The sequence below is a fragment of the Gossypium hirsutum genome, chromosome A12 (assembly GCF_007990345.1).
Source record: "Gossypium hirsutum isolate 1008001.06 chromosome A12, Gossypium_hirsutum_v2.1, whole genome shotgun sequence".
NCBI lineage: Eukaryota > Viridiplantae > Streptophyta > Magnoliopsida > Malvales > Malvaceae > Gossypium > Gossypium hirsutum.
Window position 1 is genome coordinate 100,037,389 of NC_053435.1, and position 60,948 is coordinate 100,098,336.

Consider the following 60,948-nt stretch of genomic DNA (forward strand, 5'->3'; position numbering starts at 1 on the left):
TATAATATATATAATATCAAAAATAATTATTTAAAAAAAAGAAGAGATACATGATATTTTTTTAAGATTATATATGAAATAAAAAAATATACTGTCATTATACCAAATATTAACACTAAATATGTTAAGAGAGTAAAATACAATTTAACTCCTAATACAATTACCTCCATTATACTTTTACCATTTAATAGTAAACCATTGTCCAACTAAGCTTGGTGCGGATCATCCACGTTCTGGAATGTTAATAGATCAAGCACTTAATGAAGATAGTATGTAATTAATGCCTAAATAAGTAGTGTTAACAACAATTTTTGTTGGATACGGTATAATTAGAGAGTTAGTATCAAGGTAATTGGTATTGTACTGATGGACATACTATTTTTTTTAGTACCGGTATATATCAATATCGATCTATTTTGGTATACCATTTCAAATTTATCGCTATTTTTTTAAAAAAACATTTGATATATATAAATCTTGAGTATAAAATACTCATAAAAATAAAACTTTGATTGAATTGGTAAAAAAAATCTAAAATTTCAAATCCCAGTACTATATACAAATTTTAAGATAAAAAAAAATCATCCATTATAAACACGCTCAAAGTAAACAAGCGAAAACAAATTCTACAAATTTAATAACAAGATCATTCTATACGACGCCTATAACAATTCATAATTCATCTTAAAAAAAATAATTCATAATTCAAAAAAACTTAAAAATAAATGATAAAAATTTAAAATATTTTTTGGTACAAATAAATAATACAAAATTTAAATTTTAAAAAATATTTTTTACAAATAAATAATAAAATTTAAATTTAATAGTTTTGGTGCCGACTAGTACGTGCAAAGTTAACTGGTGTGCATTGATACAATTGATATCGACCAAAATTTGCACTGGAATGGAACTTAAATTTTTTTTGCTCTAGTTTACTATTGAGGAGAGCGATCTGATCATCACGAGTAGTATTGTTCTGGTACCGACTATCATGGTTAGTACTCACACACGGTAGGGACATATCTACACCACACAGGCACATATTACGTCTAGAGGCAGCTGCCCAAATAAATGTCGCTCACTTATTCTTCGGATGCTCGAACTCGAATGGGTTCTATGAACGAATGTCCTTGGACCACCAGGCTAATCATGGAAGTTCTGGTGCTAACAATGATGATGTCTTTTAAGATAGATAGTCTTCACTTCTTAAAAACTTTTCTTCTTTCTTCCTTATTCTTTAATTTTTCAAGTTATTCCCTAAGCGCCTTTTGGATCTTCATAGATTTTATTGATTAACTTCTAGACATTCGAGGAAGTGAATAGTGTCTCCATTTTGATTGCTCAAAAATTATAATTTTCTCTTTCAAAGTGAGGAACTTGAACATCGCTTTATATTGTGCTTGTGGAAGCCATGACCAATTTCATTTCACACACTCGCTCACTTTGTAAGGATCTCTAGCTCTAGCACCACTTTGTTGAAGAGAATTTAAAGATGAAGGGAAGAGACACTCAATATGAAATGAATTTTTATTTTATTTGTTCTCACATCATATCTTCTTACACTCTTCTACCACATTACTTCATCACTTACAATCCTTTATATAGTCATTACAAGTGATTATTAGTTTCTATTATAAATTTAGTAATTAATATGATTCTAGTACATTCATACATATTAATTAAATGACTACTAAATTCCTTAAATTCACCCGCCTTAAACTAAATACATGTTTGCTATTGTTAAATATGACTCCTATTTTCAGTCAAATTTGAAAAATAATCTTTCAGTTAAACTTTTTTTACTTGTTTTAATCAAATGATTAGTTTAGATTATTTTATTATTATTTGACCTATGAATTTAGCTTATAAATAGGCTCTTTTACAACCATAGAAAAATACACCCATTAGGGATTAGAACTCATAACACATTTAGAGAATTTTGTGTTTACATTTTGAGGGTTCTTTATTTTCGAGTTTTCGGGGTTTAGTCTTTATCTCCATCTTTTGTACTCTTCGTTCTTTTGCCATTATAGTAAAATTATCTTTTCCCGTGGTTTTTTTCTTCTTTGGAGGGATTTTTCCACGTTAAATTTGTGCATTCAATTTCTTAATTTATTCCGCTATTTTTCTTGTTCATTGCTTAATCGGGTCGATCCTAACAAGTGGTATCAGAGCTAGTTCAATTTTCATAGATCAGCCCGTTCAGAGATGGCAGCAACAAAGTTTGAAATTGATAAGTTCGATGGTGAGAAAAATTTCAATCTGTGGCAAGTTCGGATGATGGCAATTCTAGTTCAATCCAGTTTGAAAAAGGTTATTACCGGGAAAAAGCCTGAGAATATAAATAAAACAGAATGGGAAGAGCTTGATGAAAAGGTTTTGTCTACAATCTAGTTGTGCCTCGCGAATATGGTATTGCAGGAGGTATTAATGGAGAAGACCTCCTCTGCCTTGTGAAAAAGGTTAGAAACTCTTTATGCGACTAAGTCTCTAGCTAACCATTTAGTGTTGAAACAACGTCTATTTACGTTTCGCATAAACGAAGGTGAGCTTCTTAGAGATCACATCAGTCAATTCGTTACTCTTTTAAATGATTTAAAGAACATTGAGGTTCATATTGATGATGAAGATCAAGCTATGCTATTATTTTGCTCTTTACCTCCTTCATACAAGTCTTTCAGGGAGACCCTGATTTATGGCAGAGACAAACTCTCGTTCGAAGATGTGAAGGGTCATTTGTTGAGTAGAGACAAACTTGACAATGAGCTTCATTTGGATAGCAAGACAAATAGGCAAACTTCCGTTTTGGTAGCATCAAAGAAATGAGACAAAAGGTGTCGCTATTGTAAAAAGTTAGGTCATGTCAAAATAGATTGTTATAAACTGCAAGAGTTGCTGAGAGTAACGATGAAGATGTAGCTGGTGCTAATTTGGCCGATGAAAATTGTGCTGATTTCTTGTTAGTGTCAACAAGCGATAACTCCAAGCTCACGTCCGAGTGGATCCTAGATTCAGGATGTTCTTTCCACATGTGTCCCAATGGAGAATGGTTCTCCACATATAGTTCGGTTGATGGTGGAGTTGTGCGCATGGGAAACGATTCATTTAGTAAAGTAATTGGTATTGGTACTGTTAAAATTAAGATACACAATGGGACGATTAGGATACTCTCAGATGTCAGGTATGTACCTGATTTACGAAAGAATCTCATCTCCTTGAGTATTTTAGTCTTGAAAGGATGAAGAATTAACATCGAGTCGAGTGGCATTAAGGTGTCTTGTAGAGCTCTTGTTTTGTTAAAAGGTAAAAGAACCGACAGTCTTTATATTCTGGAAGGTTCTACAGTGACCGGTGAAATCGGACGTCCCTCGTCCGTTATGGAGTTGAAGTCAACTCGTTTGGAGCGGAGGCAACTTGGTCATAGAAGGGAAAAAGGTATGACTGTTTCGTTGAAGAGAGGTTCTCTTTTGGATGTAGGTTTTGAAAAGTTAGGGCACTGTGGTCGTGAAAATCAGACCCGGGTTAGTTTTGATTTGACAGTGTACAAGTCGAAGGCTAGAAGTCTTCCAGTTTCTAAGCACAAATTCGACTCAGTTAATTCCTTGCATAGTTCAAGATAGGCTCGTGGCGGGCTTTGGCAAAGATGGCGTTGTGGAAATATGAGTCAAGGTGGAGATTTGTTAAATATGACTCCTATTTTCAGTCAAATTTGAAAAATAATCTTTCAGTTAAATTTTTTTTACTTCTTTCAATAAAAAACTAATTAGTTTAGATTATTTTATTATTATTTGACCTATGAATTTAGCCTATAAATAGGCTCTTTTACAACCTTAGAAAAATACACTCATTAGAGATTAGAACTCATAATACATTTAGAGAATTTTGTGTTTACGTTTTGAGGGTTCTTTATTTTCGAGTTTTCGGGGTTTAGTCTTTATCTTCATCTTTTGTACTCTTCGTTCTTTTGCCATTATAGTAAAATTATGTTTGCCCGTGGTTTTTTATCCTCTTTTGGAGGGTTTTTCCACGTTAAATTTGTGTGTTCAATTTCTTAATTTATTCCGCTATTTTCTTATTCGTTGCTTAATCGGGTCGATCCTAACAGTTATTTATACAAGAATATATAATATAAAATATAAAATTACAATTTATACTTTATAAACCTAATTCACTATTAGGTAAAAAATCGCCTAAATTATATGTTTAATAACAAAGATTTTTTGAATAACAAATATATAATTGTTTTTTTTTAAATAAGATATCTCTCTCCCTTCTTTCAAAATAAATATGACAAATTGACTTGCGACGAACTTGTTCTAAAGACTGGTTTAATGATATTAAAACTTAAGCTATTCAGACCCGTGAGAAAGTTTTAGATACTCATACCTATAATCGAATACACATTGGACCCGGATAGAAACACAGGTATTTGAATAAAATGAAGAGTTGGATTATAACCATTTTAGTATAGCTGAAGCTTTTAATACGGAATTAGGTCCTATATTTTTTTATTGTAGGGTGTAAAAGAATTTGAAGAAGAAGAAAAATCTCATCTAAAATGTGATCTTCAGTAGCAAGTGCAGTTTGAACTTTGAAATTGAAAACCGGAGACTATGTAACTTATAGTTTTCATGTAGAGTAGCCATTTTATTTAATTCCATTTTAACTTTCAGTTGGACGGATCAGCAGTGAGCTCAAGCTGCTAGAGAAGGCTGGGGTTGCCGATTACTCTACTCGGTTCATCTGGTAATTATTCGCTTCATCTTTTCCAGCAAAATCAACTCAAGTGTAGTAGTTACTTGCAAACATAATCCCGTGTTGATTTTGTCGTCAGGTTGTAGTTTTTGTGGTTGCCGATGCCTTGTTCATTGGTGCACAGCAAGTGGGTCGTTATCTTCAGGATATACGGTCTCACTAAAGTTATATTGATCTTCTTGAAGGCATTCGATTAAAAGTTAAACCATCTGAAAGATGGCTGTTGAATTTGTAATCAACTATAAGAGACTGGAGATGTTTTGAGGATCCGACATTTGAAAGCCACAGTAGTTAGCAGAGTTTCATGGTGTTGCCTGTTTCTTAGGTGCAAATCCTTGTGATTACATATGTCCTCAATCACATTGGCATTGGATACATATAATGGTATCGATTGAAAGCCATTCCGTTCACTTAAAATCTAGTTTTCGGACGCTAAAAGTAGAGAAATTTAATGCATTATGACAAGGAAAATAACATGCATAGATTTACAAGCACATGTAACTTAGAATACTTACTGTAAGAGACGAGGCTTTCCACTAGAAAGAACATCTATTCGCTACAGCGATTAGAGGAGATTTTTTGTGTATGGTAAGGCCGATGGTTTCGGCCATGTCCAAATCCTTCTCTTTTGCTCCACCAGGCAATGACCAATCAAACTTGTGCACGAGATTTGCTAAGAGAAGCTCATTTATTGCGATTGTAAACAAGATTCCCGGACAAATCCTCCTTCCAGAGCTGAATGGAATCAGCTCGAAATGTTGTCCTTTGAAATCTTTGGAATTGTCCAAGAACCTGTCCGGAGGACCGGAAGAAACTCTTCCGGATTCTCCCATGACGCAGGGTCTCTTCCGATCGCCCAAGCATTGATGATAACTCGAGTTCCTTTGATAATGTCATAGCCCTTGAGCTTGACGTCTTTTGTAGATATTGTTGGAAGCAACAAGGGAATCGGAGGATATAAACGAAGAGTCTCTTTGATCACTGCTTTTAGGTAGTGCATGTTATCAAGATCATCCTCCGATATGCTTGAATTTTCAGCAGAAACATTCCTGACCTCATTTTGAAGTTTCTTCATTATCTTGGGGTGCCTTAAGATTTCTGTCATTGCCCACTCCAGGACTGCGTATGTCGTATGGGTACCGGCTACAAATATATCCTGGAAAGATATCCAATTCAGCTGAAGTTCTGGAACTGTAATATATATATATATATAATTCTCTTTATAGTGAAAACAACAATATACACAGATGCGTTATGCTAACATATATGAAAAATTAACTTGTTAGTTCTTACCAAGATAAGAGCCTTAATGCTGATTTTTTCTAAAGGGAAGCCAACTGTGTTTTCCCTCTGAATCTGATCCAGCAAAGCATCCACAAAGTCTTTTTGATCTTCACCTTGGATCCCTGCATGATCATTTACATGTTTTTCATGCCGATTCATATGTTCTTTGATCACCCCATCTAGAAATTCATCTAACTCCTTCGCCACTTTCTAGGCTTTACCATGGAGTCCATTAACATGGCTTAACCATGCAAGCCATGGAAGATAATCCCCAACGTCCGGAGCACCCAACAACTCCGTAAACTCACTCAAAAGCTTACGAAACTTATTGGTATCTTCACTGTATTTTCTTCCTAAAGAGATTTTGCAGGTAACGTTGTTGGTGGTTGCGGAAAAGAGTTCGCTTAGATTCACCGGGGAACACAAAGAGCTACACTTTTCAATCTTCTCCATTGCTAGAGCCGTTTCTTCTTCTCGCACAACTCGATAAGATTGAACCCTTTTGTTACTCAAAAGATTTAGTATGCATATACTTTTCATTTGCCTCCAATACTCTCCGTAAGGTGCCGACCCCACGTCTTTGTAGTTATAAAGAAGCTTTTGATAGATTCTGCGTTTCGGTCTGTTTATGAATGTCAAGTCATGAGTTTTCTTGATCTCAGAGGCAGCATCAGCGGAGGAGACAACGAGTACGGGGACATTGCCGAAGCGTAGCGACATGAGAGGGCCGAACCGTTGAGCTAAGGACTTGAGTGAGCGATGAGGGTAGCGTCCGATGTTGTGGAGGTTTCCGATGATTGGGAGTTTCGGCGGCGACGGTGGTAATAAGAGCTTTCTTTTGTTAGTGGTAAGAATGAAGACGACCACGAAGATGGCCAACAAGGAGAAGAACAGGGGATATGAAATGAAAAAGATTTCATATTGTCCTAAAAGTTGCAGAAAACTGGAGTCCCTTACCATATTCCACAAATTACAGTATGAAAGATGAAAGAGACGTGTGTGTGCAATTCTAGGATCAGTGCGCATGAATTTATATAGTGATTGCAAATTGGATACGTGTGTGTTGGTCAAGTATTTATGAAATTAATAAATAGAGTAAATTTTATTAAAATTATATCTATATCCAATAATATTTTTATTAATATTAAATAATTTAAAATAATAATATATCAAAAATATTTTATTATAAATTTAATAAATAATTAAAATTTATTGAAACTAATTTTATTTGAAGTAATATTATGCATATATATATAAATAAATAATTATACATCAAATATTTCTACTATTTAATTATAAAATTTATTAATTGTATTAAATTATTTATTAAAATAATAAAAATTTTAATAAGCAAAAATCTAACAAATATTAGAATAATAAAACATTATTGAAACTCTAAAATGAGAAAAAGAAAAAATATATGATAGAATAGGAAAAGAAAAAGCAACTGGAGTTAATTGAAACAAAATACTCCGGTCTAAAATTTCAAACTCCATTGTGGCCAAAACTTTTGCTAGCTGAAGTTAAAATGTCGGATGACAATGGTGCGTTTACACCAAAACCCATAACAATCATGTCTCATTGGATCCTACTGGGCTCCCAAAGCAAGTCTCTGTGTTTTAAAACCTTGCCCGGTTAAAGACGATATCAATTAAGAGACTAGTCCAAAATATTTAATTTACTTTTTATATTTAAACAAATTTTAGTTTAATGTATATAAAAATTATAATATGATTTTTCAAATAAAATTAATAAATTCTTATGATTTTAAGAACATATTTATGGGTATATTTCAATCAAAAAATTGGAATTACATTGATTGAAGTCTAATTTGTTGGAAATACCACAGCATCTTCAAAACTTCAATTTCCGATGAGCAATGGTTCCTACGGAAACTTCTATTTCCTTCCAACATACACTCTCCCAATTTTTTAAAAACATTTCAATGATAAAGAAAACTAATTTAATAATATTTTTTAAAAAAGACTTCTACCAATTTTATAAATTATATATTTTTTTTATTTTTAAAATTTATACATATGTTTATAAAAGAGTTTATATATATTTAAGAAAATAACACATCTCATGTCTTTTTGTGGTTGAAATCAGAGTGTCTATCATTAGTAGCATGTGTCGTGTTTTCATTATTTAAAATCATCATTGTTTAAAGGGTTCGGTAGTCATCTAGCTATTTGTAAGTGTTTTTTTTTGTTGGTTAATAGGAAAATGACATACCAACTTCTAAAATTAATATAATAACAAATATAGCGCTTAAACATTTACATGTTGCATCAATTTAGTCTTTTTTTTTAAATAGCCTTCATCATTTATACTTTACCTTCTTTTATCCTTTTTTTTTCACATGAAAATATATTTCAATACACAATGTGCAAATTAAAATAAAAATAATTATTTTTCTTTAAATCTCTTTATTGTTAAACTAGATAATCCCTAAATGTGTACTTAATATCTTTCAATGACAATTAACTCATTTTTTGTTAGGTTAAGCTAATTTACATTGACTTAAAATTTGATTGAATTAACGAAATGTGTACTTTTTATTTTTAAATAATTGAATTAGATATTTTTTTTAATTTTAATTAAAATTATATATATATCACTACAGCAAAACAGGTTTTTAGCTGCGTTTGAATAGAAAACGCCACTAAACATCGAATACATCGAGTTTAAAAACGCCGCTAAAAGATTAACCTGAACGACGTCGTTTATTTTAAGCTTCAGTGGCATTAGCGGCGCCTTCACAAGAACGCTGCAATAGATCGAGCATTAGCGGCATTTTTAAGAAAGCACCGCTATAGGTTGACTTATAAAAAACGCCGCTAAAAGATTAAGCCAAACGACGTCGTTTATTTTGAGCTTCAGTGGTATTAGCAGCGCTTTCTAAAAATGCCGCAATAAATCAAGCATTAGCGGCGTTTTTAAGAGAGCACCACTATAGGTAGCAGAACGACGTCGTTTTACTTTGAGATTCAGTGGCATTAGTGGCGCTTTTTGAAAAACACCGTTATAGATCTAAACTATTTTAAGGTTTATGGATTATGGGTTTAAGGCTTGGGGTTTAGGGTTGATGGTTTATGATTTATGATTTAGGGATTTAAAGATTGTAGTTAAGGGTTTAGGGTTTAGATTAATTAGTGTTTTTTAATTTATATATTAAATAATCTCTTACATAGTTGTAAAAGAGATAATATTAGTTTTAATATATTAAAATTAAATATATTACAATTTCATATGGATATTAATGTGTATATAGATATTAATATAAAAGCAAAAAACAAAACACAAACAATAAAAGAGGAAAAAAAAAGTGAAATTGCAAAATGATACATTTGGCAAATGGAAGACTATTAATATATATATCAAAATATCAATCCAACATATATTTGAAGTTTATGTTTTGGTTTATGAAAATTATTTTTTCGGAATTCATAATTATCTCACTTAAATTATATTATATTTGGCAAAAAGTTGAACAATAGTGGCATTCTTGGTCCAAACGCCGCGAATATGTATTAAAAGATTGAAAAATGTTGCCATTTTAAGCTTTGTTTTTAGTGGCGTTTTGACTAAAATGCCGCAAAAGGATAGCCTTTAGTGGCGTTTTCAGAAAAAAAAAACCGCAAATATGTTTTAAAAGTGTACAAAACGCTATTTTTTTTTGACAATTAGTGGCGTTTTTAGGAAAATGCCAAAAATATGTTTTAAGCGTGTGGAAAACGCTGTCGTTTTTGTCTGACTATTAGTGGCGTTTTTGCTAAAACGCAGTAAAAGGATATCCTTTAGTGGCATTTTATCATAAAACGCAGGAAAAATGTTTTACGACAGTGTAAAACGCTGTCGCTTTTATCTGCTTTTAGTGGCATTTTTTTCAAACGCCGCGAATATCGATTGTCAGTTTACAAAATGTTGTCGTTTTAGCTTCGTTGGTGGCGCTTGTGATAAACGCCACAAGGTTCAATTCAATTAACTTAAACGTTGTCATTTTTTAGGCCCGAATTTCCCTTGTTTTCCCCCAAATCAGTACACCCGATTTCATCCCCCCATTTTCCCAATTTCTTCTCTGATTTTCCCTAACTGCGTCTTCCCCAACTTAAACCCAATTTTATTCCCCTGTTTACGCAATTTCTTTTCTCTCATTTACCCAACTTAAATCCTAACCCTTTTCTCTTCACCAGAAACAACAACGCAAAGAGAGAGAGACAGGAGAGACAAAAAAGAAAGAAAGAAGAGAAAGCAGTAAATCGAACAGCCGTTCTCTTCGCTTTCTCCAAAAATTTCTCCCGATCTGTGCAATTAATCTGGTAATTCCTCTGCTGATGCGGTGAGTCGCTGGTATCTGATTTGCTCCTTTTAATCTATTTGGTGAATTTTTGGATTTTGCACTTGCGGTTCGGCTTTTTATATGGTTTTCTATTTTGGGTTGTTTGATGATTACGTTTGAAATTAATCCTTTTATTAAGAAAAATGAAAACAAATGAGACAAATGAAAAAGGAAGAAGAGATGATTAACTTTAAGTAATGTGGAGGAAAAAGCCCACAACATTAATGCACTACAATTACAGCTTATTTAATTTATGTTTCTTGCAATTTGGTAGTCTATATCTTAGTCAAAAACCCTGCCCGTCCAAAGCAAAAAAGCCTCTGTACAATTCTTTATGATTTCTTTCTTGGATGCTTGAATTAAAAAAAACTTCTTTCTTTAATTTTTGCTTGAATATTTTGGACCCGTCTTTAAACCTAATCCTACTGCCTCTGAACTTTTCATTAACCTTAAGCATTTGCAAGATTCAACAAACATTCTGGAAAAAGAAATAAGAATAAAAAATTAGTAAAAAAAAACACTTGAGGAAGTGTAACACCCCTTACCCGTATCCAACACCGGAATAGGGTACAAGGCATTACCAAAACACATACACTTGTAAACGTATTTAACCGAGTTATAAAATTTCATCAAAATTAAAACTTTCAAAATAATTAACATGTTTCTATAACTTTTCCCAATATATCCTCAAAATATTATAATCATAATAATTAGGGCCCGCGAGACCCGATACATACTCATGCAATTTAATGCTTCATTTCCATTTCATTCAATTCGCAATTTCTCATGCTCATAATTTAAATCATATCACTAGCAATTTCCATTTAATTCACGTGCAATTCAATGACATCAAATTCAAAACTAATACGTATTTACCATTTAACTCAATGTTTATTGATTATACCATTCAATAACACATTTATGAAATTCTCAATTTAGCAATGAAAATATCACTTTAGTTTGAATAACAACATCGTCCTGATATAAATACACTATAATTCTTTTGGGCCCATTTGTCACTTACCATCCTTAATCAAATTAGGGAACGGTCACGGAAAATTGAGTACTTCACTTTCACTTTGCCATAGTATAACTATGGTCTTACGTATGATCAATTATCACTTGTCCCTGATCAGATAAGTGTAGCCACCTATCACTTTGTTTCTTGATCAGATAAGTGTAGCCACTTATCACTTTGTCTCTTGATCAGATAAGTGTAGCTAAAGCTATCACTTATCACTTTGTCTCTTGATCAGATAAGTATAGCCGAAGCTATCACTTATCACTTTTCACTTGTCACTTGATCAGATAAGTGTAGCCGAAGCTATCACTTATCACTTTGTTTCTTGATCAGATAAGTGTAGCCACTTATCACTTTGTCTCTTGATCAGATAAGTGTAGCTAAAGCTATCACTTATCACTTTGTCTCTTGATCAGATAAGTATAGCCGAAGCTATCACTTATCACTTTTCACTTGTCACTTGATCAGATAAGTGTAGCCGAAGCTATCACTTATCACTTTGTCACTTGATCAGATAAGTATAGCCGAAGCTATTACTTATCACTTTCCACTTGTCACTTGATCAGAAGTACTCAAATCCGGCGTTCCGCTCAATTTGATCATTTATTCATATATCAGGCTTACCAACATGTGTTAATTCATAAACCATTCATGGTATTATTTCATGCCAAATCATATACTGAATATACCATACACACATACTATGAAACTTTATTTTCACACATGAGCTTAAACCATGACCAATAATGCACAAAAATAAGCATCATTCATATTTCATCGTTTATGAGTTATAATCAAACATATGACCATTTATACACGAATCATTCATATATTTCCCAATTTTCCTCCTCCTCCTCTCCATTCCACATCCTTAATGTGTATAACACACTTAAACAACATTAACCATAATTTCAATATTCACTAACATGTATATTCAAAGCAGTTTATCCGAGTCAGAGTCACTAAATTATTTTTATCCGGAGCTACAGAGCTCCAAATTAAGATCCGTTAATTTTCCCTGAAACTAGACTCACATAGCTTCATACCATAAAATTTTCATAATTTTTGGTTCATCCAAATAATACAGTTTATTCTTTAAAGTTTCCCCTGTTTCGCTGTCTGACAGTTCCGACCACTCTTCACTAAAAATTAATTATCTCATTGTACAGAATTCGGATGATGTTTTAGCTTGTTTCTTCTAAAAATAGACTCATTAAGGATTCTAACCATATAAACTATAACTCATAATTATTTTTGTACAATTTTTAATGATTTTCCAAAGTCAGAACAGGGGAACCCGAATTCATTCTGACCTTGTCTCACAAAATCTATTATATCTCATGATTTACAATTCCATTGCTCACATCATTTCTTTTATAAGAAACTAGACTCAATAATCTTTAGTTTCATATTTTATTCATCCTCTAATTCAATCTCTACAATTTTTGGTGATTTTTCAAAGTTACACTACTGCTGCTGTCCAAAACTGCTTTAGTGCAAAATGTTGATTTCCATTTTGCCCCAAATTTCACAGTTTATACAATTCGGTCCTTTCTCAATTAACCCCTCAATTAATCTAATTTTCTCAATTAGTACTTTACTAGACATTATAAGTTGTTACACAACTATTGAAATTCAGAATTTCCACATATAACTCTATCTTCAAACTCTTTTACTATTAGGTCCCAAACATTCACTTTCTATTCAATTCTTTCAATAAAATCAGCATATGAACAATTTAAAGCTCTAATTTCATGCTAAATCATCATATACTTCCAGCACATATTCATATCAACTTTCAACTTCTTTCATAAAATCAAAAACTAATGGATTTAACAAGTGGGCCTAGTTGTAAAAGTCATAAAAATACAAAAATTTCAAGAAATAGTCAAGAATTGAACTTACTTGTAATAAAAATATGAAGAACCAGCTTGAAGAAGCCCTTCCATGGTGTTTTAGCTGATGAGAATTCAGAAAAATGAAGAGAAATCTGGATAATTCCACTTGGGTCCTAACTTTATTAAGCAAATTTTGCAATTTTCCAATTTTGCCCTTAATTCTCCTTACTTTCTTGCTGATTTCATGCCTCTGCCGTCTAGCCCAAATAGACCTTGGGTCTATTTGCCTTTAAAGCCCTCTTCCTTTTATCATTTAAGCTATTTAATCATTTCCCAAAATTTTGCATTTGTTACAATTTAGTCCTTTTTGTTCAATTAATTATCGGAACTTTAAAATTTCTTAACGAAACTTTAATACTAACTTTTTAACACTCCATGAATATTTATAAAAATATTTATGGCTCAGTTTAAAATCCCCGAGGTCTTGATACCTCATTTCGATTCTAATTATTTTAATATTTATTTCTAGTGCACTATTCACTATTTCAAAAATTTTCCTAACTTCATATTTAACTTATACTTACTAAATTAATAATATTTTCTACCCATTTGTCGAATTTAGTGATCTCGAATCACCGTTCCGACACCTCTGAAAATTCAAGCCATTACATTTTTTTTTTCGTCGGATTTGTGGTCCCGAAACCACTGTTCCGACTAAGCCTAAAATCGGGCTATTACAACTCTCCCCCCCTTTAGGGATTTTCGTCCCCGAAAATCTTACCAGATGGTAGGTTAATGATTTACTTCCACAGTATATTTCAAATTCACACATGATTTTGGATTTTCATATCTTTTACAGATAATCACATAGATTCATAAGAAAATCAGGATAGCGATATTTCAGCATCTGAAGCTACACAAAGTATCGAAAAATTACAATCCATATAGAATGATATCCATTTTGATAACCTGAGTAGTTTTCAGAACTATCAAATATTTCTCTCTTTTTATATTGTCCTCATTTTCTAATTCATTCACTTTTCCGACCACATTATTATTCTCCCGTACATGAACTTCTGTAACACTACACTCGTAAGCTTATTCAACCAAAATCTCACAAATTTCATTGTAACATTTTACTAATATGGGGGTGAGTGTAGTAAAGCCTCAAATTTATCTTACACATAAATGCGCATAACACATACCATCACAAATAGCCAATTCATTACTAAGTTCACATTCTCAAAGCATTTAATAAACATTTGCTTTTAATCACTTTTGTTCTCAACACAAAATTCTAACTCAAATCACTAATTCACAATCAAAATTTCTATATAGCATCATAATCCAAATATCATAACTCATATGCTTGTATAATTATAACATTCATCAATAAAAAAAATGTTTTATTCTTTGATCCATACCTTTATGAGTTTCAACTCATAATCAATACATTTTCACTCAAACATTTTAGTATTTATTTCTATACTATTAGAATTAACTCAGTTGAAAAACATATCTGTCTCATCAAGATAATTTTCGTCATAGAACAATACTGATAAGGGGGTGATGGTGAAGTCATAAATCTTTCAACTTGCTCTCATAGATACATATATATATATGATTTTGTATTCATCATCAATGTAATACCATCATAACCACGTAATTCATTCCAAGCAAATTAACACATCTATTTATTACAAATGTTTTCTGTCACTCACAATTTCACACAACGAATTTACTTACTCAAGCTCAACGTTAATATCTAATTAAATTCCAATACTTGGCTTCTATTTTACTTACCGACATTTGCCAAATTAGAGAACGTCTTACGGAATTGAGTACTTCGTTTTCTCGATGCCATAGTCCAACTATGGTCTTACACGTAATCACAAATCACATACCGATGCCATAGCCCAACTATGGTCTTACACGAAATCACATATCACTTACCGATGCCATAGCCCAGCTATGGTCTTACACGGAATCACATATCACACATATCACTTACCGATGGCATAGCCCAGCTATGGTCTTACACGGAATCACATAATCACATGTTCACATGTTGCCATGGTCAAACCATGGTCTTTTCCGTCAATTCATCACATATCACAGAACGAAAGTACTCATTCCTGCGTTCTACTCAATTTGACTTCCAATTCAATTTTTCATACTATTATAATATTCATGGTTTAGACATAAAACAAAATATCTTATTATCTTTAATTTAACAATTAAACATAAGATTCTATCATATGAACATACTAATTTCACTTATTCAAGCAGATGTACATACACACGTTCCATCTATTTAAGTAAATTTGCTTATCATATTCACTTAATCAAATATGTTGAGCACATAGCATTATATAATCACCAACATACTTGGATGAGCTTGTCACAACATAAACTTTTTTTTTTAACTTATAGTCATCTCTTTTCATACATGAACACATCCATATCACAAATTTTTATACTTACCTTTCCAAATTCCAACATAACGTGAGCATATTTCATTTATCTCAATATCATTTTTAGCATTATCGAAAATAGCTCGATTGAAAATCATCTCTGTCTTAACAAAGCAATTTCGTTAGAGCCCGGAGATATCACATCATCAAGAGTAATAACGTGGCATGTATAGCTAGGCTCACATATGCTATGTTTGGTCCGAGAACCGACTAAACCGTAGCTCTGATACCACTAAATGTAACACCCCTTACCCGTATCCAACACCGAAATAGGGTACAAGGCATTACCAAAACACATACACTTGTAAACGTATTTAACCGAGTTATAAAATTTCATCAAAATTAAAACTTTCAAAATAATTAACATGTTTCTATAACTTTTCCCAATATATCCTCAAAATATTATAATCATAATAATTAGGGCCCGCGAGACCCGATACATACTCATGCAATTTAATGCTTCATTTCCATTTCATTCAATTCGCAATTTCTCATGCTCATAATTTAAATCATATCACTAGCAATTTCCATTTAATTCACGTGCAATTCAATGACATCAAATTCAAAACTAATACGTATTTACCATTTAACTCAATGTTTATTGATTATACCATTCAATAACACATTTATGAAATTCTCAATTTAGCAATGAAAATATCACTTTAGTTTGAATAACAACATCGTCCTGATATAAATACACTATAATTCTTTTGGGCCCATTTGTCACTTACCATCCTTAATCAAATTAGGGAACGGTCACGGAAAATTGAGTACTTCACTTTCACTTTGCCATAGTATAACTATGGTCTTACGTATGATCAATTATCACTTGTCCCTGATCAGATAAGTGTAGCCACCTATCACTTTGTTTCTTGATCAGATAAGTGTAGCCACTTATCACTTTGTCTCTTGATCAGATAAGTGTAGCTAAAGCTATCACTTATCACTTTGTCTCTTGATCAGATAAGTATAGCCGAAGCTATCACTTATCACTTTTCACTTGTCACTTGATCAGATAAGTGTAGCCGAAGCTATCACTTATCACTTTGTTTCTTGATCAGATAAGTGTAGCCACTTATCACTTTGTCTCTTGATCAGATAAGTGTAGCTAAAGCTATCACTTATCACTTTGTCTCTTGATCAGATAAGTATAGCCGAAGCTATCACTTATCACTTTTCACTTGTCACTTGATCAGATAAGTGTAGCCGAAGCTATCACTTATCACTTTGTCACTTGATCAGATAAGTATAGCCGAAGCTATTACTTATCACTTTCCACTTGTCACTTGATCAGAAGTACTCAAATCCGGCGTTCCGCTCAATTTGATCATTTATTCATATATCAGGCTTACCAACATGTGTTAATTCATAAACCATTCATGGTATTATTTCATGCCAAATCATATACTGAATATACCATACACACATACTATGAAACTTTATTTTCACACATGAGCTTAAACCATGACCAATAATGCACAAAAATAAGCATCATTCATATTTCATCGTTTATGAGTTATAATCAAACATATGACCATTTATACACGAATCATTCATATATTTCCCAATTTTCCTCCTCCTCCTCTCCATTCCACATCCTTAATGTGTATAACACACTTAAACAACATTAACCATAATTTCAATATTCACTAACATGTATATTCAAAGCAGTTTATCCGAGTCAGAGTCACTAAATTATTTTTATCCGGAGCTACAGAGCTCCAAATTAAGATCCGTTAATTTTCCCTGAAACTAGACTCACATAGCTTCATACCATAAAATTTTCATAATTTTTGGTTCATCCAAATAATACAGTTTATTCTTTAAAGTTTCCCCTGTTTCGCTGTCTGACAGTTCCGACCACTCTTCACTAAAAATTAATTATCTCATTGTACAGAATTCGGATGATGTTTTAGCTTGTTTCTTCTAAAAATAGACTCATTAAGGATTCTAACCATATAAACTATAACTCATAATTATTTTTGTACAATTTTTAATGATTTTCCAAAGTCAGAACAGGGGAACCCGAATTCATTCTGACCTTGTCTCACAAAATCTATTATATCTCATGATTTACAATTCCATTGCTCACATCATTTCTTTTATAAGAAACTAGACTCAATAAGCTTTAGTTTCATATTTTATTCATCCTCTAATTCAATCTCTACAATTTTTGGTGATTTTTCAAAGTTACACTACTGCTGCTGTCCAAAACTGCTTTAGTGCAAAATGTTGATTTCCATTTTGCCCCAAATTTCACAGTTTATACAATTCGGTCCTTTCTCAATTAACCCCTCAATTAATCTAATTTTCTCAATTAGTACTTTACTAGACATTATAAGTTGTTACACAACTATTGAAATTCAGAATTTCCACATATAACTCTATCTTCAAACTCTTTTACTATTAGGTCCCAAACATTCACTTTCTATTCAATTCTTTCAATAAAATCAGCATATGAACAATTTAAAGCTCTAATTTCATGCTAAATCATCATATACTTCCAGCACATATTCATATCAACTTTCAACTTCTTTCATAAAATCAAAAACTAATGGATTTAACAAGTGGGCCTAGTTGTAAAAGTCATAAAAATACAAAAATTTCAAGAAATAGTCAAGAATTGAACTTACTTGTAATAAAAATATGAAGAACCAGCTTGAAGAAGCCCTTCCATGGTGTTTTAGCTGATGAGAATTCAGAAAAATGAAGAGAAATCTGGATAATTCCACTTGGGTCCTAACTTTATTAAGCAAATTTTGCAATTTTCCAATTTTGCCCTTAATTCTCCTTACTTTCTTGCTGATTTCATGCCTCTGCCGTCTAGCCCAAATAGACCTTGGGTCTATTTGCCTTTAAAGCCCTCTTCCTTTTATCATTTAAGCTATTTAATCATTTCCCAAAATTTTGCATTTGTTACAATTTAGTCCTTTTTGTTCAATTAATTATCGGAACTTTAAAATTTCTTAACGAAACTTTAATACTAACTTTTTAACACTCCATGAATATTTATAAAAATATTTATGGCTCAGTTTAAAATCCCCGAGGTCTTGATACCTCATTTCGATTCTAATTATTTTAATATTTATTTCTAGTGCACTATTCACTATTTCAAAAATTTTCCTAACTTCATATTTAACTTATACTTACTAAATTAATAATATTTTCTACCCATTTGTCGAATTTAGTGATCTCGAATCACCGTTCCGACACCTCTGAAAATTCAAGCCATTACATTTTTTTTTTCGTCGGATTTGTGGTCCCGAAACCACTGTTCCGACTAAGCCTAAAATCGGGCTATTACAGGAAGAGCAAATGAATAAGTTTAGGGCAATTTTAATAACCTTAAGCTATTTTGCATCAGATGCTGATTTGTTATTATATCTGCCTTATTTATTGAATTTGTTGTAGATTTCGACTGTATAGAAAAATTCCTATAAAGGGGGCCAGTGGAGACCTTGTGTAAACAAGTCTTATAAAGGTATGAATTCATATTCCCTTTATTCTATTGTAAGTAGTTCATGAAAATTTTCTATTGCTTTGTTGCCTTAGTTCATCCCTTTAAACAAGTCGACTTTTAGCAGGCTATTTGGGCATTATAGCACGAAATGCCAATATGTTGCCCATCAACTATGAATCATGGCATCACATACCTGATAGCAACAAAAATCAAGCTCTCGATAATATTAAGGTAACAAAACGTGAATGTAATTTATAATACTTTGGTTTAAGTTTAATTTATATTTACATTTTAAACTTGTGTTTTTTAGGAGAGATTTGCTTTAGAGGTCTCGGATGACTATATCAAGAAGGCATTGGGTAAAAAATGGAGATACCATAAAAGCACTTTGAAAAAACAATATTTTAAGAAAGACATAAGCCTCGAAGAAAAATTGCGAAATGTCCCGCCGGGAATGCTGAGGTACCAATGGGAAGATGCGGTTAGATTCTGGAATTCAAAGAAAGGAGAGGTATTACGTCCTTCCAAATTCTTATAAATTTTTCGGTATATAGTGTTTACTATATACGTAATAATAATCACATTAAGTAGGACCGTGAGCTAGCTGGAACAAGCAACAAGCAAAAACAAAAATTCATGCACACGACAGGGTCGAGAAGTTTTGCTTCTGTAGCTGAGGCCGAGGTATTATGAATTTATTAATTCTATCAAATATTAATAACTTTCTACTATTAAATAATATTTTTACTACTATATTGTAGGAAGTCTTGTCTGGTCAAAAAGTTAGACGCCTTCAGCTTTTTGAGATTACGCATAGGAAGAAATATGGATCTCATATGACATCCGAAGCTGGAGAAATTATGGTATATTTACTTAATAAAATTTGATTATTATAAATATTTATAATGTTTAATTATAATGGTTTAATTCGTCGTTAGTAGTTTTAAATAATGTTAAGTTATGTTGCATTCCTTTTTATTATATATTTCGTTTCTAACTCTTTGATTGATTTATTAGGAGAAACTAAAGGAGAAGAAGGCGGAGTATGAAGCGATTGCTTTGACTGATAGTTCTGTTAATCTTGAGAACATTGATAACAAAATTATTACTGAAGTTTTGGGTCCTGAAAGGTATGGTCGGGTTCGATTCTAAGGATCTGGTGTTACCCCGACCCAATATTTTGGATCCGGCTCCTAGCAATACATGCCTTCTGAGAGTCAAGCTCAAGCTGAAGTTCAGAGGTTAAGAGACTAGATAGCTCAAATGCAAGCAAGAACAGTTGAGCAAATTGCCGAGGTTGAAAGAAAATATGAAGAACTACAGCAACAACTTAGAGCGGATGCAGCAGCGAGGGAGGCAGTGGCAGCAACGAGGAAGGCAGAGCAGCGATGGCAGCAGAGCAGAGCACTAGCTACAAGTTCAGCATATGATGCAGGTGTTTCAGCAGTCGCAAAAGCCGTCATCTTAGAAATTTCTTTTCTCGTTGTAAGAATATTTTTAACATTGTCACATTTAACATTATTGTAAGAATATTTTGAGTTATACTTCATTTATTAATTTACACTACAAGAAAATAGGGCTTTAGCAGCGTTTTTAGCGGCGTTTTATCAAAAAACGCTGCAAAAATTGTAAAATACATAGCAATAGCGGCGTTTTACCAAAAACGCCACTAAAAACAGAGCAATAGCGGCGTTTTAGTAAAAAACGCCGCGAAAAACAGAGTATTAGCGGCGCTTTTGGCAAAACGCCTCTAAAAGTCATATAACCCCTAAACCCCAAAAAATTATAAACACTAATCTATAACCCCTAAAACAATAATTATTAAAATTTATGGTTATACAATATATTAAATATTTTCTTATATAATCGTAAAAGAGATAGTATTGAATTTAAAATATCAAATTAATTATCATTATAGTTTATGGTTTATGGTTTAAGATATATGGTTTAGGGTTTAAATGAGTTAACTATGGTTTAAGATATATGGTTTAGGGTTTAAGGTTTAGGAGTTAACTAGTATTTGAAGATTTATGATGAATTATGAGTTTAGGGATTATGTTTTAGGGTTTAGGGGCTTGGGTTGGAGTTTAAGGCGTAAGGGTTTGGGGTTGAGGGTTTAGAGTTTAGAGTTTAGAAAAATAATAATAATTAAAAATATTTAACTTGTTTATATTTAAAAAATTAATAAATATCAAATGAAAATAACATGTATATATTTATAAAAAAAATTAAAACAATATCATTAGGTTTAAGTAAATTTACGTTAAGTATTTATAAATTTAATTGGAAATTTAACTTAAACGGGGTCGTTTTCTTTTTGAAATGTTTTCTTTTTCTCATGCCCGACACTAAAACCCCTAATTTTTAAAGTCATTGAATATATATTAATAAAAAAACATAATTGTTTAACTTAAACATGATTGTGCTTTAAGCATGATATTTAATAAAATTATCAGTATAAAACATGTCAAAATTAATTCTTAATGTAAATAAAAAATTAATTAACATTAAAAATTTGGCAATATTTAATAACATAGGTTATTCAATAATTAATTCTTGCCAAATTTGATATTTTCCCTTCTATAAAATGAATAACATAATTAAATTTAAGAACATATTTGTTGTGTTTCCATATTAGTTATTGTGAAAATTAATTCAATCCAACTACTTTTAATTCAAGTTAAAAATAAACTCTTGCTAAAATTTATTCAAGTTAGGAATTAATATGTATTTTTAATTCACATTAAAAATTATTTTTTCCAAAATTAATTAGTTAAATCAATAATAATACGAAAAAATTATCAAGAAATTAATAATAGTTGTATTGTGTAATTTTCATTTTATGTTTGAGCAATTATATGACAACTTTTAGGATATGAAAAATGCATGCCAAATGTCAATTTTTTACGTTGCCGCGTCAACAACTTATCATAATTGGTTGAATAGAAGGCAACCGAATTAAACTTAAATTGCACCAAATTAAAATTCATGTATACAATTACACATTAAATCAATGTTAATATATAATTGGATCAAACTTAATTTGCAACCGAATATAGGCCCAAATAGGTTGGACACTATTGGACTGTAGCCCAAGAAGAGTATTTATATTCTTGAAATATGGGCTAGGCCCGGGGATAGCAAACAAAATATAATTGTTTTTTCAATTTAAAAAAAATTAAAAACCCAAACCCTAAAATATCTCTGCGGGAGAGCATCAAACATGGAAAGAGTTTTCAAATTTGCCACTATTCGTACCCGAGTCTGTTTTTTCCTGTCTTCTTTTCATCTCTTTGTTTCAAAGAGCGGGAAACGAAGAAAAGCGTAAAGTTAATGAAGTTAGGGGTTAGAAATGAAGAAGGAAAAATCCTGCTAAGTTCATTCTTGCCATCCAAACCAATTTCTGTCGGCTCAGTTCAAGCTTCACAAGTATCTGATGTAGAAAGAACCACACCTCCTTGGGCTGCTTCTGGTGGTACTCATCTTTTTCGGCCATCTCTTAGGGACATTCAGATGCAGCAGGTACGCGAAGTTACTGCACTCCTATATCTCCCTGTCTTTGCAGCATAAATGCATCCGTAACTTGTTTCATCATTTATAGTATTTTATCCGCATTTCCTCCTTGAATTACATTTTCATCCCATTCCATTCCATGCAATGCATCTTGAACTGCGTTATGCGGCTCATTTCCACCATTTGTAGGACTCACTTCTTTTTCTTTCTTTCGGTCTGTTCAACTAAAAGCAGGGAAAACAACTGCACAGTCTTTCTCACAGTCCAAAAACCAAAGTGAGTGGGTGTCCAACAGCTACTGGTCAAGATTCGCCATTGGATTCCCCTGCAATGAGTCGCTGGTTCAAACCCGAGGTTGGAGCAACTTCTTCTATTAGATCGATTCAGATTGAAGAGAGGGCTATGAAGGATCTCAAACGGTTCTACAGCAGTGTGTTAAAAACAAGTCGTAAGCTAAGAGGGCTAAATGACAAAGATATTTAGCTTTTTCCAGGTAGCACCAAGGCTTTTCAATTTTTTTCCCCTTAGGTTAAATGTAAATTTGATTGTACGCATGTTATCTCTGTCTACTAACTTTTTTTCTTATTTTAGGTCAGAGTAATTTGATATATAGAGTTTCTATTATAGTAGGAAGATGCTAAAATGTGCTTCAGCATTCAATAAAATTACGTTACTTTCAATCTTTTTTGTGTTGAATAACATCAAATGTTGATAGAATTTTTTTAGTATATCAACCTCAAGTTCCAATTATTAATTCAGCTCAAATTAACTTTCCAGAATAGAGTAGGATTAAATCTACATGTGATTAGATTTAGACTTGGAATTTAAACCTATGTTTTTTGTAAACTCTTTAATAACAAAACTAATATAAGAAACAAAGAGAAATTCAAGATTAAATCTTAAAATTTTAACTTTAATCAGTGTTTTTTCCTGTCTTCTTTTCATCTCTTTGTTTCAAAGAGCGGGAAACGAAGAAAAGCGTAAAGTTAGGGGTTTTGTGTTTTACGATCAAAGACTGCTGTGAGAGTTGGGGTAGGTATTACGTTCATGCGTTATGCATTCTAAGCCTTTTAATTTGCTGAACAATGGGCCTGTCTGTGTAGGCAACTGCTGGTCTGAGGGCATTAGGAGGCGAGGCATCTGATAAAATTTTGCAATCGGTAATTTTATTTTCGGATACATGTTTGTTATGGCTACAGCATTTACTTTACCATTTCCTCAAGCTAGTGCAATTTAAATATGTATTTAGGTTAGGGAACTTTTGAAAAGTAGAAGCACCCTTAAATCCGAGGCAAATGGGGTCAAAATTCTGGACGGCTCTCAAGAAGGTTCTTATGAGTGGGTATGATATGCTGAATTTTCTTGTACTTTTATACTTTGCTTTTACTTTGCATACTGTGACTGGGGTTAGAGTATCTTGGCGGTCCCTATATTATAGCTAAAATGCAATTTAATCCTTGTATTATAGAACCGAGTAATTTAATAATATTTGATATAGGTGCAAACAAGTAAAATTGATAACAATATTGATGTAAAATTATTTAAATGCTGATGTGGACTTTTCTTCTCAAATCTTACAAAGTACATGAGTTGAAATCCGACAATATGTATGTTCTTTCATACTTATTTCTCCAATGTCAAACATGGAAAAGATTGAAGGACTCAATTCTGTAATATAATGGATTAAATTGTACTTTTGACTAAGTACAAGGACTGCTTGATATTTTAATCTTATAACTGGTCAACATGATCAGTCTTGCTTGAGATGTTTTCATGGTGGTGCCGGAGCCAATTGGAGAAATCCGAGGGGTTTCTCTGGGGTAACTTAGGGAAACTAGAATAAAGTATTTACATGCTGTTAGGGCTAGGATCCGTTGTAATTTTTCCTACTGATGGAGCCAATGGACCTAATTTGGACTTTCTTAACCTCCATCTTCTTTTATAGGTGACAATAAATTACCTACTAGGGAATTTGGGAAGGACATATCAAGACACAGTTGGCATAGTTGATCTTGGTGGTGGATCTGTTCAAATGGCGTATGCCATCTCCAAGAATGCTGCTTCAAGAGCTCCAAGTTTACCAGCTGGACAGGACAATTATGTAAATGAAATGTATCTCAAGGGATCAAAATATTACCTCTATGTACACAGGTACCCTCCATTTTAACAAAATAGGATTCTGTTAATGATTTGAAATTGAATATAAAGAGAAATCTTAATGGCTTGTGATTCCTTCAGCAGTCTTATCAAACAGGTCTCTATTCAGTCATTTGTATAATCTTTATATTTTAGTTATATACTTATGGCTTTCTTGTGTACAGTTATTTGCACTATGCCTTACTGGCAACTCGAGCAGAAATTTTGAAGGCCACTGAAGATTCTGGCAACCCTTGCATCTTGGAGGATTTTGATGGTATGTTTGAATTTCTTTGGTTGCAACCAACACTATAAAGTGCTGCTTTTTTTAAATATATATATGTGTGTGTGTGCATTTGGGCTACAAATGGCAGGCACGATTTATGAATTCAGTAACTAAGTTTATAGCTACGACGACTGAAAATGTGGCAATTGTCTGTATTTGCTTCCTACTGCTAACTGTATTCATCTCTCTATTCTGAAACTTTGAATGCACTGAATAATGGAATAGTTCGAATATTACCGGATTTAAGATTTTACCGGATTTAAGAGAAATTAATGTTTCTTTAACAATTATATTTGTTTGTTTGTTTTCATTTAATAGAAATTAATGCTTTGGATTTAGTCTAAAATCTCTCATTTCACCTTTTCCCACACTGTTGCTTAAATTTACTGCTGCAGCCTTGAGTAATCCCCAATCCCATCTCCATCACTCTCCATGCATTAATTCTTATAGCAATATCAAGGGTGGCAAGTTTAATTGACACATGACTTCTTTTGAACTGTTTATTTTTCAGGTTGACCAGCTAATTGGAAAAGATCATCTTTTCAAACGCAGTATTATTTTGATCAAGGCCTGGTGCTATTACGAGAGCCGAATCCTTGGTGCACACCATGGCTTGATTTCTACATATGCATTAGAAACAATGATTTTATATATCATTAATGTCTTTCATTCATCCTTATTTTGTTCTTTTTGTATTTTGTTAGATTTCTGGTGTAGTATTATAAGTGCGGTATTTTGTTTGGCGGGATGTATTTATATCATAGATTATTCTTCTTCTCAATATTTTGATAATGAATTTTAATTTTTTTATATTTTTCAGGACTTTTACAATGTTTTATAATATATATTTTTTAATTTTTATGACCTTTAGCGGCGTTTGTGGGAAAAGCGCCGCTAAAGGCCCTGACCTTTAGCGGCGTTGTTTTCAAATAAACGCCGCAAAATTTAGCGGCGCGATCTGTAGCTGCTTTTTTTACGGAGTTTGCAAAAACGCCGTTAATAGCTTTAGTGGCGCTTAAAAGCGCCGCTAAAAGCCTAAAAAAGCCGCTAAAAGTCAGTTTTGCTGTAGTGTTACATCATATATCTTTCGTTGAATTTGAAGTATCATTTAGATTTAACGTTTTTTGTTGTATTTTTTATGCTACATTTGCTGTTTTTGGTTAGATTCAATGCTATATTTGCTATTTTTGGTTGGATTTAATGCAGGAAGGGTTGGATATTGGTGAAAAATGTACATTGCAAATCTGCCAAAATTAGTGGCCTTTGTAAAAAGCGCAGCTAAAAGCCGTGACTTTTAGCGGAGTTTCACCCAAAAACGCCGCTAAAAGCCGTGACTTACGGCTTTTAGCGGCGCTTCTCCCACAAACGCCGCTAAAAGTCATGATCTTTTGTGGCTTTTTTTCAAATAAACGCCACAAATTTTTGCGGCGTTTTCTATAGCGACGTTTTTTACGACTATATTAAACATGTAGTTATATATTAAACATGATAATATTACATCCTTGCAATTATATTTTTGGAAATCACATCATCTATGTGACACTCCGTTACAAATCGAACAAAATAATTTATAATATCAATAATATAACTTTGTTTTCCCTCTACGAACAGCTGGCTTACCAGCGGTATTTAATTTAAATAATAAAGAAATTATTTTTATTAAATTATAAAAATTCAAATATTTAAAAAAAAAGGAGGAAGAGATAACCTTAAGATTGAGTTAAGTCAAAATCAAGTATGAATGTGATATTTCTAAAACTAAACCGACTCGTAAATTTATTAAATAACATGATATCTAAATTATATTTTTAAAGGAAAAAGAAATACAAATGATTGGATGTATATTTTGGTAATAGAAAGAGATTGGTAACAACCATGCATGCATGGTGGCTACGACAAGGTTATCAGCACATGCATTGCATTGAAGCTTTAATTCAATTGTCGATACCCAGAGTTGAGCCAACACACTTTTCTTTAAAAGAAGGGCTTAAGTGATGGGTTTTCGTATGAAGACTGTAAGGCCATCCCATCCCATGAATCTCCATTACATTTTTTACATTTGCTTCTGCAAAATTAGATCCAATCATAATTATATGCATATCCTATCCTTCCTAACTACAAGGGTTTTCCTTTTTGTTTATTTTAGAATTTTTTGGGTCCTAATTATCAAAGGATTAATATAAAGTTTTCTGCTGATCATTTGTGATAATAATATTTTATCTTTACGTACCCAACCCAACCCTATCTTATCTTTTCTTTTTTTGACTTTTATTGGAATTCAATCACTCTTTTTATTATGCATGAAATATTTAGGTTTGTTATATAACCATTCATTTATTTTACTAATTGAGTCTTAGCTTAATTGGCATAGGCATTGTTGCCAATGCATGAAGACGTGGATTCGAGTGTGTTGAAGCACATTAATCTCCTATTTATGGGCTGGGGTGGGATTATGAGTAATATTTTCTGTTAAATTAGTGAAGGTAAAATTGCACTTTGGCTCCCCTAAAATTATAAAAATTCGATTAAATCATTTACAAATTATAAAGATATAAACTATAAAAAATTAAAATTTTATTCGACCCCCTCTAAAAATTTGTTCTGGCTTCGCCCTTGCACTAAAATAGGATATGTGTTGATATACATGAAGGTCTATCTAACCCTAATATGTCAAATCGAAAGACCGAGCCCTATAAATAAGAATATTAACTTTCGTAAAAAAGGTTACTTACGAAAACACTCAACAAACTTTTTCTTTCAAAATCAATAAGCCACTTAACATTTTTCTTGGAAAATTTTATTTCTTATTGAAGATTTTCAGATTGTGGAATTGATAATTAGCTAACGTAGTTCCACAATAGACTTGTCTCATGCACTTTGGTAAAACTTTCATGAATTTGGGTGGGCTAATAATTTGAATTTTTGAATAATAAAATAAGTTTTTGGATCGGCTGCCAAATCAAAAAATAATAGAGATTACTAATTTCGTGTTAACCCTGTAGGTAATATTGAAGTTTTAGAGTCGCAACTGTTCTGAATTGATTTTCATAATCACTACACCAAAACAGGCTTTTAGCGGCGTTTTTAGCGGCGTTTGGATAAAAAACGCCACTAATGATCGATCATTAGCGGCGCATTACGGAAAACGCCACTAAAAATAAGCATTAGCGGCATTTTTGAGAAAGCGCCGCAAAAAACCTAAGCCCAACGACGTCGTTTCTCGAGCTTTCGGGGATTTAGAGGCGTTTATAAGAAAGCGCCGCTAATGCTCAGGGCTTTAGCGACATTTTTGGGAAGCGCCGCAAAAAACCTAAGCCCAACGACGTCGTTTTCTGAGCTTTCGGGGATTTAGCGGCGTTTTTAAGAAAGCGCCGCTAATGCTCGGGGTTTTAGCGGCATTTTTGGGAAAGCGCCGCAAAAAAACCTAAGCCCAACGACGCCGTTTTTTAAGCTTTCGGGGATTTAGCGGCGTTTTTAAGGAAGCGCCGCTAATGCCTAGGACTTTAGCGGCGTTTTTCGTAAAGCGCCGCTAATGCCCAGGGCTTTAGCGGCATTTTTGGAAAAGCGCCGCAAAAAAACCTAAGCTCAACGACGCCGTTTTCTGAGCTTTCGGGGATTTTGCGGCGTTTTTTGAAAAGCGCCGCTAAAATTTTTTTTATCTTAATTGGTTTATTCATATTAAATAAAATTCAATTTATTTCTAATTGAATATTTAATATCTTCAGAAAAAAATTATGACATGTAGAAATAATTTGAAATAAAACACATGGAAAATTTAAAATATTATTATTTAAAATAATTGTAAAAGAGATAATAATTAAATTGTTTAGGGTTTTTGGTTTAGGGTATATGATTTATTTAAGATTTAAGGCCGGTTTAGGAGTTCATATTTTATGGTTTAGGGAGTATGGGTTTAGGGATTATGGATTAGGGGTTGGGATTTAAGGTTTAGGGGTTAGAGGGTTAGGGGTTTAGGGATTAAAAGTTAGGGATTCAGGGGTCGAGTTAGAGTTTTGGGTTTAGATTAATTATTTTTTAATTTATATTTTAAATATGTTCTTATATAATTGTAAAAGAGATAATAATAAATTTGTTTAGGGTTTTTAGTTTAGGGTATATGGTTAATTTAAAATTTAAAGCCGATTTAGGAGTTCATATTTTAAGGTTTAGGGAGTATGGATTTAGGGGTTATGAATTAGGGATTATGGTTTAAGGGTTGAGATTTAAGGTTTAGGGGTTAGGGGTTAGATGTTAGGGGTTAAGAGTTAGGGATTTAAGGTTTAGGGATTCAGGGGTCGAGTTAAGATTTTGAGTTTATATTAATTATTTTTTTAATTTATATTTTAAATATTTTCTTATATAATTGTAAAATAGATAATAATAATAAATTAATGCTTTTATATTTAAAAAAATGTAATCTAAACCATTTGTTATATTTAAATTAGTTTAAATAGAATTAATAAATAAGTTTAAAAAAGTAATAGATTGATATGAATATTTATGTATAATTATTTATTTTGGAGAGGACCAAATTATAAGAAAAAAATACAAAAATAAAAATGATATGGATATATAGGCAATTATTTAATTTAGATAATTCTAACTTAATAATTAATTACAACCATTTTATCATTTGTTTTCTTATTAAAATATACAATATTTATTTTGAGAGTACTTTTTATTTTATTTTATAAAAAATCAATTTATAAAAAATAAAATAAAAAATTTTTAGCATAGCAAAACGGTGTCATTTTGTTCAAAATGAAATAGCTTAAAAAACGCCGCAAAAAATAAATCAACTTATAAAAAAATAAAAAAAATTTATAATAGCAAAACGGCGCCGTTTTGTTCAAAATGAAAAAAAATTGCGGCGCATTATAAGAAGCGCCGCTAAAGGTAAGCAATAGCGGCGTTTTCTATAAAAACGCCGCAAAAAATAAATCAATTTATAAAAAAATAAAAAAATTTTATAATAGCAAAACGGCGTCGTTTTGTTCAAAATGAAAAAATTTGCGGCGCTTTATAAGAAGCGCCGCTAAAGGTAAGCAATAGCGGCGTTTTTTATAGAAAACGCTGCAAAAAATAAATCAATTTATAAAAAAAATAAAAAAATTTTAGAATAGCAAAACGGCGTCGTTTTGTTCAAAATGAAAAAAATTTGCGGCGCTTTATAAGAAGCGCCGCTAAAGGTAAGCAATAGCGGCGTTTTTATAAAAAACGCCGCAAAGCAAAACGGCGTCGTTTTGTTCAAAATGAAAAATTTTTGCGGCGCTTTATAAGAAGCGCCGCTAAAGGTAAGCAATAGCGGCGTTTTTTATAGAAAACGCCGCAAAAAATAAATCAATTTATAAAAAAAAATTTAGAATAGCAAAACGGCGTCATTTTGTTCAAAATGAAAAAATTTTGCGGAAGGTAAGCAATAGTGGCGTTTTCTATAAAAACGCCGCAAAAAATAAATCAATTTATAAAAAAAAATTTTAAAATAGCAAAACGGCGTCGTTTTGTTCAAAATGAAAAAATTTTGCGGCGCTTTATAAGAAGCGCCGCTAAAGGTAATCAATAGCGGCGTTTTCTATAAAAACGCCGCAAAAAATAAATCAATTTATAAAAAAATAAAAAAATTTAGAATAGCAAAACGGCGTCGTTTTGTTCAAAATAAAAAATTTTGTGGCGCTTCTTATAAAGCGCCGCTAAAGGTAAGCAATAGCGGCGTTTTCTAAAAAAACGCCGCAAAAAATAAATCAATTTATAAAAAATTTCCCAAAATTTTTACGCGTTTTTATCCCAAAATTTCCCCCTGAAACCCCTAAAGTTTCCCCCCTAAAATTGGTATCCTCAAAACACCTGAGTGTTTCTCTCTTCTGCCACCGTCTTCATCACCATCTTCCCCTCTCTCCCTCTATTTGCATTTCAAATGAAATATTCTTTTTTCCCCCTTCTTTTTTCGATTCCCCCCATCCCCAGAAATCTCCCTAAATCGATTCCCTAGAAACCGATTCCCCAGTAATGCTTAGCCTTTTTATTTTGTTCCCTTGGTGATGGAGTTTGCATTTTATTGTTTATTAACCTGATAGGATTTTTGCTTTTTCTGCAATTGCTACTGGATTTTCCAGGCATATGTGCAGATATAGCAGTGTCAAAGCATGAATATTGGTCGGCATTGGCTCCTCTTCTATTTGAAGTTGTTGTCTCAGCTGGACAAAAGGCTAAAGAGGAGGCATGGGATAAAGGTTAGTTCATTTTCTGACTACATCCCGTTTAATCCCTCTTTCTTTTTAATATATATTATTTTGACCTATTAAATTTTAGAACTGTTACAGGTGGTGGACATTCAGACCGGAGTAAAATTGTCCGGGATCTGAATGATCTGACTGGAGAAAGAAATATTGAGAGTATGCTTTCAGTTGAAATGGGCCTTAGGGAATTAGCATCTTTGAAGGTTGCTTTTTTTAAGCAAAATTAAATATTAATTTGGTATACTTTTCCTGGATGTTCTACATCCCTTTTTAAAAATTTGTGTGCCACCTCTATGATGGTTTATGCCTTGCGCATTAACTTCTAAAAATTTTAGTAGCAGTAATACTTCTTTCCCTCCATTCTGTATTTATATGAACTTCTATTTTATTATTACTTATGTGTTTCATCTGCACTTTTTGGAGTACCACTTCGTTTTTCTTTTTTCTTTTTTAATTTCACGCTCAATACTGCTTTCAGGTTGAGGATGCTGTTGTACAGGCATTAGGCAGGCATAGGCGACTTGGTTAACGTTGTACAAGCAAATGTTGATTTTCTTTGTGAAATGGTTGATATTCTCAAAGTTGAAGTCTTGGGAGAACAACTTAGTAGAAAGAGTGAGTCATTGGCAGGGTTACGCCCATCATTAGAAAGAATTTTGGCAGACATTCATGAACGCTTGACTTTTCGTGCTCGAACATATATCCGTGATGAGGTTTGTTATTGCTTATGTGTGCTTTCATGTATATGTTTGTGACTTTATTCTCTGTTTTTGAAAGAACAAATTATTTTAGTTGTCAATCTTTTGAGATTTAAAAATAAAATTGCATACAGTTGCACTTCATGTTTACCATGTTGGGAGAAACTGTATTGTGCTTTCTAAATGTGCCTGTCTGAGTTAATACCAGACATCCCAACACTGAACATATTGTCTTCTTGAATACTCAGATTGCAAATTATATCCCGATTAACGAAGACTTGAATTATCCTGCAAAACTGGAGCATTCTGCAGACGTGGTGTCAGAAACAGCTGTAAGTGTTCTTAACAATTCTTTGCTTCTCTTATAGATTGGATTATCCTACAAAACTGGAGCATTCTGCATTTGTCATTGGTTGTCAGACAATGGAAAGCTACTTTCCTGCAAGTCAATTCAGACCCTCATGTAAATGCTCTTTATTACCATTATTTATAGGACCTAACTTGATTTCTACTATTTGTGTTGAGTTATTCTCCTCCTCTTGTGCTTATAAATTGTAACTGTTATAGGCTTGGTTAACGTATTTCTGGAGAAGAGCCAAAGTGTATGGCGTGGAAGATGATATTGCAGAAGAGCGACTTGGGTTTTGGATTAGCCATAGTGGACAGACTCCTACTTCTCATGATGCTGTGGATGGTAAGATGACTATCCTCTTTGCTTGATCTTGTTGATGAATGCAATTGCATCTGGGGACAACTTCAGAAAAAGTGAAAACCGAGCACATATTTTGAGCCATATCTGAACCTTTTTAAAGCCTGAAATGAATATCCAAGCATCTTTCAATCTTGGGCAGTAAAGATACATATATGATGAATATCCAAGCATCTTTCAGTTTGATTATTTTTAGTTTTATATTTTTAGTATTATTTTAGTTTCTATAATTTAACATATGTTTTTTGGAATTCAAAATTTTAAAAGTAGCTAAATTAAATTTGCAATTTATGCATAGTACAGGGATTAATGACATAAATTGAGTTAATTTTTAACATTGAATGATTTCCTTTGTGAATGTGGTTTGAAAAAGAAAAGAGAAGAAAAGACTAGCGATGGAGAACTCAAGTTACAGCAGCGAGTTGCAGAAGCTCATAGAAGCCATAAAAATTTCAGAGGTAAGCTTTTATTATTATTTTTGTTGAAAATTTACTTTCCATTTCATTACATTTCCATCTTTTTTGGATATTCTTTAGCGATTCAAGAAGTTATCTATGGTAATAGTTGAGGGTTTGTAGTTATGGAAATGGTAATGGTTTTTTTGGTTCCTGAGAAATTTGAAATGGAAAAGAAAATTATTGTACATTGCAGGTGGTAGAAGGCCGGAGGGAACTGATTGCCAAATTAGCAGATTTACATTTATCTGAGCAATCTGATGTGAAATCTCTTGGTGAATCCCTAATTGTATCCACTTTATTGTTGTTTTCTTATAATGTTTTTTTTCAATTTTTTTGGGTGCATAATTTTGTTTTTCTATTTCTCAAGTATGTAAACTTTTCCCGAAATATTTACTCTAAAGATGAGGAATTCTGGGAAGGATTGAAAGATTAGGTTGGCTTATGTGGAGTTCTCTTTTGAATTAGATTTGGTTGTCTCCTTCTGTTGTCATGTTATTGAAAGATTTGAATTCTGGGAAGGATTGAAATATTTGGTTCTCTCACTTCCTTACTTCCTATTTGCAAATGGGTATATTTTATTTTTCATATTTTAACTCCTTTTTGTAAATATTGAAGGTCTGCGACTTGTATTGCTGCGGCGGAGCTGATGCAGAAAAATGTTCTCTAAGTTATTTATTTTATGAAAAGAGAAAAATATTCTGGTAAAAGTGGCAGTTTAGCCTTTAACTTTTAAAAAGGTTGAATCTATTCAATGCTTTTCTCTTCTCCTGCCCTTGACAGCACATTCATTTGACAGGATAATTTGGAAACCCTATTGCAAGAGAAGGACATTCAGGCTGATCTAGTCTGTTGCTTGCAGCATTTGCTGGTATTTTGTGTAGTTTAAGTTATGAACATTGGGTTTTGATTTGTCATGTGAACAAATATGATGAATCTGAAATGCATTTCTATTCTTCTATTTGCAGTTAAGATTTGAAACTGAAGATAAAGCAAAGGAGACTTCTAAGTAATGTGTCATTTTTGTTGAAACCTGGGGGTTTTTTTTTTGGCATTACTCCTGAAAAAGTGATTGTCAAAAACTGTTGTTTCTGGATTTGTGTATTTTTCTTCTTTTTTCTTGTGGTTACTGCTGCACCTGTTTGTAGGAGATGATTGTGTAAACATTTTAGTGTGTTTTAGTAACTTAGTTATTGTAAGAATATTTTTAACATTGTTAATTTTAATATTATTGTAATAATATTTTGAATTATATAATTCAGTTATCAATTTATATCATATATCTTTCATTGAATTTGAAGTATCATTTAAATTTGTCGTTTTTGGTTGGATTTTATGTTACAAGAAGGATTGTATATGGATGAAAAATCGGATGATACAAATTTGCCAAAATTAGCGGCGTTTTTCCATAAATGCTGCTAAAGAATCATACTTTTAGTGGCGTTTGTGATAAAAGCGCCGCTAAAGATCATGTTCTTTAGTGGCGTTTGTGATGAAAGCACCACTAAAGATCATGTTCTTTAGTGGCGTTTGTGATAAAAGCGCTGCTAAAGATCATGTTCTTTAGCGGCGTTTATGAGTAAAGCGCCGCTAAAGAACATGACCTTTAGCGGCGCTTATTTCTGTAAACGCTGCAAACGTTAGCGACGTTGTCGTTAGCGGCATTTTTTGCGGCGCTTGTGGAAGCGCCGCAAATGCCTTTAGTGGCACTAAAAAGCGCCGCTAAAGGCCTAAAAAAACGCCGCTAAAAACCTGTTTTGGTGTAGTGAATTTAATTTTTATTACATGTTGATTTTATCCAACTTAAGTTATTCTAATATAAATTATATTTGTTGATTACGTTTTAACTCGATTGATATTTGTATTATTATCAGTGTAGAAAAATGTGGATTCGAATGCTTTGAAATACATTATCCTCCTATTTAAGTATTAGGAAAGGACTGTAAATAATTTTAAGTATTATATAAAAAAATCAGATACAATAAAAATTTATAATAAAATTAATGTTCAAATATATAAAATTTATATTTGATTCTTACTTTACATTTCATAATAATTAAATTTATTTAAAATCATTCGAAAATATTATCTTATAATTATTTATGATTGTACTACAGTAAATAAATAAAAGAGATAAAAAGGAAAAGAGAAGTATGTATCTTTTTGTGTAAACATCTATCACTGTCCTTTGCCTTATCCAAGTACACCCAAAGGAAAGGATACGAAGTACCCCATCCTTTACATTTTATATATAATATATACGCTATTATTTTATTGCATTTTAATTGACTTATGGTTTTGGCAATCCATATTAAATTTAGATTTTTATTTTTTTATTTTTTTTCAATTTAATTTTTATTTTTTCGTTAAACTTGACCCTTAATTTTATAAAAAGAGTTAAATTAAACCATCAACTTTTTAAAAAGAGCAGAATTAATTTTTTAATTGAAATACTAAATAAAATGTTAAATTCTAAATATAGCCTACATGACAATCCATGTCAAGGACACTGAATAATATCGCTTACAAATGTAACACCAAAATTAAATTGAGAACACAAATACCAAATTGAAACTATCCAAAACACAATAGATTAACCCAAGAAAATACTATTCAATAATTAATTGCCATAGAAAAAAAACCAATAAGTGCAAATAAAAAGAAGAAGAAGAGAAAACGCACCAAATTTACAAGGTTCATCAAATTCCTTACATCCTCAACCACCAATAACATATGATAATTTCACTAATACTAGAAGAAATATTTACAAACTTATGGCTGATATCAATTTCGACGTCGTGTTGCACTGTGTGGTTGGCACGTAACGATAAGTATTTGAAAAAATATTAACGACCCTTGATACTTTGTTGTTCCATTCTAAAATGAGATCTTTGATATGGGTAAGGGCGATTAATGATGATATTCAATTTATGGAGGGATCTTGGTGGTGTTGGCTTGTGAAATGTAGATCTTTGAGAAGCATTGACAACAAGATTGTTTTTCATTGGGAGCCACCTCCCCCGGGTGGTTGAAGTTCAACGCGGCAAGTGTAGTAATGGAGGATGAATCTGGTTGTGGTGGGATATTAAGAGACCATAAAGGAGTGGCCTGCGCTCTGTTCTCTGGGCCAATTGAGGCTTTGGGATCAGAAATGGTAGAGATAAAAGCATTAAAACAGCCTTGGAGCTGTTTATTGGTATGGTTGGGCATGTGAAAGTGTCGCTAGTTATTTAATCTAGTTCGTGTGTTGCTTTAGAGTGGTTGTTGGAAAGGAAATATAGACCGTGGGCGTTGTAGAATCTATTCATTGCTATAGACCGTGGTATTAACCAGTTGTTTCAAGTTCAGTTCACAATTATTCACTAGCAAGCTAATGGTATGGTTGATGCTCTGGCAAAAACAGATATAAGGAGACCTTTGTTATTTAAATCCTAGTGGTGACTATTGTTTGCTGCCTAGTATTTCTGTTTGAATTGACGTTTATTGTCTCCGGTCAGGTGTATTTAAAAGTCTAAAGTTGATCTAGGCGTTTTATAATCTTTTTGCCTTTAAAGAAAGTTGGTATTTTCTAATATATAGATAGGTTGAGACTGTTATTATCTATTCCCATTCAATGTGAGATTCACAAACAAGCCAATATTAACAATCTATATGTATTTAATGTTAATATTTAAATTTTTATGATTTTTTTAATTTTAAATTTCTAATAAATTTTAAATTATTTATTTATGTGATATATAAGACAAATAATATTACGTCCATATAAAGGATATATAAACTATCATACGGGTCACTAAAACAACTTCATTAAAAATCAATGTTTTAGTGAATATGAAGAAAACTAATTTAACACTTGCTATAAGATTAAATACTAAATTTAATTAAAATAAAGAATGAGAATCAAATTGATAAAAAATATAAAGATTAAATATTATTCCTTAATTATTATATACCATGTTCTAACAATTTGAGATCTGAACTGCTTTTAGGAGATAATAAAATTAAAACTTATATTTATATGAATGTTTGAAATTAAAATTTTAAATTAAATTCAAGTTCCTGGGTTTGATTGTATAATCCAATATTCAAATAACAATCCCATGTTCATCCACGTTAATTTATACGGTAAACTTCAAAATTCGTTATTCTTGTTTGCATAAATTTATATTTTGATTAATTAAATTATCATTTGATCACCAATATTATTAATTTATTACACTATGATTATTGAGTCGCCGTTAATTTTAATTATCAGTGTAACGTTAAGTTGATGTGATATATTGACTTCATTTATAAGATTTTAATTTTAGGTTAAATTGTACAATTAAATTTATGTATTTTTTTTCAATTAAAAGATAAAAATAAAAGTCAAAAGAAAAATAAAAAATAGAGAAAAGTACAGGGACTAATTATAGAATTTAACTTAAATTAAAATTTTATAAATAAAATTAACATGTCATGTCAACTTGTTAACCGTTGCACCCTTAATAAGAGTTAATAGCTCAATGATCATAACATAATAAAATGATAATGTTAATGATCATAAAATGAATTTTAAAATTTAATAATCAAAATGTAAAAGTAATCAATTTTATAAATTACCCTAATTTAATCATTTTATTATATCTAAAATTTGAATTTCAGTCTTTCTTAATTGCTCAGGATTAAAACGTTATATATACAAAAAAAAAGTTGGTTTTATAATTTATACCCACTAGTTATAATATGTTTCAATATAAATATTATTACTTTAATCATGTGGTGTCTTACTGCTAACGTTTATTTAGGGTGTTTCCTCCCTGATGAGATTATTATAATGTAACTTATGTAAGATTATTTTGCGTTTTATCGAATATTTTATTTTATTTTATTTGGTTTATTTAATTGAAATATTTTATTTGGTTGTACACTTATTTTTGATTTTTTATTTATGATTTTTTTTTTTGTTTTTATCGATATTATTTTTTAAGGTCAATTTTTTTTATATGACTTGACTTTCAACCAAGTATTCATATTGCTTGATTTAATATATATTTATATATACATATATATACATATTAAATATTAGGAACTAATATAAACATATATATATATGATATGGTGGATGTAGAATTGAGATTTTTCTTCTCATGATTATATGTCTGTAGAACCAGAAAATTGATAAAAGGAAAACATGAAATTTCAGAACATTGTAGATTGAAGATGTTGAAATTTCATTAATGCTGTGTGTAAGTTAGATGATGCAACTTGGACTGCATTTTTCAATGGCTGGCCCAGTGGGTTGTGTTCGCCCTTTTGGATTTAGGCTAGGACCATGCTATCTTTAATACACATCATTACACCAGATAATACAAAAATGATAATTTAGTTAGGCTATTTTTAACACTCGATTTATGCCTGTTTTTGTTCTCTCAATCTTATTCACCGATCTACTTCTCAATTTTAATTTTCAACGATAAATTCATGGAATAATATTTGAAACGTAGTTGATAGAATTTTTAGATTTCACAAGTTGAGTTAAGAGATTGACAAACGGATATAATATAATATTAAAAATAAATATTGAAAAAAAATACATGATAATTTTTTAAAATTGTTGGTGGAATGAAAAAAGTATATTGTTAGAATACCAAATATTAACCCTAGATTCATTATGGTATATTTACAATGGGGATGAAAAATATTATTTAATATAAAATTAAATATGATTTTTTTATAAGAATACCGAGAGTTTTATTAAATAAATAAAGAAACAATTACAAAATAAGGGCAAAATAGTAAAGCAATAAACCACCCTTAGCCGTAACACACCAAAGAAAACAGACAGCCAGACCATTACTCTCGGCAGCTTTGTGGGAAATTGGAACGACATAAAGAAACCCACTTTCAAATCAACAACTAAAACCAGCAGCAGAGAAAGAAAAAACAAAAACATTTCTCAAAAAATAAAACCCAGCACATTCAATCCCTCAGATCTGAGAAACCAGTCCCGAGAGATCCCTAGCCAAGTGAACCTTTGCCGCCGCTGGTAAATCCTCCACCCAAAACCTGTATTCCGGTATCGACATCCTTTCTTTTACTAACATATGAGCCACCATATTTGCTCATCTATCAACATGGTGAAAGGAGATGTGCTGAAAAGAGCTTGCCTTTATCTTTATTTCTTCAATGTAAGTCTCCATATCTGAAAAATCTGGTAGTACTTGGTTTATTTTGACAATCATGGTCCTAGAATCACCCTCTATTTGAACATGAGTAAAACCCATTTCCCTTGCGAAATCCAAAGCCTAGAGACAAGCTATAGCTTCTGCTGTAAAAGAGTCAGAGACAAATTTATTAAAATAGATCTGCATCCCATAACCAAACCTCTACTATTCCTGATAACAAAACCAGAATATGAATGATGGAGGATTGTTTTGAACGCAGCATCAAAATTCACCTTAACAAAAGGTTCTTGAGGGGGTTTCCATGTAAAGTTCATTGCATTCACCGGAGCAGGTATTTTATCTTTTAACTCCCTCATTTCCTTTATAATACTGAAAATAATAGAGCAAATATCTTGGACTGATTATCGCTTTCCTTCCATTGTGCGCTTATTACGGGCTTGCCAGAGTGCCCAGGCCGTGGTTGCAGCAATTTCACCAAATTCATGCCTTCTGTCTTGAAAAACCAAATTAAGCCAGGTAGAGAAATCCATATTTTCATCAAAATTTGACCAGTCAACACCGATTGATCGCCAAACATTTTTTACAGGGCCACACATCAGAAGAGTATGCATAAAATTCTCAAGGACCTCTCAACAGCTAGGACAAATTGGGGAAGAACTTATTCTTTTATTGTAGAGGTTAAATGCAGTAGGAATATACTTATATGTAAATCGCCAAATAGCGATTTTGATTTTGGGGGGAAGATTTAAACCCCAAATCTTCTTGTAAATTCCTGTATAGTCAGTATTCGTGGTATCATTAATATGCGATTCAACAAGATAGCTGTAACCATTACGTATCGTATATGCCAGAGTTATCTGCGGACCACACCATTTTATCTTCATGAGTGTAAACTGAAAGAGGAATACAACAGATTGCATGAACTTCCATAAGGGTAAAATGATTGCTAATAAAATCCACTTTCCAGGTCTTATTTGATTGATTAATAAGCTTTGACATTTTATCAATCCCATTGTTTGCAGAAGTAGCTTGAATTTTCCCCCCGCCCAATGGGGCAGCCAACAATCTTGCAAAACTGAAATTTAGGAACCCGATCCTACCCCCCAACTAATACCATCTTCTAAGACTTTTCGGGCCACATATATACTTTTCCAGGAATACAATGAGTTATTGCTTAAAGTGGCATTCAAAACGAGGTATGAGGGTAGTACTTTGCTTTATAAATACGTCGAAATAACGAATCTAGATTAATAACTAACATCCAACCTTGTTTAGCTAAAAGCGTAATGATAAACTTGCCAAGATCCCTGAAACCCATTCCTCCACAATTTTTAGGAATACTAAGACTACCCCAATTACACCAATGCATTCTTTTATGACCCGAGCTTTTTTGCCACTGGAAACGACTCATAATACTCTCAAGTTTCGTACAAAACGTCTTTGGGAGCAAGAAACAAGACATCGAATAAGTAGGAATTGCTTGAAGGACTGCTTTAATGAAGACTTCTTTTCCTCTTTGAGATAGTAATCTAGCCCCCCAGCTCTGAACTTTCATTCTCATTCTATCATAAATATGTTGAAAAACATCATTCTTTCTTCTCCCAGCCATCATAGGAAGACCCAAATATCTTTTCATACACAACAAACGACAAACCCCTAAAATCTGTACTAATTGATTACAAGAATTATCAGAGACATTGAAGCTAAAGAAATTTGTAACTTGTCAAGATTTATCTTCTGGCCCGAAGTAATCTCATACCTTTTCAAAATATCCAACAAAACCCGTCCTCCTTCCTCATTTGCATCACAAAAAACAATGCTATCATCAGCAAAAAATAAATGAGTGACAGCAGGACTTCTCCTACATACCTTCACCCCTCTTAAATTGCCCATATGAGCAGCAGAGTCTAGTAAAGCTGAAAAACCCTTGGTACAAATTAGAAAAAGGTAGGGGCTTAAAGGATCACATTGCCGAAGTCCTCTTTAAGGGAAAAAACTTTCACTTGAAAACCCATTAAGGCTGACTATGTATGAAAAAGAAGAAATACAATGCATAATCAAATTAATCCACTCCGTCACAAAACCCATTTATTTCATCATGCCTTCTAAAAAATCCCATTCCACTCTATCATAAGCTTTGCTCATATAGAGCTTAAGATCAAACAAGCCTTTTTTTCCTTTTACTCCTTTTCAATGCATGTAAGACCTCATAAGCCACAAGAACATTATTTGAAATAGTTTTACTAGGCACAAACACTCCTTGGGCATGATCAATACACTGATCCAAAACCATTTTCAATCTATTAGCAATGGTCTTAGAAATTATTTTGTATAAAACTGAACATAGGCTAATAGGGCGAAATAAAGACACCATATTCGCATCACTTACTTTGGGAATAAGAATAATATTGGTAGAATTTATCTCATGAATCAAGATATCTCTATTAAGGACTTGGAAACAATACTTCGCCATATCCTGCCCAACTATATGCTAGAAATTTTGAAAAAATACCGCATGGAACCCATCATATCCTGGCACTTTAATAGGACCCATCTCCCGAAGAGCCTCGCTAATTTCCTCCACCTTGAAATCACGCAAAAGCTGTTCATTCATTGATGATGAGATCCTAGATGGTACTCATTCATATACAGTGTATCATTTCTCTGACGAGAACTAGTAAATTAGTCCTTAAAATAACTAACAGCAGTCTTCATCATATCATTCACATCAGTAATAATCAAACCATCCTGACCCTTGATTCTCATAATCTTATTCATGCAATGTTTAGTAGAAGCCAGGCTGTGAAAAAAACTCATATTACGATCACCAGACTTAAGCCAATTTGATCTAGCCCTTTGCTCCCAATATATCTCGGTTTTATCAATTTCCAGATTAAGATCGAGCTTAGCTTCAATAATTTCTTCCAAATTCTCATCATTCGGAAGGGCATTGTAGAGAGCATTCAGTCTACGTTTTAGAGAATTAATCTTACCATTTTTCTCCCTTCTAATCTTCGAAGCCCAATTACGAAGACCTTCGCCAATAGCATGGAGACGATCCGAAATTTTTAAATGCTTATTCAACTCTCACAAAGATTTGACTTCATCTTCACATAACTCTTCCAAAAGCCACATTCTCTCGAATCGGAAACCCCGATCTTTAACAACATATTTATCCCCCTCAGAATAATCTGTATCAAGGAAAATAAGGTAATAATCCAAAGTCGAAATATCTAAATGAATAAGTTTATAATTAGAGAAAATATTATACCATTGGAGATTTGCAACTCCTCTATCCAATCTTTCTCAAATATTGGTTGATTCAAATTTCCCCCCTTCCCAAGTATACCATTGTCCCTGATATCCAAGATCTATAAGGGTACAGTAATCCAAAGCCTCTCTAAGTGCATTTATATATTTCTCCTCTCTATACCTTCCTCCACATTTCTCTTAATTTGAAAGAATTTCATTGAAATCACCCAAAACAACCCACACTTCAGAAGAACTTTGACTACGGTTTCTTAGCAGATTTTTAGGAACCAACTCTGTTTCTAACATCGGGAGCTCCATAAAAACTTGTAAGACGCCATTCAGGTCTATTGCCATCATTAGTGACCATAATGTCAAATACAACTATCATTGCAACCCATAATTCTAATATCCACCTCATTTGTCCATCCAAGAGAAAGACCTCCCTTAGTACCATTAGCCGAGACTTCAATCCCATTCTGAAACCCAAACTTTTTCTTTATTCTCTCCATTCTGTATACATCAACTTTAGTTTCCATAAAGAAATAAACATGGAGAAGATATTCTTTCAGCAAATGCTGAATACGTTGAACCGGCCGTGGATTCCCCAGTCCACGGATGTTCCAGCTTATAATTTTCATAATACTCGGTTGATCCGCTCCGCAGGTTTAGCCGATTTATCATTTGGGCAATTATTGGTCCATTCTCTTTGCTTTTCAGTAGAATCCCTTTGTAAGGAAACTTCATGAGTAAAATTAGACCTCAATCTTTTTTTTTCTTTTATTTATTAGAATGAGCCCTTCCTCATTAATTCCTCCTTCTTCCATAATATCCTCCTCATTAATGTTATTATCTTGGGGAGAAAAAGACTTACCCATCAAGTTTAACCCCAAATTGGCTCTATAATTGCGCATCAAATTAGGAATCTGTTGATTCCTAAAATCATTCCCTTGTTTAGATCCTGATGGCCCTGAAATTACTCCCCAATCAGAACCGGGTTCCCTTAACCAAGGACTCTCTCTAACCGCCGCTCGTCGTGGAAGAGCTCTTAAAGAAGCATCCCATCCCATTAGTAAATCTTTACTCCCTTGGTGCATACAAATCAGACATAAACTTTCTCCATGTCTTAAACGGCCACATAAAAAACAAAACGTCGTTAACTTCTCATATTTGAAACTGACATAACATTCCTTCAATTTAGCAATCAGCAACCTCTTCCATCTCTTCAAAGGTTTACGGACATCCACTTTTTCGCAACCCTACTGTAATGGCTTTTGTATCGTACTCCATAAAAGAACCTATAAAGTCACCAAACTGTCTCGCAATATTTTCTGAATACAAACCTGAAGGAAGATTGTAGATCTATAGAAATTTGCGTTATTAAGAGGAACTTCTAACGGATCTTCCTCCTCATTTAGCATGGAAATGATGAGCAAGTGATTGTTAAAGGTCCATGGTGACCCTTTAACTACCTTATCTCTGTCAACTTCATGGTAGAATCGAAAAAGAATTCTTTTGTCTCCAATATCAGTTATAGAGACCCTTCCAATAAGATGCCAAAGATTGGCCATCACCGTACACATCGATTGAAAATTGATAATTGTTGTTGTGAGAAAACAACCGACTAAACAAAAAGTAGAGGATTATTCCGTTGAATTTTCTTCTAGTTCAATCTCCCACAACTCAGTCTCTCCACTCTCCACATCTTCTTCGATTAGCAAATCTGCCAATATATCCTCTATATGTGAAAAAAACAAACTGGAAAACTCAAAGAAAAAACTATAAAAACTTCAACAAAGAAAAGCCACAATATGGGTATACAGAGAAAAGCCACAATATGGGCATACTTTTAATTCCTCTGTTTTATATGATTTTTTTCAAAATGTTAAACTTGAGATAATAATGATTATAATATATTGGGTTCAAATATGTTATGTTTTTCACCGTGTATGTTTTTTTTCTAGATTTACGAACATGTAAAAAGACATAAAAACCTATATTTATCGCTTTTTAAAAAAATAAACATTTAATAATTTCACAATTAAATTGAGAACCGATTAATGAATGAAATTAATGTAATCTACCCTTTGAATAATAGCATAGAATATTGATGATGCTTTTACAAAAAAAGGTTTAACATCAGTGTTTTGAGTGACATTACTCATTAGATTTCTGATTTGTTAGTAAATATATGGAAATAACATTGGTAAAACTAAAAGCAAAAGTTTAAGAGAAAACAGAAAATTATGGACTAAAATTGAAATCAACCATTTAAAACCATTAACTTTAAAGATAGTAAAATAGATACCAAGGATTTTTAACTATTAACTTTTTAAAAGCTTATTTGGGTAGCAAATTTATTAAAATTAAAATTTACAAAAAAAAAATTACATTCATCGCTTTAAAAGTATTTAAAATGTATATTTTATATATTATAATATTAACAATGGATAACTATTTTTTTATTATAATCTAAATTGAATATTTTTAGTAAAAAGAATACTTAAAATTAAATTTTAGAATTAATTTAAGAGTAAAATTTATATGTAATTCAAATATCTACAATATGGTTTACACGTTAAAATATTTTAAATTAATACTATATATAAATTTAAGTATCATTTAAATTAAGGCGTAATTGTCGAAAATACACTCAACGTTTATGAGTTTTTGGGTTTGAGCCTTAATCTTTTTTTTTTATTGGCATCCTCAACATTACAATTTCTTTTAGAAATCAACCTAATTGTAATGGTAAATGTGAGTTGACCATCAATCAGACCGCAGATCAACGAAGCAACCTATGTGGCATGCCACCTAAGCACGAGGTTATAAATGAAGTCATCTATAAAAACAAAATTGTTTAACAATTTTTTTTGTTCTTCTCCTATTTCTTTCTTCCGCTCTTCCACTCTAGCTAATGCTGCTGTTGTGTCCAACCCCCACCACCATTGCCTTCCCTCTCACTCTTCATCGTTCCAACCCCCACCACTGTTCCCTTCCCTCTCACTCTTTACCATCGATTTCACCACGATATCACTCTTGACAATAATGCTTAGAAGAAGACAACTACAGTGTGAAAACCTAATCATTTTCCATCAAAATTCAAGGCTTTAAACATCATTCCCCCTTCAAAGTCGAAGTAACTTTTTATCTTCACCAACCAATTCATCTTCAATTGTTTCAATTACTCTTAACTATAAATTCTTAAAATTAATGCGGTTGCTTCTACTCTCTAACAACCAGCGTACAGAAAACCCCCAAAATTTACATTTCTATTTGCACAAATTAGGTCAAAAGTTAACTCTATCTATAAAAGGAGAAAAATAGAAATGAACTTGTAACAAATAGATTTGCACTAAGAATAGCGGGTGGTGGTAGGGGCAAAGCAAACAACACACTTGAGCTTCTACATAGGTGGTTTCATGAGAGACCATCTCGAGTAACCTCGTAACTTCCTCTTTCCTCGTCATCTCATTCCTCAATTTACGTTGGGTTATCAAAAAACAATAAGGAGGGGCACCAAAACAACAACGCCGAACCCTGGAGAACCAGGAACCAACATTTCTTACTCAATAACTTTTATTCCTCTTTTTCGGATGTTTCCTACTGATATGACCAGTATCGATCGAAATTTGCACCAGAATGGAACCTAAAATTTATTGCTCCAGTTTATTTCTGGAACATAGCGATCCGATCATCACTAGTGGTACCGAAACGATATCGACTACCATGGTTAATACTTACACATTGTAGGGGTATATCTACACCACATAGGCACACACTATGTCTAAAATGAGCTGCCTAAATAAAGGTTTCACTACAGGAAAATAGGGCTTTAGCGGCATTTGAACAAAAAATGCCTCAAAGATTATACATTAGCGGTGTTTGCAAAAAACTGAACAATAGTGGCGTTTTTGGCCCAAACGCCACTAAAAACTGATCAATAGCGGCGTTTTTAGCTAAAACGCCACTAAAAACTAATGTATAGCGACGTTTTTATGTAAAATACCACCAAAAACTAAGCAATAGCGGTGTTTTTGGTTCAAAAGCCACTAAAACTTATCAACAGCGGCGTTTTTGGTCCAAACACCGCAAAAAAGTTTATCTACAGCGGCTTTTTGGTCCAAACGCCTCAAAAAGTTGAGCAACCATTTTTGAATAGGGTAACCGACCTCGTTTTGATTTGATCTGATTTAATTTCCATATTATTTTCTTATTTTTGTTTTGAATTCGATTTAATTATTTGGGTATTTGAAACTAACTTTATAAAAAATATAAACTACACCATTCACTTAGTTATGAGAAAGTTTCATTTTAGTTACTTAATTATGAAAAGTTACAAATTGATAACTAAACTATTTAGAAGTTTTTATTTAAGTTATCAAGCTATTAAAATCGATGTTGTATGGCTTTCTCTAAACCCTTAAATCCTAAACATTAAACCTTAAACCCTAAATTCTAAAACATAAACACTAAACACTAATCCATAAACTCTAAAACCCTAAACCCCCCAAAAATCATATGGATGTTGATGTGTATATACATAGATATTAATGTAAAAGCTTATGTTTATAATAAATTGTGGAAGTAGTACTTAATATTGATTAAATTTATTTTTGGGTTTAGGGTTTAATATTTAAGGTTTAAGGCATATGGTTTAGGGTTCAATCGTAGAATATATTTTAAGTTTATGGTTTAGGGTTCAATGGTATAGTATGTTAAGTTTATGGTATGGGCCGGGTTTGTTATCTTGGGTTTGGGGTATAGTGTTTTAAATTAGTTTGTTGTTTGGGGTTTGGGGTTTTAAAGTGTTTAGGGTTTAGGGTCTTAATGTTCAAGGTTTTAAGGGTTAGTGTATAGGGTTTAAGGGTTAATTGATTAAATGATGTTCTGGTTGAATCTAGGTTTTGGAGTGCTCGGAGTGTGGTTTAATTAAATACTTGATCTCATGTTTATACATATATTTATGATGTATATATGTTTATATTCCCAGATAATTACACAAGATTTAGTATTACGAAATTTGATGAGGTGGTTCCTAAAATTATTGAATATGAAATGTTAACATGAAATTCTTAAACTTGAATCAATTTTAAAAATAAAATAAAATAAATTTAGTATTTTTTATTTTTTAAATTAAATTCTAATTATAAAATTCATGCACACTTTAAAATTTATAGCCTCATGATTAAATATTGAATTTGAATTTATAATTTCAAAATCTAAAAAATAATATGTGTTTAATAAGGTATCAATTTCCGAGTATTACAAGATGCTATAACTTTCTTTGCATGTAATGGACTCTCGAAATTAAACTCGTCTTACTTTAATTTTAAGATGCAAATAATAATGATCTCTTAAAAGAATTTTTGTAAATTTTATTTTATGAAAGGTAATTTTATAAGTATTGGTCATACCTAGTTAAAAATATTTTTAATAAAAACCTAATGTTTTAAAAATTTTCATTTTTTCTCAAGGTTGTCAAGTTCATTTTTATCAAAAATGGTTTTGAATATATATATTTTTATTTCAATTCATTTCATGTTTTAAATAATTATTAGAAATTATTTTAAATTGATTTACCTAAAATTTAAATATTAAATATTTAAATAATAATTATTCAATATAATTAATTTTTTTTCAAATTAGATATATTGTTTGAAAGAAAACAAACTTAGTTTAAAAGGAATTTAAGAAATAATTAAACTATTAAAATTTATTGTTATCAAATGCATTAGTGGCGTTTTTGTCAAAAACGCCGCAAAAAAATTTTCACTTTAGCCAAAACGACGTCGTTTTATGTTGCGTCTCCAGAGGCATTAGCGGCGCTTTTGTAAAAACGCTGCTAAAAGTTTAATTAAAACAACATCGTTTCTTTTGTGATTTAGTGGTGTCATTATCTTTAACAAAACGGCGCTGTTTTTGTTTCATCCTTTTCATCCCCAATGCAAACCCGAAACCCCTTATTTTCTCTTAAATCAAAATTTCCCTTAAACCTTAAATTTTCCCCCAAATCAAACCCATTTGTCATCTCCCTTTATGTTTTCATTCCATAGGTTTCATTTCATTTCGATTTCAAATCAAACCCGAAGCTTCTTGTTTCATTTCGATTTCATTTCTATTATTTTTTATGTTACTAAAGAACAGGGCTTTAATGTTATAGAAACCACTTCCAAATTTCATTTGTTTGCTTTGCCCTCTGTCTATCACATTGTTGTTTGGTTTGGTGTGTTTGCTTGTTTTGAGAGTGTTCATGGCTGATGTTAATCACCATAAACATGATACTTTAAGGTATGTATTTGTTTATCTCCATGTTATCTCATTTGGGTTTTTCTTTTTTTATTTGATTGGTGGCAGATGAGTTCTTTGTTTTCCACTTCATGTTAAATCATTTTGGTTTTTCTTTTCTTTTTTTCTAAACTTGTTTTCCTTTTCCTGATGTTTACTGAAATCTAGCGTCTTGTTTGTTTTTTTGTTCTTCATGTTATTTCATATGGGTATGTGTTCAGTTTTGTTCAAAGCTTTTTCTTTTTCCTAATGTCCATTAAGGAATGTTATCAAATGACTTCTTCTTTTTATTCTCTCTTCATCAAATGTCTTTTGAGTGGTAGCCATTGGTTTGTTCAATTTTGCGTTTCTATTGGTTTTCCTTTGTGCTGTTTATAGAGAAGATTGTTGGTTTTGATGCTACTTGTATTGTGATTTCTAGTTTCTACACTAATTATTTTGTCACTTGTAGGTTTCAGCTTACCAATTTTGTGGATTTTCTACAAATACCACATATGGTAGACAAGTATTTTTGCTTATTTTCCTTCTTTATGATGTTTCTCTTAGTAGAATGTAATCTTCTTTGTCCTTTCTCTTTTGGATTAAATCTGGTTTAGAGCTACTCTCCTTCGAGCTTTACTAGTTGTCATAGGTATGATGATGGTTTCAAACTTATTTATTTCAAAGTTATGGAGAACCAATCGGTAAAGTTGAAATTGCAGAATTAGATGAAAGATCTTGGGTACAAGCACATAGATATGTTCTTTTTCACCACGATTCAATTGCACCATTATGCAAGTAAGTTCTAAAATATGATAAATGTTCATCTTTTTTATTTGTTTATTTTCTAACCAATTAAACCTCTTTTTAACGTAGTGAGTACAAACAAATCTTAAGATCTCGTTCACGCTCCCGAAGATTACAACAAGGAGAGATTAATAAGTTATACACAGAATCTTTCCATGAATGGTTAAGCAAAACGGTATGAAACTCAACCTTTTATTGATAAATAATAATGTTTTCTCGTAACATTTATAATTACTTAATTTACTTTTGATTCAATAGGTTTGGAGTGGGAAGGACGTTAATGACGAAGTTAAATGGCTTTCCCAAGGCCCGAATAGAGTAGTAAAAGATATAGTGCCTTCATCATCAATGGATTCAGATTTCATACAAAATATCGCGAGAGATTGAGGAGAACTCAAAATTATGGAATAGTTGTTAATTCTTCAATTACAAGTTATGCTAGTGCTAGGGACAGTAATCCCATTGAGGGAAATGTGGAGTATTACGGACTTCTTACTGATATTATTGAGTTAGATTACTATAGAAAATGGAAAGTTTTCTTATTTCGATGTGATTGGGCTGATGTTAATACTGCTCACGGAATTAAAAAAGATCAAATTGGTTTTATAATGGTGAATTTCTCTCGATTGATTCACACTGGAGAACAATTGATAGATGAGCCGTATGTATTTTCTTCTCAAGTGAAACAAGTTTTTTACTCGAAAGATCCAACTGATGAGGGTTGGTACGTTGTACTCCGAAACACCCCTCGAGACTTGTTTGACATGGGTAATGGAAGTAGAGATGACATCGTCGAAAGATCAGAAACTTTGCCTTTTCCAGAACAAAACTTAAATGAAAATATCCATAGTATTAGTACACAATTTCAATGGGTTTGTCAGGATGTGGATGAAGATATTTACGAATTATGATGTAGTAAGATTTTACGATTTCTTAATTATATGTAATATTATAATTTTAATCTTGCTCATGTTATATAATTTAACTATTTTATATGTACTATTATTGTTGTAATTTGTTACTAAAGTTTCAACTATTTTATGTGTATTGCAGGAAAAATGCGTAGAAGAAGATTACAATATTAAGTATTGTCCAGAATACTCCAAATTCGGAAGAAGCAAATAGTGAACAGCAGACAATTATTGAATCTTGGAATGTGACGGAGACACTTGACAAGCCTGCAGAATTTCAAAGTAATGTTAAGTTTATTTTACATGTGTGTTGACTTTTATTATTGATTTATTTTTCATTTTTAATATAAATAATAACATATCGTTTTTCAGCTGAAAGTGGTGGGACGTGCAGAGGTCGAGAACATACGCTACTTAAATATTTATACGACTTAAATCTTGTCGAGCGTGTTAAAGTAAGTAGAAACAGTCATGGTCAGTTTGTTGGATCTGAAGCTCGACTTTTAGCAGGCTATTTGGGCATTATAGCACGAAATGCCAATATGTTGCCATCAACTACGAATCATGGCATCACATGCCTGATAGCAACAAAAATCAAGCTCTCGATAATATTAAGGTAACAAAACATCTAATTGTTATTTATAATACTTTGGTTTAAGTTTCATTTATATTTACTGTAACACCCCCTAAACCCAAGCCGTCACCGGAATAGGGCTACGAGACATTACTTGACTTATACACTAACATTTATACAAAACCGAGTCATAAACTTTACATTCCAGATCAATTCTTATCAAATTTCATCTTAAAGTCCTTAATATGGGCCTACGGGGCCCAATATATGTTTTAGAAGTGATTCAGAACTAAACTGACAACTTTAGAAATTTTTCCTTGAAGATAGGGGCACATACCCATGTGGCCTGAGACATGCCCGTGTGGCCTGGAACATGGCCGTGGGGCTAGCCCATGGGCAGATCTGATTTTCTCACACGGAAGTGGAACTAACCTGTGGCCAATTCTGACTTTTCCACGCGGCCAAGGCACATGCCCATGTGACTTGACCGTGTGAAAACATGATTTTTGACCATTTTAAAGTTATTTTCACATACTAAACACACCTAATTCATACCCAAAACATTTACTTATAAATCTTGATCAAATAACATTCATCAAATCTTTCAAACTTAGCAAATTCTCATTCATTCATTTTATTACCTCTTAAGGATTATGCACCACATTTACATTCAAAGTATAAAACATTTACAAATGACAAGAAGCAAACCTAGTACATGCCACATATCTAAAAGATAGATGCATCACCAAAATTGAGTTGAGGTCGGAATTGACTCAGATGCTTGACTGAACTTCAACTTTACCTAACCTGTGCATGGAAAACAACCGTACACTGAGTATTGGAAATACTCAGTGGTATTATCATAATTCAAATTATAACAACAATAAAATATCATAACATACATAGATAATTAGAAAATCATACATACAAATCATACATATAAATTCATACCAAACTATCATATTTCCATTATATCATTTCCAATGTTAGATCCAATAAATCATCAATGAGATTTCAATTAACTCATGAACCTTTGATTCATCTCTCAACCACATATAATTATTCAATTCACATTTCAAATATGAACACTTCATGAACCTTTGGTTCATGCCTTCAATCTCTTTACAAATTTCATCTTACATTCCATTTTACAATATCATTTTCTCATTTTATTCGATAGCTTGATTAATCAAAATCATTTGGTTTTATTATTTCACTTATTTTCCCTATTAACATAACTCGGACTTTGGCGGATACACGGATCCAACCAAACGCACCAGAATGGCGACCAACTCCTTATCAGATAGTTTGAAGCAAATAAGTGATGACCAACGTCTCATCGGCTAAGCCGAAGCAAAGTGGCGACCAACGTCTCATCGAATCTATCCGAAGTAAATATGACACACCAAGTGTCTCATCGACTCGAGGTTGAAGAATCCCTAAACTTTTCCTATCCTATGGCATGCCAACTATATCCGCCCTAGCCCAACTAGTTAATAGGGTATCAAAATCACATATTCATATCACTTTCACCTTCAGTTGATTGTAATCATTCGAATTCAAATCCATCACAATAACAATTCAATCACAATTTCAAATTCACCACAAATCATTATACAATTCAATTTCACACATGTATACATTCATCAATCAAATCCAATTCTCATTCAATTCAAATATCACTACTTACCTCACATTCAAATTCCATACACAATTATTAAAATTAAACATTTAATAATAAATAACTTGAATTATAATAATGCAAACCGATATTTTTCTCGAGCTATTCCTCGATCACTTTTTCTTTTCCCTTCGTATTCAACGTCTTGGTTTCCTTGTTTGCTATGAAAATTATCATAAGTACAATTAATTAATAACACACATATTTTATATAAAATAATAACTTTTCATACAACTTTTACCTAAATCCCAAATTTGTCCTAACCATTTTCATCTTCATCCTTTTTACAATTCACATCATTTTCTTATTCAATTTCCATCAAAACTTCAATATAACCATCAAATTTTCATCATTTTACCATAATTTCAAATTTCTTCCAATTTAACCCCTAAAATTCAAAAATTATAGGCTAGTTCACAAATTAGTCCTTTAATTAATTTTAATCAACAATTCTATCAATTTGATCCCTAATTTCATCATTTATTCAACATAAACCTTACTCAAAAGTCTATCAACTTTCAATATTTCCACACAAATTCAATAGTACTTTACTCTAAAACTCCAAAAACATCAAAATCACAAAGAAAGGGACTTAATTGACTTACCAATTTAACTTTCAAGCTTTCAAACCCTAATTTCTCCTTTTTCTTTTCTTTTCTTTTCTTCTTTCTTTCTTTCTATTTCGTTTGGTTCCTGTAACTTTTTCTTATTTTTTTCTTTCTTTTATTCATTCTTTATTTTATTACCTTATTTACTTAATTAACATTTAATAAAATATCTATATAATAACAAATAAAAATAATAAATGTGTATTTATACACACATGTACACATGTGTTATTTATCACCATACAATTGTCACTATCTCAATTAATAGATAATAATAATAATAATAATAATAAGTAAATATTTTTTACTTAATAAATAAGTAAATATATATATAACATACATTTGTACTAATAATTTAAATACTCATGTATTTATTCTCTATCTTACACATGTCACTAATTTGGTTTAAATACTAATTTAGTCCCTTTCCCTTTCTCTATTCTATGATTAAGCTTTTATGCTCTACTCAATTTAGTCCTTTCTACTAATTACTTCTAATTAAAAATAAATTCACCTAATTAAAATCTAATTCAACCCATAACTAACTTCGTAAATATTTTTAATAAATATTTACAGACTAGTTTTCCTAAGACGGAGGCCCTAAATTCACTTTTTCGGTGCCCGTGAAATATGGGTCGTTACATTTACATTCTAAACTTGTATTTTTTTAGGAGAGATTTGCTTTAGAGGTCTCGGATGACTATATCAAGAAGGCATTGGGTAAAAAATGGAGAGACCATAAAAGCACTTTGAAAAAACAATATTTTAAGAAAGACATAAGCCTCAAAGAAAAATTGCGAAATGTCCCGCCGGGAATGCTGAGGTACCAATGGGAAGATGCGGTTAGATTCTGGAATCAAAGAAAGGAGAGGTATTATGTACATCCAATTTCTTATAAAATTTTTGGTATATAGTGTTTACTATATACGTAATAATAATTACATTATGTAGGACCGTGAGCGAGTTGTAACAAGCAGCAAGCAAAAACAAAAATTCACGCACACAGCAGGGTCGAGAAGTTTCGCTTCTGTAGCTGAGGCCGAGGTATTATGAATTTATTAATTCTATCAAATATTAATGACTTTCTACTACTAAATAATATTTTTACTACTATATTGTAGGAAGTCTCATCTGGTCAAAAAGTTGGACGCCTTCAGCTTTTTGAGATTACGCATAGGAAGAAAGATGGATCTCCTATGACATTCGAAGCTGGACAAATTATGGTATATTTACTTAATAAAATTTGATTTATTATAAATATTTATAATGTTTAATTATAATGGTTTAATTTGTCGTTAGTAGTTTTAAATAATGTTAAGTTATGTTGCATTTCTTTTTATTATATATTTCATTTCTAACTCTTTAATTGATTTATTCGGAGAAACTAAATGAGAAGAAGGCGGAGTATGAAGCGATTGCTTCGACTGATAGTTCTGTTAATCTTGAGAACATTGATAACAGAATTATTACTGAAGTTTTGGGTCTTGAAAGGTATGGTCGGGTTCGATTTCAAGGATCTGGTGTTACCCCGACCCAATATTTTAGATCCGGCTCCCAGCAATACATGCCTTCTTAGAGTCAAGCTCAAGCTGAAGTTCAGAGGTTAAGAGACTAGATAGCTCAGATGCAAGCGAGAACAGTTGAGCAAATTGCTGAGGTTGAAAGAAAATATGAAGAACTCCAGCAACAACTTAGAGCGGATGCAGCAACAAGAAAGGCAGTGGTAGCAGCGAGGGAGGCAGAGGCAACAGCGATGGTAGCAGAGTAGAGTAGAAAATACAATGAGCTCCAACTATAGCTTCAGCATATGATGAAGATGTTTCAGCAGTCGCAAAAGCAGTCATCTTAGACATTTGTTTTCTCCTTGTAAGAATATTTTTAACATTGTCACATTTAACATTATTGTAAGAATATTTTGAGTTATACTTCATTTATTAATTTACATCATATATCTTTTGTTAAATTTGAAGTATCATTTTGATTTAACGTTTTTTGTTGTATTTTTTATGCTACATTTGCTGTTTTTGGTTGGATTTCATGTTATATTTGCTGTTTTTGGTTGGATTTAATGCAAAAAAGGGTTGGATATTGGTGAAAAATGTACATTGCAAATCTGCCAAAATTAGCGGCGTTTGTAACAAAAGTGCTAAAAGCCAACCAAACGTCGTTAAAAGCCATGACTTTTAGCGGGGCTTTTCCCACAGACGCAGCTAAAAAGTCATGATCTTTTGTGGCGTTTTTTTCAAATAAAAGCCGAAAATTTTTGCGACTTTTTCTATAGTGTCATTTTTTGCGGCGCTTGTGAAAATGCCGCAAATAGTTCTAACGGCGCTTAAAAGCGTTGCTAAAGGTAAAAAAAAATGCCACTAAAAGTCTGTTTTCCTATAATGTTTCTCACATGCTCTTTAGATGCTCAAACTTGAATGGGTTCTATGGACAAGCATCCTTGGACCACCAAGCTAATCATAGAAGTTCTAACGCTAACAATGATGATGTCTTTTAAGATAGCTAGTCTTTACTTCTTGAAATCTTTTCTTCTTTCTGCCTTATTCTTTAATTCTTCAAGTTGTTCTCTGTGGCACCTTTTGGATCTTCATAGATTTTATTGATTAACTCCAAGACATTCAAGGAAATGAATAGTGTCTTTGTTTTGACTGCCCAAAAATTATAACTTATTCAAAGGGAGGAACTTGAACATAATTGTACATCACGCTTATAGAAACCATGACCAATTTTATGTTACACACACTCTGGCACCATTTTGGAGGAAATAATTTAAAGATGAAGGGCAGAGACACTCAATATGGAACTGAATTTTTATTTTATTTTTTCTCGCATCATATTCTCTTACACTCTTCTACCACATTACTAAAATGACTTCATCACTTAAGGTGTCTTTAGATGGGCGGTATGTTTACCTCCTCTAAGGTTAAAAAAAGCGGTGGCAGTGAAATAAATTACTGTAACTATAAAGTAAAAAATTCTACCACACCAGAGGAAAAACTCATCCAAAGGAGCCCTTTACAATCTTTTATATAGTTGTTGTAAGTGATTATTAGTTTCTATTCATAAATTTAGTAATTAATGTGACTCTAGTAGATTCATGCATATTAATTAAATAATTACTAAATTTCTTAAATTCATCCATTTTAATCACTTTCATTAAATACATGATTAATAACATCGTGAAAGACTTAAACCAACTCAATAGAATTCATGCACAGTCAATTATTGTTGTTATGGGAAGGAAGTAGAAAAACGTAATATTAATTCAGACTCTAGGTTTTGGGCCACAGAACAATTTACATTGGGTAAAAATTCCCAGGATTAACATGGACCAACTTAATCCCGTATTAACTAACATGGGTGGTTTAGGGCTACAATAATAATTTAAGAATCGAGGCATTGCCCAGAAATGTAACCAACTACTTTAATCTCTACTTGCAGCTGCAGGCTTCCTTCCCACTAGAAACTCCAGACTTATAAACAAATCTTGAATTGCGTGACCCACAAACACCAACTCCAAGGGAGGAAGAAACAAAGCTAAAAGAGAAAGAGACAAAAACTTGGAGTCTTACATTTGGATCCATGTGGGCAAGGGCGTGTGTCACCGACCTTTAATCATCCAAACACATGCTCAACCTTCCCCACTTTATAATTAAACAAATCTAACCATGGAAGGGGCGATTAACAATTATAATAAAAAAGGGTTTTTAAATCACTTGGATCGTTGATCGATAATCATTAATCTAATCTATCTGGACGGTGCTTAATCTATTTCCACACGTCGAAGGCAGAATCTTATACTGTTTCTCTTGTTGCCACCTGGTACCATGTCCCCCTATGTTTGTCTATAAATCCAGTCCCTTTTTGCCTTAGATTTCAACCAACAACAAACAAACTGTTTTGCCTTTGTTCTATCTAACTTCAAACAGATTTTCTGAATCCAGAATCTAAGTATGGGTCGTTTATGGACTTTGCTTTCAAACCTTCATTCATTAGCCGGGTATTCTTTTTTCTTTTTCACATATTTTCATTCCATATTCATTTTAACGTTCATTGTTACTAATTTTAAAACCCATTTCTTGGTTTTGGCATTTGACGAATTGAACTTTATATCTGAACTATTTTTCTTTTTTGGTGTTGTTTTGGGACTTGTAATGTCTGCAGGCCTCTGGTGATGTTGCTGTATCCCTTGTAAGAAAATTTTGGAGTTTTTGTTGTGGGTTTTGTCATATCATATTTTTTTTTAGTTAATTTATTGAAAAAAAAATTCAGATATGCATCGGTGATAGCAATAGAAAGTCCAGGCAAGGATGATGATGAACAGTGGCTCGCTTATTGGATTTTGTATTCATTGCTGACTTTAACAGAGATGGTGTTTCAATCAGTCTTGGAGTGGTAACAGTTAGCAAATATTTTCTATTAAAGGAAGGTTACAATATTTTTTCAGAAATTTTAATTGTATATATATATAAATATTGTAGGATACCAATTTGGTACTCGGTGAAGCTGGTGTTGATGGCATGGCTGGTGTTACCACAGTTCAGGGGGGCGGCTTTCATATATGAAAGGTATGTGAGAGAGCAAATGAAGAAATATGGGATTTTGAGAGATCATCATCATCATCATAGCGGTTCTCCAGATGGAAAGGGCAAGAAGAAATTTGTTCAGTTCATAGTCCCCAAGAAAGTATGTTAAGCGTGTTTGATACTTACACATACAATAATGTATATATTGGTATCCGGCATATATAAGGAGTTTGTTGATATGGATGACAGGGGGAGCAGGAAGCTTACTGAGGAAAAGGGTGGATCATGTGTTCTTTGCTTGCTTCACACTTGAGCTTTTCCTGGGTGGTTGTAAATGCTTACCCTTTTTACAAGTTCATGGGTTTCAGATCTTTGAGTGCATGTAATGATTAGGAACGAATATTTTATGAAAAAAGCTTATTGTTCAAGTCTCAAAAGCAATAATATATATATATATATTAATTTCTTATTTCTTTTTGAATTTTCAATCCCCACGCATTTTTAGATAAAAAATATTTAAATTATATTTTTAAAAATATATACATACTTGTATCTATTATTTACACATTGAATGAATCTGAGGGTAACATACGAAATTTTTGAGCCTTGAATTGTTGCATCCTTGCGCTGTGTTTACAACCACACTTGCATGCAAAAAAGGTGTTGTTGGATTTTTATTGTATTTAATTTTCGATATGTATTAATAATTGGACACTCCTTTCACCCCTTTGGTCGGTTGCCTTTGTTCCTTTGAGAAGGAAAATCAACCCAAACTTTTGACCAAACGACCAAAAAAGTGCAAAAGAAAACGTTGGTGTAACCCAAACTGTGATGGTCAAAAATCGGGGCAGTAGCCAATAGACCGTCTATGAACTATAGTTGGAAGTTGGCTATGATTGTTGGTTCATGTAATAAGGTTTCTCGTAAGATTTGTGTTGGGTGTTTCAATGGATATTGAAGTCCTTTTGGATGTGTCTGTAGCTTGTTGGTGGCAGGGTGAGTGGCTTGTACCATGCAATATTTCCCTCTTATCCTCATGCAAGTTTTGTGCTTTGTTGTAATGTTGGTGTTTCGATATTATTTAGGTTTTTATCTCTTCTACTGGTTTTCACTTTTTATTAATAAAATTTAATGATTGGTTGGGAAAATAAGTTAAGAAATATAATCCTCCAATAGTAGTATATTAATTCACCTCAATTCATTTTTGTCCTTGCTTCAATCTTTTGTCAACCTATGATTTCCCAGTAACTCTATCAACAATATAATTTTGGAAATTCAACAGGTATTCAATCCTCTTAAAACTTTTTTCATGTTGACACTGTAATAATAAAAGAATATTAAAAAAACAATCAGAATTATATAAATTTAAAAGAAAAAAAGAACCATAAAATGGTTGAAAAAAACCATAAAAGAATGTGATGTAGCCTTGGGAAAAATATAGACATTACATCCAATTTACTGAAAAAAAATCGTGCAAACACGTGGGTTCATCGTCAATTACAATTACGGTGAACAATAAGAGCAGCCACATGTGGCATCCTAAGAGCTTCTCGATGCCTGGTGGTGGTGACTATGTAGGTAACTCAGATTTAAAAAAAATTTAAGCCCATGTACTTTTTTTTTTCACTCAATTAAGAGTGCGTTTGGTTCGCTGTATTGGATTAAAGATGTATTGGATTAGAAGTGTATTGGATTAGAGGTGTATTGGATTAGAGGTGTAATAGCAAATCAACTGTTTGGTTGAATGTAATGGAATAGATGCGTAATAGTAATCTTGTGTTTGGTTGAATGGAATAGAGGTGTAATAGCATAGTGGAAAAAACTAAAATGACTAGAATACCCTTAACATAAATTTATTTTGGTAAATGATTATTATTATTGTTATTTAAATTTTAATAAGATTATTATTATCAATAATAAATATTTTAATCATATTTAAACATAATTATTATTAAACATATTTTAATTAAAATATATAATTTAATAAAATTCTTAATAATTACCAGAAATTTGTTTTGGTAAATTATTATTGTTATTGTTATTTAAATTTTGATAAGATTATTAATATGAATAATAAATAATTTAATCATATTTAAACATAATTATTATTAAATATATTATACTTAAAATATATAATTTAATAAAATTCTTAATAATTAATATTCTTATATGAATTTACTCAAATCATAATATATTATATGATACTATAAAAGATAATTTGAAATAATTAATATTAAATATATTTTAATTAAAATATATGATTTAATAAAATTTAAAATAATTATAACTAATAAAATTTAATAAGTAAGAATTGAACTCTAAAAAATAAAAAAAACATAACCATATCGAATTATCATCAAGAACTTGATTGAATTTACAACAATTCTGAATTAAACGGAAGTACTGCCTCAATATCTCACTTTCAACTAAAAATATAAAGCAAGCATTCAATAGAAGAAATTCAAGCCGATACAATATCTCTTTCACCTTGCTCTCAACTCCAATTGGCCTTCCATGAAACCGATTCTTCACTTCAAACAAAATAGCTCACCAATCTAGCAGGAAAACGAATACTGTCCAAAGTTGCCATTGAAAATAACCTCCAATTTCATGTGTCCATTCCACAAGTTAAGGGAAAAAGCAATCTCTGCCAATTCTGGATTTATATGATGCATTGATAAATCAGGAAATAGAAGGCCATGAGGTAAGGTTGCTAAAAAATCACAATGAATCAAAAGTAATTTACCTGTCCAGGAAGGCTAAATTGCCAAGAGCACATGTTTCCTCTAAAGCACCAAAAACCAGAAGACATATTTGTTGACAAGTTGCAGTACTGCCTCAAGATCTTAGTTCAACTACAATATAAAGCAAGCATTCAGCAGAAGAAATCAAAAGCTTACTTGTTCCTCGTTTTCAGCAGAAGGGAATCTCTACTTACTCTGCCT

General features: G+C 32.0%; 3 protein-coding genes, 1 long non-coding RNA gene and 1 pseudogene across 6 annotated transcripts; 4 read left to right on the plus strand and 1 right to left on the minus strand.

The window, feature by feature from the left end:
• Positions 1-5,194: 5,194 nt before the first annotated feature.
• On the minus strand, positions 5,195-7,022 carry LOC121211077 (cytochrome P450 736A117-like; annotated as a pseudogene).
• Positions 7,023-22,355: 15,333 nt separating this feature from the next.
• On the plus strand, positions 22,356-25,921 carry LOC121211078 (apyrase 2). 2 transcript variants are annotated; one of them, XM_041083294.1, is made up of 7 exons: positions 22,356-22,696; positions 22,919-23,180; positions 23,791-23,847; positions 23,937-24,029; positions 24,633-24,838; positions 25,009-25,100; positions 25,621-25,921. In XM_041083294.1, exons 2-7 carry the CDS (start codon positions 23,154-23,156, stop codon positions 25,623-25,625), a joined length of 480 nt encoding a protein of 159 aa, XP_040939228.1. In that variant the 5' UTR covers positions 22,356-22,696; positions 22,919-23,153; the 3' UTR covers positions 25,626-25,921. The 2 variants fall into 2 exon arrangements, with proteins under 2 accessions (XP_040939228.1, XP_040939227.1); XM_041083293.1 differs by having other exon boundaries at positions 22,388-22,696; positions 22,922-23,180.
• Positions 25,922-31,178: 5,257 nt separating this feature from the next.
• LOC107939095 (conserved oligomeric Golgi complex subunit 3-like) lies at positions 31,179-34,274 on the plus strand. Of its 2 annotated transcripts, XR_001695050.2 has the most exons (11): positions 31,179-31,339; positions 31,430-31,548; positions 31,824-32,058; positions 32,292-32,375; positions 32,464-32,506; positions 32,611-32,737; positions 33,126-33,210; positions 33,404-33,482; positions 33,826-33,911; positions 34,007-34,078; positions 34,176-34,274. XR_001695050.2 is itself a non-coding variant. In XM_016872371.2 (7 exons), the coding sequence occupies exons 3-6, from the start codon at positions 31,909-31,911 to the stop codon at positions 33,143-33,145; spliced, it is 381 nt and encodes a 126-aa protein (XP_016727860.1). In that variant the 5' UTR covers positions 31,180-31,339; positions 31,430-31,548; positions 31,824-31,908; the 3' UTR covers positions 33,146-33,210; positions 33,404-33,900. The 2 variants fall into 2 exon arrangements, 1 of the variants encoding a protein (XP_016727860.1); XM_016872371.2 differs by lacking the exons at positions 32,464-32,506; positions 34,007-34,078; positions 34,176-34,274 and having other exon boundaries at positions 31,180-31,339; positions 33,404-33,900.
• Positions 34,275-38,979: 4,705 nt separating this feature from the next.
• On the plus strand, positions 38,980-40,191 carry LOC107939085 (uncharacterized). The gene is made up of 3 exons (XR_001695045.2): positions 38,980-39,377; positions 39,634-39,705; positions 39,819-40,191. It is a non-coding gene; the product is annotated as an uncharacterized lncRNA (long non-coding RNA).
• Positions 40,192-57,245: 17,054 nt separating this feature from the next.
• On the plus strand, positions 57,246-58,472 carry LOC107939094 (HVA22-like protein e). Its single transcript, XM_016872370.2, has 5 exons — positions 57,246-57,477; positions 57,642-57,668; positions 57,750-57,872; positions 57,959-58,163; positions 58,253-58,472. The coding sequence occupies exons 1-5, from the start codon at positions 57,431-57,433 to the stop codon at positions 58,271-58,273; spliced, it is 423 nt and encodes a 140-aa protein (XP_016727859.1). The 5' UTR covers positions 57,246-57,430; the 3' UTR covers positions 58,274-58,472.
• The last annotated feature ends 2,476 nt before the right edge of the window (positions 58,473-60,948 follow it).

Excerpts from the sequence above, each read along its gene's own strand:
- LOC121211078 (XM_041083294.1), top strand. The coding sequence starts at position 23,154 with ATGACAAAGATATTTAGCTTTTTCCAG. Across the intron at positions 23,181-23,790 it reads AGATATTTAGCTTTTTCCAG|GCAACTGCTGGTCTGAGGGC; the intron begins GTAGCACCAAGG and ends CTGTCTGTGTAG. Across the intron at positions 23,848-23,936 it reads CTGATAAAATTTTGCAATCG|GTTAGGGAACTTTTGAAAAG; the intron begins GTAATTTTATTT and ends ATATGTATTTAG.
- LOC107939095 (XM_016872371.2), top strand. The coding sequence starts at position 31,909 with ATGGTTGATATTCTCAAAGTTGAAGTCTTGGGAGAACAACTTAGTAGA. Across the intron at positions 32,059-32,291 it reads GAACATATATCCGTGATGAG|ATTGCAAATTATATCCCGAT; the intron begins GTTTGTTATTGC and ends TTGAATACTCAG. Across the intron at positions 32,738-33,125 it reads TTCTCATGATGCTGTGGATG|AAAAGAGAAGAAAAGACTAG; the intron begins GTAAGATGACTA and ends GGTTTGAAAAAG.
- LOC107939094 (XM_016872370.2), top strand. The coding sequence starts at position 57,431 with ATGGGTCGTTTATGGACTTTGCTTTCAAACCTTCATTCATTAGCCGG. Across the intron at positions 57,669-57,749 it reads GTGATGTTGCTGTATCCCTT|ATATGCATCGGTGATAGCAA; the intron begins GTAAGAAAATTT and ends AAAAAAATTCAG. Across the intron at positions 57,873-57,958 it reads TTTCAATCAGTCTTGGAGTG|GATACCAATTTGGTACTCGG; the intron begins GTAACAGTTAGC and ends TAAATATTGTAG.